Source organism: Coregonus clupeaformis, chromosome 17, assembly GCF_020615455.1.
Source record: "Coregonus clupeaformis isolate EN_2021a chromosome 17, ASM2061545v1, whole genome shotgun sequence".
Lineage (NCBI taxonomy): Eukaryota > Metazoa > Chordata > Actinopteri > Salmoniformes > Salmonidae > Coregonus > Coregonus clupeaformis.
In genome coordinates, this window is record NC_059208.1 from 40,402,720 (window position 1) to 40,474,250 (window position 71,531).

Consider the following 71,531-nt stretch of genomic DNA (forward strand, 5'->3'; position numbering starts at 1 on the left):
TTGTGACAAGTAGGCATGAATAACTTGTTAAAAATACACAAGCCTACAAAGGGTGCCTGACAGTCAGAGCTCAAGTAACTGCATAGCAATTTCTAATGTTATAAGGTGCATTTCAGAGAGCTCAAACTGGAGGCTTACAGAGCCCAGAGACACATAAAAAGACAGAAAACTAATGATGAGTAATGTTAAGATTTTCTGCAAGCAATTTAAAAGCATCTGCAAATTGTGTGTTTATGGCTTTCTAACCTGACTGTTTATCATTTTCTAACCTGCCATTCAGCAGGCTACAGAGTTGGGAGGTTGGGAGGGTTGGACAGAACAAACTGAACGAGCAATCCCACTTGAAAAACAAAGCAAACGGATATCATATTCAATAAAAAGACAAATGCATTATTCAATCTAAGATGTATTATAAAAAAAGAATTTTGCTTTTATGCAGAATGTGTGTCTGTGTCTCTTTTTCTGTCTCTTTCTGTCTGTGTGTTTTTTTTAATGTTTATTTGTTCTTTGATCTTGCTTTAGGCTATTAAACACCCCACTTTAATTCAATACAATTAAGTAGTCTGTATATTCCAGAGATACAGTAGATTGTGGTAAAATCATTTGCAGACCTGGGTCGTCATTAGTTACCACAGCCACAAAGTCATAAACCCCGCCCATTTCTACAATTTATCTTCTTAAAATCAGATTTTAAACCTACCCCTAATCACACTTTGTGGCTGTGGTAACCAGTGGAAACCCCAGACCCCGGTCACATGAGAAGGAGAAAAGCCTCATATTTCATGACGTCAACATTATGCGCCACTCATTCAAGTTTTGCTGTGTAATCTGAGTAAACGAACGAGGTTGCGTTGTTGCTCAGGCAAAACTTTACTTTAAAATTGTTACAGTATGGAATATTTGATCGGAATTCAGGGACAAGACTTTGTCCTAGTTGCTGCTGATAATGTTGCAGCCAACAGCATCGTTAAGATGAAACAGGGTATGACATTGCTCGTTTGCAGTTAGTTAGCCAGCTAGCTAACGTTATTTAGAACTCATTTGTAAAATGTTTAAAATCAGCAAAATGTCGTAAATATTTGTCTCATACATTTTTTGTTTTGAGTCATATGCTAAAAAATGTATTAGGATTGTTGTTACCTAGCTAGCTAAGCATACTAGTTTACATGTTATGAGTTAACAGTAGTTTAGCAAGCTAGTTAGCTAGTAAGCCTCCTCCCTGGCCAATGAGTCGAGATCAGAAAAGCGGACACTAGCTACCTAACTGATGTGGCTTCCAGTTATCACCAAAGTTTGTTTGATAATAATTGTGTTGGACTAGTTAGTAAGCTTGCTAACTTGCATGTCCACAAACACCAAACAGTGATTTGCAGATTCGCGCTAGCTACCTAAAAAGGCTAGCCAGTGTGCCTGCCAGCCATCTAGCTAACTCGCTTCATTCAATTGTGAAAGTGAAAGTCAGCGAGGAGTGCACGCACAACAGCAGGCCCAGATTACTATCAAAATGACTTTCAATATTTTCCGCTAAGTAAAAAAATCTGAAAGAGTAGAACTATTTGTAATCAAACTAACTTCAATAATGTATTATTTTGCTTTAGTATTTCCATACATCATGTTGAACATGTCACTGGAGTGTGTATGTGATTAAATAACGAACACCTTGTCTGTCGACCTCAGACCAAGACAAGATGTTCAAGCTGAGTGACAAGATTCTGTTGCTATGTGTGGGAGAGGCAGGAGACACAGTACAGTTTGCGGAGTATATTCAGAAGAATATTCAGCTGTACAAAATGAGGAATGGTAAGTGCCACCCATTTCTTGTTTCTCTGGTGTCAAAATAAAGATGGCCTAGTACTACTTGTGCCACCACTACTGACATGTGGATTCAATACTCGTTACGAATATTGAATGAACATTTAATTTATTAATGTTTTTCCCCCGGTTATGTGCTACCCAATGGTGACTTCTGATAGGGCATTCCTTTCATTTTGACTCTGTCTTTCAGGTTATGAACTCAGTCCAACAGCTGCAGCCAACTTCACACGCAAGAACCTTGCAGACTACCTTCGAAGCAGGGTAATTATTTAATGTGGACCAATGCTTTTTTTATTTCCAATGTAGCCCAGCCTACCATACTACGATACTCCTAAATTGCTCTGTGCTATTGCCACTTAGCCTATGTCTAGGCAGGGCAAACACGTTTTGGTGATTTCTGGTATGTCATCAAAATAAATAAATCACAGCACATTTTTGAACTCATTCAGCAGTTTTTCCTGAATAAGTACAATACCATTGGAAGTTAATGTTGAAAGTTCAATTTATACTTATCAAAAATATAAACGCAACATGCAATAATTTCAACGATTTAACTGAGTTGAGGTTCATATAATGAAATCAGTCAATTTAAGTAAATAAATGTAATCAAATCAAATTGTATTTGTCACATGCGCCGAATACAACAGGTGTAGATCTTACAGTGAAATGCTTACTTACAAGCCCTTAACCAACAATGCAGTTTTAAGAAAGAATACCAAAAAAAACACACACAAAAATACAATATAAAATAATACGAAATGAAAGTAACAAATAATTAAAGAGCAGCAGTAAAAATAACAATAGCGAGGCTATATACTGGGGGTACCAGTACCGAGTCAATGTGCGGGGGCACCGGTTAGTCGAGGTAATTGAGGTGTAGCCCAGCCTACAGGCCCTAATCTATGGATTTCACATAACTGGGCAGGGGCGCAGCCATGGGTGGGCCTGGGAGGGCATAATCCCACCCCTTTGGAGCCAGGCCCAACCACTGGGGGCAGGTGGACGTACTGCCAAATAATCTAAAATGACGTTGGATGCAGTTTATGGTAGATAAATGAACATCTCTGGCAACAGCTCTGGGGGACATTCGTGCAGTCAGCATGCCAATTGCATGCTCCCTCAACTTGTGACATCTGTGGCATTGTGTTGGGTGACAAAACTGCACATTTGAATGGCCTTTTATTGTCCCCAGCACAAGGTGCACCTGGGTAATGATCATGCTGTTTAATCAGCTTCTTGATATGCCACACCTGTCAGGTGGATGGATTATCTTGGCAAAGGAGAAATGCTCACTAACAGGGATGTAAACAAATTGTGCTCAAAATTTGAGAGAAATAAGCTTTTTGTGCGTATGGAACATTTCTGGGACCTTTTATTTTAGCTCATGAAACATGGGACCAACACTTAACATGTTGCGTTCAGTATATATTCCTAAAATTTAAATTGAAAATGATGATACTTCCTGTTGACACGAGATATTGATAAATAGCCCAATGTCAAAACACAGTTTTAAAGTGTCCAAGTCAATATCCAATATACAGAAACAGTTTGTGATATATTGAAAACATAGTACATTTTATGATTATCTACACATACATGTGCAACAATAGTGATCATATTACTTGTCTTTTTTTAAATGAACACCTTATAAACTGCACACGCACCAAAAACCATGTTATTTTGTCAAGTGGCAATAAATCACTGATCAATTGGGGGGGCGGGGACTGGATATAGTTTTACATAACTGGTTAGAGGAAAACCTGCATAGCACAGTCGGCTACATCTTGGAATGTTGCATTTTAATAAGGGGGTCACCAAAACAGAAAGAAAAACACAACACTGTGTTGTCAATCATGCCTATCGATTATCACGTTGAAATCAATTGCGCAAGAGGGGGAAGAAGAGGTTGCACGTCCTGTTAAAACTAACACCGCTCAAAAACCACACAGAATCTGGGAATAATGTGTATATCGCTGGTTAGAGGGCCATTTGTAGATGACAGCTAGCTACATTTTGAAGTGTTGCATTTTGATTCAAGTAGGTCGCCAATGCGGAAAGTGAAAGGCAACACTTTTTTTGTTAATTACTTCCATCGATATCACGCTGAAATCAGGGGGCAAACGTTTGCGGTGTAGCGCTCTTTAAACTAACACTATTCAAAGGCTATAGAAACAGAACCAAAAAAGTAATAATTTTGTTTCAAATTAAAGTTCTGACCACCCAAAAAAAGTACTGGTTTGTATCGTTCCTTTTTTAACCTGTGAAATCAAGTTTTTTTTACATTTAGCTCATTAAATTACAATCAGTGCGGATAGTTAAGGCAAGCTAGTTGTTTACATGGGTGATAGACATACAAGTGTAGCAAATGGCTCAAGATGCAACTGAACTTTTGTGGGTGGGGAGGGAGCGAGAGTGGGTAGAGGAGGCGGCTTGAAGCGCTGGGCATCTTGTTATGACATGTATTATATGAATTAGGTCCACAGAATTATACCTAGGAGGAGCGGCTTCTATGGAGGAACTTTGAATGTCCTTTGAGCTAGCTAGCTAACAAGCTTGTGTGTGCAGAGAGGCACCAGAATTAAAAACACGTCTTCTTTTTATATGTCGTTAATGAATCCAACGTGAAACGTGATAAGTAGGCCTATAGTATCCTTAATTAGCATTGAAAAAGTTAATCCACTCTTCTCTAGCTATAGTGTCAAAAAAGTAGGCCATTGCCACTTTAAGAATAATGCATTTTTAGGCCTTGCTAATGCATTGATAGTCAAATTATTACTACATTCTAAAATATGTGATCTATATACAAAAAAAACAGTCCGACAGCTAGATCCAGGATTCTTACAGGGTTCAAGTTCAATGTCTAATTTAACTGATTAATACTTAATATATGATATATATGATATAACTACAACTTACACTGCCATAAATGTAAGGACAGAAAAGTAATGTTTTATGTCACACGATTTTGGACAAATCTGTTAAGACACCAACCATGAGAAAGGGTTAAACAGGTGAATTTTATTAAATATACCTATGTTCCCCCCTTATAGCTTAAAATTGGCAGATAATATCAATGACTTATCAACAGCTGTAACAAGTTGTCCAGCGTAGGAAATCCTCACTGGTACCCTAGTTTATAGAAAGACCTATAGACACTTTGTTGTGGCACTATAAAAAAATGCCTGGAACATAAAATAACGTTATTAACTGGCTCCCATGCTTTTAAAAGAACGGTTCTGTTCCGGAACAGTATGGATCACTTTCGTTCCGCTTCTGTTCCTTGAAGAATGTTGTTATTTTCCTGTTTTCGGTTCTGATCCCTGAACCGCTTCCAGCCCCTGGTTTTAAGCGCTTGATCATGTGTCATCGTGTTGACTATAAACGTTTATACTAACATCACCAATCTCAGGTTAAAAAAAAGGATGTGTAATTCCCCCCAATTCGATGTGGTCAAAACGTCAGCTTGTGTAATGTAGTAACACATACTGTCCACATGAAAAGTAGCGTAATATACAATAATTAGATATGACAAAATAATCTTAATTTAGGATAGTGAATGAAGCAAACGCACAGATTTGTTCAATAATCACATAGCTATATTTCTCACTAGTTTAACCATTTTAAAGATTAAAAAAATGCTCGTAAGCACAATTTAACCAGGAACTCTAGACTAGAGCGTCCATAGGGTCTGTGCAGCAGGCTGAATGTTTGACGTCCCTACTATGTCACATATTCAGGTAGGAATTCAGTCTAACGGACCTGCGACACTTAACTTTTGCAGCGCGTGAAACATTCCCATTGTTTTCGATGAAAACTGGGCACAAGCATGCTTGCCTCTTCCAGTGAAGCAGCTATAAAACCTACTGCTGTCATGACGCGCTAGTGAACCACATGTTACACTCATTTTGTCTCTGTTGTGTACCTCTACTATATCAGTTTGAGATGTGGGCAGCGAGTTTATTTTGACTGATCCAGAGACATTTGTCTAGGTTGTGAATTGGCCTAAGTGTCACTCCAGTCTCAAGGGCACACAACACCTGCGGCAGAAATGTAATAATGCAACCCACCGGGTCCCTGTCCTACCACTCCCTGGAGTGAAGCATTGAACGTGTGTGTTTGTGTGTGTGCGAGAAGGAAAGTGTGGGAAGAACACGGGTGTCAAGTCTCCTCGTATCCATCCCTCTAAATCTCATCTGGTTGCGGCGAGGTTAATATGTTAGGAAGAGTGCAGCCGCTGCCTGTCACAATAGCAGAAGGATGAAAATAATTACAAAAAACAATTAGTGGGGCTGAGGAGGGAATGTGGGACACAAGGAGGGGGGAGCCGAGGGAGTGGGAGGCTAGAAAGGGGGCAGTCCCAAGGGCTTTGAACTAGACCCAAAAGTCAACATGGCACAGAAGGGCGTGTGCAAGCGGGAGTCGGTGTTACAGTTTGGCTGATGCTGGTTCAATATGTGCTTTAGATATTGGATAACATTACAACATATTTCGAAATTCATGCCTGCCCAAAGGCAGTAATATCATTATTTTGTACCCTGTGGTACAAATATATCCTTGTTTATGTATATTGAATTTCCATACGCGGTTCTCGCAGGGCTTCCAAATGTATTGAGAATTTTGTATTTAAAGCAGTTTCTTCTCGACATCCCACACCTTCCTTTAGCTGTGCTCTCCAATTCACACCCACCCCAGAGTATATGGACGTGCACATATGTTATATAAACATGTTTTCCAGTCCTTCCGGAGCATTTATGAATGTTGTTTCTCTCTCGTCCACCTGAGTGGAGGGTCGCTAAGCTGTTAAGTGAAGAGGATGTCTCTTGTGGTTTGAAACCTCAGGGGATGAGTGGTGGTGATAGAGCTTGGCATTGGGGGGGGATCATGCACTGTGTACCTACCAGGAATCCAGAATAACAACTGGGCCTCTCGATAACCCCAGGTGTGAGCACCAAGCTTCAGAGATGGTATGAGAGAAGGGAAGCCAGAAGTCAACTGCATTATGTATTTCAAAAACTCTATTCTTAAAATAGACAGCACAGCCACTGTTCTCGTTTAAAATGGTGATGGACTTTACAGGCTTTCTCAGTCATATGTAGCCTGTTGGGTTGTATCCAAAAGAACAACTAAGCCCTCTTCATTATTTAAAGATTTAGCAAAAAGACCACGGCAACAGTTTGTCTGGTGCTAGTGTTGCATATGGGGTTTTCTTTTTTAGTACAGCACGGTCACAAATAATTACTAGTGCCATATTGCACATGACTCCCCTGTTCCAGCACAGATGAACAATTAATACAGCAGATTGAGGGGAAATGCCAATAAAGAGAACATGTCCTGGGGCACGGTGCAAAGAGGAGGAGGGAAGGAAAGAGGGAGCGAGCGCTGGCACGTGGAAGAGGAGATGGAGAATGAGCGGGGCTGATTTACTACGGTTCACTTCTTTCATCACCAGACCCAACCATACATCCTTCCTTTTTAGTTGAATGCCTAATACAGTTGGACACCCCATCTCTGGTGTGTGTGTGTGATGAGGTTCTTTTGAAGACGTATGTGTTTGTGACTTGGCGTGAGTTCAGGTGCTGGATTTAACAAGCCTGCTGGCTGGAGGCTGGTGCCCTCTGAGGTGACATGTGGAGGAAGGGTTATTTTGATGCCAGCTCCAGCACTGTATTGTTACGTTGTAACCTGTGAGACAGGTGTCGCTCGGGTGAGTGGGGGTGACGCCACTGGGGTGTTCCGGGGCACACCAATGGGTTCAGGCATGGCCTGGCAAGACACACACAGGGAGCATGGTAAGTCAGCCTTTCTTTCCACTCTTGCAAGGGTCTCACACACACACATACACAAATTGATACTAGGGGCAGGTGTTCAGATTACAGTAGGTTACTGCAGCTCAGGTGGTGTCACATTAGACATCCACTGTGTCTCTCTCCCTCTCTCTAGGACTGGGTTCATATGCAAAGCTTAGCTGCTGAATTGTAGCATTCGTTTCGTAGCATCAGTGTGTTTAACTCATTTTAACTGGAAACTCTACAATTGTCAAACGTCAATCCAGGGCGCGACGCCATGACTGCTTTCTGAAACTTCAATTTGTCCTGATAGAGGGATTATAACAAGGAGGGAGGCTAGTGAAAGGGGAGTATTGCGAACGCGGAGAAGAGATTGAAACGGAGTGGCTAGAAGGGTAAAAAGTAATTTAAGGGAAAGGGAAGGAGAGAGGGAGACAACTTCAGAAGTTTTTAATGATCCCTGGCGTTACTCCAGGGCATAGGGTGAAGGCGGGAGTAGGGGGGAGAGGAGGGAGGCGATGGAGGGAGCAGCGGGGGTCCGTTTCCCAGCAGATGTCACACTGCCAGTGACACCACCACCCCCCCTCCTCAGTCCTCTCCGACACCCCTCCCACCTAACCCAGGTCGCGGCAGTTTCACACCCCTTCCCGTACTCTTGTACGGCTGCTGCTGTTGTTTTATCTCCCAAAATCAAAGCTATTAATAGCAGCGATGTTTGAACAAGCTGAAGTGCCGCTTCAGTGTCTGTGGCACCCAGCTTGTGCATTGATAGTTTAGTGTGCTGACCATAGAGAGAAATCATTAGAGAAAGTGTATTATGAAATAATTTAGTCTCTATGTTACTGACTATTGGTCGCTGTCGTAGCACCAACCTTGGAGGGTAATAACAGAGGAAGAGAAAACGGCACATTGTTGTTCGGATGTGGACAAATAATTGTATTGTGTGTATTATAATTTTGTGTTTATCGTCCATCACATCCCCATCGTGAGAAAATGGTCATAACACGATAATATCAAGATATCGCGATAATATGGTTATAGTATCGCAATAATAATCACAATTGTTTTCCATATCTTCACTGACCCATGCCTCTTCTCTTCTCTCACCAGACTCCCTACCATGTGAACCTGTTGCTGGCTGGGTTTGATGAGACAGACGGCCCAGGGCTCTACTACATGGACCACCTGTCTGCTCTTGCCAAAGCCCCCTTCGCTGCCCATGGCTACGGAGCCTACCTCACCCTGTCCATCCTCGACCGCTACTACAGACCAGGTGGGATCTATCTCTTTCTCCATCCACATCTTTTACTGTTCCTCTATTTTATTGCCCTCTTTATATCTCCTTTTTGTCCTCTTTCTGCCTCCGTCTCTCACTATCTTCTGTTCTAATCCTCTTGTCTGTTTCCCCTATTTTCTCTCTCTGTATTCTTCACTCTCTCAACACTGTAACTTAATATTAAATGATTGAAGAGTTATTGTATTTAAGTTAAACTTCATCCGAACGTGAAGCTAACCATATTTCTCTCTCTTCCTGTCTCCCTCTATCTCTCTAATCACTTTCATGCTTCAGATCTGACTCGTGATGAAGCTATGGACCTGCTGAAGAAGTGCATTGAGGAGGTGAGCTCGGTTCTTTTATCTGAATAATAATGGCAGTGTGCTTCATCACCACCTTCTCATTAGTTTGTTTCAAGTCATCACATTTGGAAATGTTGCTGTGATGCTCATTGTAGTTGGATAATCACACTCAGCAGTCGGGTGCATGTTACTTTAATTTGTCAAATTGAGATGTCTTTATATTAGAAAAATGACATTTTGTGTAATTTTGAGAGAACTGTTCAATGAACAGAAAATATCAGCCATAACATGCAAATAGCTTTTTCTCCTATATTCCAGTGCCGCCACTTGCATTGGTGTGATATGACTCATGACCTAACTAACTCCCCTCCCTCTCTCTCTTTCTCCTCCAGCTGAACAAGCGCTTCATCCTCAACCTGCCCTCCTTTAGCGTCCGTTTGATTGACAAGGACGGCATCCATGACCTGGAGAAGCTTACCCCTGTGGGCGCCAAGTGACCGCTCACTGCTTACCCCTAATGCCCACATTTTTGTACCGTAGACCTTGCTCTTTATGTTCCAATAAAACGTGACGCGCTGTTGAGATATCTTTGTCCTCGTGGTGCTTTCCTCAGTGTCCCCTATAAAGAGAACAGCCTTCTGGCTGTGTACACTGTAATCTGTGTGCGCGCCTCTGTGTTTTATGTGTCCTGGACGTGCATAGTCGACCATGAGAAAGTGAAAAGCCATATGATCAGAAATGAATAATGATTATAACATGGAATTTAAATAATATATTTATAATAATGATGGACCTTTCATCTAATAAATGTATCTAAATTAAATGTGGGTATTTTCATGAGACTTTAATTCTACTGTAGTTAAGTACCAAATCAATTATACTTAAAGTACAGATGTGTATTCCGTACACAGTATATTTAAGTATGATGTTTATATGACGAATACATAGCCTATTGACTCTTATCTACAGTGGTGTAAAGTACTTAAGTAAAAATACTTTGAAGTACTACTTAAGGAGTTTTTGGGGGTATCTGTACTTTACTATTTATATTTTTGACAACTTTTAATTTTACTTCAATAAATTCCTGAAGAAAATAATGTACTTTGTACTCCATACACAGAATAGTGAACATCAAGCCAGTGTGTCTCCAACTCCTCTCCTCCTATACCACAGACAGGTGATTAATAAACATTAAACAATCCCTCCTCTCCCAAACACACCGGAATCTGACGGGAAGAGCAGCATATGTTTGCCTGGAGGCACAGAGAGATGGAGAACAACCCTGCTGAGTGTCAGATATAGGAAAGGAGGGGGAGAGTGATGGAGGGAGGGGCAGGTCACAGGGAGATAGAGGGATGGGGGAAATGACACTTGGGGTAATGTGGAGGGAGGGGGCAGGTAAGGAGGTGTAGAGAACGGAGAGAACCAGAGAGAACGAGCAGATGATGAGAGGGAGTGTAACAACAGATGAGGGAGGAGGACGGGAGGGGGGTGCAGTGTTTGTTGTGCACTGGGGTCGCGGTGTTCTCCCAGGTACCGGTGGGGCTGGCTGCTGCCTGGCGCGGTGACACAGTTGCCACTGATGGTTAGGGATCGCTTTCACCTCATCGCTTTGGCGTAAATGGGCTCTCTGAATTTTGAGTGGCCCCTGGGGTGCACGTTCGCATCAGTAATTATTATTTTGTGTGTGAAAGAAAGCGAGGTGGGTAGTGTCTATGGTTAATCATAAGTGGTGAATTGCTACTTTAATTTTTATTAGCAACAAATATTTTCTCAAAAACTGTTTTGTAAATATTTTAATTATATATCTTAAGAAATTATTCTTATTGTTTTATGTTCTTTTTTAATCACTAGACATTTTTAACCATTCATATTTTGAAGATGGATCTATTTGATGGCCAGTGGCTTGTAGGTATTAAAATCTTGAATAAATAAACGTAATAGAATAAACCTTGAATTGACATAAAAATGTTGCCGTAGGAAAAGCATCCTTCCACCATTTATCGACAGTGAATGATAAAACATGATACCCAGACAGTCCGCATCAGTTATTCTTTAATAATATATTACATTTATGCCGTAATACAATAATTATAACAGTAATAACATTAATAATAAACATACACAGTAAGTACAAAATGATTAGTTTTTTTTTCATAATTTACCCACTCCTACCCTCCCCTTAAAAAAAAAAAAATAACATAGCTGCCTCTGACACCACGCCCCCATGCCCACCCCCAAAAACTAAATTACCCAGCAGCACCCACATAGAATTGTAGTACACAAACTGCCCATCCTATGGGGTGGAGTATTGGACGGTATCCAATGTCCAGATGAGGAACAAGCAAAACTGAGAAAGTTGGTTGTCCTGGATATGGCTCATCTCTTATGACGAGAGGTTTTCAAACTGGGTCCAAGTAGCATAGAGATAAATAGTTGTACCTCTATGGGAAGTAGACGGGGATCCTATGAATGCAGGTTGGGGTATCATCTTGACAGTCAGACAGGGACATAAAGCCAGAACTCATCCAGAAAATGTCATTGGCAGTTAGAAATTGTCACTGCCTAGAAAACCAGCAGCCCAGAAGAAAAAGTCCATGCGTCTTTGAGTGAGGAGGCCGACACATATACAGTACAAACATCACCATGCCTTTCCCTGTGAGGGATCGGGCCATAGCAGGAATTTCAGAAATAAATCTAAGTCTTTGTCTTCTTAAAGGAGGCTAAGAAAAGATGGAATTGGGAAATCTGTCAGTCCGTCAACCTCCAATCTCCATTCTCCTCCAAAAACGTTGTTTAACTATTTGCGGTGCTTCATCTCCTTCTCATGGTGGCCCTTCCCACCCCCCTGGTCCTTGTCCAGCATTTTGATGGCTTCCACCAGGTAGCTCTGGAAGGCGGAGAGGGCGGCGCAGATAGCAGGGGTACCGAAGCCGTGGGTGAGCAGGCTGAAGTGGGTGAGGTTGCTCTGGACCCCGTGCTCCAGACAAGGGTTGGGACGACTCGCCCCCAAAGGAGAGCGGTCCTGGGACATCAGGTCCACAAACTCCTTGCAGATATCCCTGAGGAGAAAAAGTAGGAGCAGGGTTAGAATTCTTCAATGCTAACGTTAGCTTTAATGACATTTTCTTCATTATACCCGTTAACATTTTCAGGTCATCATTTAACAATGTAATGGGACGATAATCACTCTCATTAAAACTGTACACATTTCCTAAATAGCTTTGTCTGCTTCAGTTGAGCTGAAAATCTTTTTTAGTTGGTGTCTACCTTCACGCAATGCACACTATCTATATCTGTAGGTATATGTGATACTGGAGATTGTTCAGCATTAGTGAGACTGTATCTACTGTAAGAGTGTATTAGGCCCAGACAGGGATCATGAGACACTCACTTGGTGGCCAGCAGCATACTGCGCCGTGTAGGAAGCTGCTCAGGGTCGCTCTGCCTACACAGATACTCTGCTGTCGCTCTGGCAGGGAACTCCGTCTCACACACATACCCAAAGTCACGGGCCAGGTGGACCGCCTCACCTGGGAAGCGAAGGGATAAAATAGATTAGTGAATGACCAGATGTCAATTTGAAAGGTTGGCAGGAAATAAGGCAAAGCTCAGTTCTTTATGAGATGCTCTTGTTTGGATTTACCATTGGTTTAAGGTACTGAAGGGTCTTTTATGTTATCATCCATTTATTACCAATTTACATTCAATTTAATTGTGCAAATACATTTTTGTTGAAAGTGAATTACTCACAGTGGCAGGAGATTTTACTAGAGATTTTACTAAGCGATAACTGGGAAATATGTACTCTACCTAGAGTTGTTCTTTAAATCAATGTGTGTGTGTGTGTGTGTGTGTGTGTGTGTGTGTGTGTGTGTGTGTGTGTGTGTGTGTGTGTGTGTGTGTGTGTGTGTGTGTGTGTGTGTGTGTGTGTGTACAAGTCACTGTGGGCCTCTTACCCTCCACTAGAGCCGTGAGGAGGGTGACGTTGGCGGCCTTGCGTCGCCCGGCGGGGAGATTAAGCCCAATCTTCTCCAGACGCTCTCTCAGACAGCGCCCACCATTCTTTGACTTTGCCCTGAGGGAGGAGAGAGGAGACAGAGAGAACAGCTTAAGACCTGTCTGTGTGGCCACATGACAAACCACTGAGGCTAGTCCCTGGCTGTGGCTGCTCACTGAGTGTCCCCATGGCCATAGTCTAGTACTGCTGCCACTTGAGGGTTTCATTTCATACCCAGCTATCACCATGTCTTAAGACATGTCAATGAAGACGTCCTGAGATGTGTTAAAAAGTGAAGACGTCTGTAAGACGTGTCTATAGACGCGTCTTAAAGACACTTCAAGACATCTTAAATATAGAAGACGTCTTAGAAATAAGACGTTTTATAACACTATAAAGAGTATTTCTGTGATTCCTTTGCTTTTGCTTTTGACCCCTTTTTCTACAGTTAGATATGGTGCTGAAGAATTTCATAGAAGGACAATGATTTGAAATATGCACTACTGTAATCTAACGTATGAACACTGAACAGGAAAAGTGGTTAATTAAAAAAAGCTGCATTAAAAATTAATAGAGGAATTTAAAATGTTTTATATAATATATGCATTATTACATTCTCTGTGGAGGAGCTGGACTTTTCTCACTGGATACATTAAGCAATCAAGGGGTGACAAATAATGTATTCCATGGTTCAGAATACATGAATACATCTGATGTTCAGACTTTTCTTATTTGATTTATTATCATGTGTGAAGCTTCTCCACTGTTTCGCTCTCCCCACCCCTAACCTTAAACCCCACCCCTCTCACCTGCGCAGGACTCCGCCCAACAGGGAAGCGTTGAGGCACTCAGGCGGGGCCAGTCGTCGCTGCACCTCCCCCACGGTGACCTTGTACTTGGAGGTGGAGCTGAGGAGTGAGAGGCGGCCGGGGACGGAGCAGAACACCTCCCCTGGGTTGGACACGGAACCAATCCCTAGACCATCCTTACTGAGGTGGAGGGCCGACAGGGACGAGCCATTCAGCTTGGAGGGGATGGGAACTGTGGAGAGAGAGTTAGGGAGAGAAGGGACGGAGAGAGAGAGAGAGAGAGAGAGAGAGAGAGAAGGGACGGAGAGAGAGAGAGAGAGAGAGAGAGAGAGAGAGAGAGAGAGAGAGAGAGAGAGAGAGAGAGAGAGATGGGGAAATAGCAAGATAGGAAGAGAAGGAGAGATTATAGAGGGAGAAAAAAAGAGTAAAGGTGAATAAAAATCATATTTCCACAATCCATTCTAATATACATGAAAAATTTGTCATCCTTGATGTTCTAATGAAAGTAATGTGTTTATTACATGGATAATAAATTCAGTGGCACGTTTTCCCCTGTGTTGACAGCTCTAATTCTGGCACCACTATTGTTGTTGTTGTGGTCACAGCAGGTGGGTGCCATGTTTCTTTAAGTAACACATTACATTTTAGTCATTTAGCAGACGCTCTTATCCAGAGCGACTTACAGTTAGTGTATACATTTTCATACTGGCCCCTCGTGGGAATCGAACCCACAACCCTGGCGTTGCAAGCGCCATGCTCTACCAACTGAGCTACACGGGGCCATCTCATATAGATCTTATTCACGCCTCACTACTTTCCTCATATAGATCTTATTCACACCTCACTACTTTCACAGTCACTTTTCTCTGACTGCTAAGCTTAAAGACCTTCATTCTCAAGTATTGAGTGTTGCTAGAATTTAAATTGCCACTTTCCAGGTTTAAAAACTGGGAGAAACTGGGGACAAAGCAACACTATCATATGAATGCAAATTATAGAATTGTCGTGGCTAAGAAAGCACTTGAACCGTACAAATCTAAGCATTGTGGTAATATTTCCTGTTACTTGAGAGGAGCATTCGAAAAATTATTACGATTTAAACTGCCATTCAGTTCCTAATAATGATTTGTGTTGACGTAAAAAAAAAAAAAGAGTCCCCTTGGCTTTTTAATTTGTGCTCAAACATCTTTGTTACATCATCTTTTAAACCGTTAATTTGTTTTCATGAGATTAGCTGGTGTAGCCCACTAATCACACATCTCATGCCAGGACTGTGGGCTTGGATCTAAAGGCTGAATTGAGAGGATTGAATGAACCCTTTCCCTTGGTGAGCATGTATCTGTATCTGTGTGTGTTATTATGTATGAGTGTGCATTACTGTGTTTCTATGGTTTAGAAACTATCCTAGTATCCTCTCTTGCCCCTGTGTGTGTGTGTGTGTGTGGGGGGTCTCTCTCTCTCTCTCTCTCTCTCTCACACACACACACACACAATCTATACCCAGCTCCCTACTACCCCCCTCATCCCTTTGGCTCAGCGCATCCTCCCAGTGACTAGCTATACTGTTGCGGAGTTATTATCTCTGTGCCTACTGTCAGCTGTGCTAGTGCTGCCGCTATGATGCCGTTTCTCAACTCTCGCTCCGTGGGCGGCGTGCATCTCTTTGCGACGCCCCACTGTGCAGCACAGATTCCCGGACAGAAGGGAGCTCTCTCTATCCCCCATTCAGAGCCAGCCAGGACCAGCCGCGGAGCAGCGAAGAGGTCTCTAAGCCCTCTCTCTCTCTCTCTCTCTCTCTCTCTCACTCTCTCTTTCTGTTTCTCTCTCGCTCTGTTTATATATCTCTCTCTGTTTCTCTCTCTCCCTCTCTCTCCTCAGATCCCCAGAGCTGCTTATTCATGTGGGCTTTGAGTTTGTTCTACGCTCTTAAATCTGTGGCCAGGAGTATGCGCTGTAATTGATCCATTCTCAACCTCGACAAATCAGTGGAATGATAGTCATTTTTCTTGAATATGAGTGTTGGTTGCAACATTTTAAGCATTGCTCATGCATAGATGCCATGTCTCCCGTGTAGTCACTCAAGCTGATTTGGAATTCAACTTGAATTGGTTAATCATGCCCCTGTGTCTTGTGAAAAATCCTAGTTCTTAGTATTGGTAATATTAGAGTTATCATACGGCTGTGAATTTCCCCAGAACTCTTTTATCACTTCTTTCCCCTCCCTTTTCCTTGCCCCACTTCTCTCCTCCTTGCTCTAATCCCCCTCTCTCTCCCTCTCTCTCTCATATGACCATGAACAGTTCATTAAGAATGACTGCCTTCAGGGTGAAGTCTGCAGCCGAGTATTAGAGGACTTCAAATGAAATAGCAAAACAGAATTATTTATAGTGTGTGTGCGTGTGTGTGTGTGTGTGTGTGTGTGTGTGTGTGTGTGTGTGTGTGTGTGTGCTGGAGGGGTGGTTGGTGTTTATAGGGAAGGCTACCCACAAACACACACAGAGCTCTGCCATCACTTACCTTTCTTAATGACAGAGTGGTCCAGGATGCCCAAGGCTGATCCCTCCTCCATTCCCTGTGTTGGGTAGATACAGTGGGCAGTCAGGATCATTTATTCACTACCCTCACCAGCCAATCCAAAACCAGTCTGGGGCCAAATGCAATCTATAATTTAGCTCTTATCACAGTGTATGAAAATTATAACAGTTGATCGGCAGTTTTGCTACAGTCTCGCAGTTCGTTAGTGCAGTTTATTTGAGAAGCTTTATTTAAGGTTATTGTAGGGCTAATAATACAGCATATGCCACTTTATCCAAGGCCAAGTGAATACATTTACAGTGTATGTGATCTCTATGAACAGTGTGGAGTTGTGGTCCACACCCTATAGGTGTGGAAGAAAAAGCAGTAAACATAATTGCACTATTTGTTGAAACTGGCTGTGCAAATATACAATGTTGTGTGGTCAGAGAACAAAGAAGAAGACAAAAGTTGTCCCTGCTTAACATTGTCTTTACTCTATGAAAACCTAGACATAGAACTGACATATTTTGTGTTTGTGAGTTGAGGGGGGAATCTTAAGAGAGGGCTATTGGCATGAGAATCACTTTGTCAAGTCCATATGTCTTTTACACATTTTATGTTGTGTGTACTTTTGACATGTTAAGTTGTAAATAAAAAAACTATAGCCTAAGTATGTTTTTCACTTGAATTACAATGAGGATAATCGTGAGCTAAACCCTGCAATCGCAATCCTTTTCAATGTGAATTCAATACGCATCGGAAATTGTGAAAAATGTAATCTGAGCCCAATTATCAAGTCACTCTAAATCTTTATATAATGATCTATTTTAAGCCTAGTCCTACATATTTTTATATGGACGGATTAGGCCGCCTACTTGTCTATTCAGCAAAGAAACTAAAAACAAATAGTAGTTTGTTTATACTGATATTATACTTTTACTGATATTCTACATGTGTCATGAGAAGTATGATAAAATTCTTCTGCAGAGCGAGATGCTCTTTGTGTCGGTTTTATAAGGGGCTCAAACGTGCGAATTGAATCCATTAATCAAATGAAGGTTCTGTCAAGAGAGGGCGTTTAACACAAACATGCCCTGGATGACTCCATGCCTGCCGCTTGAGTAAGTGTTTCTTTGTATTAATGACCACGGGAATCAATTGGTTGCGCCGAATTTTCTGTGAGCGATGCAGGATGTTTTGAACAAATGCGTCTGAATCTGCACCTGCTTGTGTGTGGTTGACTACTCAATAAATCCATAGCAACGTTTAAACTATTGTTCTTGCTAAATTGAAAATGCATACCATAATATGTTCAACACTTCTCCCTATGACTTCAATGGATATCGGCTAAAGCCACCAACGAAACGTTGGCTTGCTTCATGTGTTAGTGGATAGCCTACAGGCTTAAATTAGCCTTGAATTCTGACACACAAATAACAATAAAACTATTCAGGAAGGAAAGAATTACAAAATTCCTAATATTATATTTAATTTTATTACTATTATGTATTTCTAGGCTATTTCTGATTTATTTTTTCAGGAGATTAACATAAATTTTGTAAATTTTTTCGCTACAATTAATACATTGTCTATAGGCTATTGAAATTAGAAACAAAGTAGTTATATATAAGATAATTGTATAAATCAGCCTATTATTTTGTTGATATTTCCGATATCCATGTCTATTTCAATTTACCTGAAAGAAATGGCTTATCCAAATCATCTATTTGATTACTGCGTCCACAAAGTAGGCTAATATAGTTAAACATATCACACTATATGTATTCAAGGTCTAATAATGTAATTGTTAGTTGCTATCAGATGTAATTGTTTGATCTCCGCCCGCTATATTTAACATAACAACGCTTTGGGGATTAGGTTGAACTAATATAATTTTTAAGCTAACGAGACAAGCGAGCCCCTGCAATTAGTGGACCAATTCCGTTTAACATGATTAGGTATACATGTATCCATCAACGCAATCATCACCACTTAGACAACTCTCTAGCCTATTTACACTGCTACAAGGAAAAGATGTCCATGGTCTCTAAATAAAGTTTTAAAACTGTGCGTATACTCTCACAATAAGATCAAGGCGAAGAGCAAGGTCATTTGAATTTGACAGGTGGCCATTTCGAGACAATTATTAGTCCAACAGTTGGTAAATATGCAATATTTTACAAAATGCTATATGAATTGCATTTACAATTAGGAATTTTTGTAGGGTGGACCCTTCGGAAGAAAAAAACGATTGCGTAAAATACGCACCAAAAAAAAAGACTATCACAGTAACAAAATAAAAGTGACAGAAAGAATCCTTGCCATACACACAATTATTAAAATAGTTATAGATTCTTCCATAAAAAATAGTAAACTAATGCAGCAATTATCTACATAATGGGTGCATGGGTTAGGCTATGTGCTGGAAGGTGACTTTTACGCACGACCAATATAGTGTTTGTGAATGGGAGAAGGAATAATAAAAAGGTCCACGCACAAATAAACCCACCTGCATGTCCTCCAGTCCGTGATGTCCAATGTGCATTCCAAGAGGACCATCCCCTAGCGCTGCAGCACCCTCACCGAGTCCGTGGAGAAGCCGGGGTACACCGGGGTACTCCCGACGGGGGTCGAGGCTTAAAGCCCGGTGTGACTGTGACAATAGCCCCCCCTCATCCGACCGCGATCTCTGCGAGTGCCATGCCGCTTGCTGATGCTGATGGATGGAGTTGATGGAAGTGTAGGGGTCCGATAAGTGAGAGTATGCAGAGTCCTGGCTCTGGGAGTATGAGAGCGAAGACTGTGGGTATGGAGGGGGGAAGTATGGAGGTTGGAAGTCAGAGGCTGGTGTATGGCAGAGCGGGGGAGCAGAGGAGTAAGCTGCCTGGTTGAGCGAGGAGAGTTGGGACAGTCGCCCACTCGGCGAGGAGCCGGTCAGTCCGTCCGCGCGGTCCTGTGCGTAAATAAAAAAAAGTTGGTTAGGCTTGTAAATCATTTTTTTTTAGATTACATGCAAATGCGTCGATTAAATGCACCAAATGTCAGGCCTATAATTCAAAGATTTTTTTCGACTCAAATAATCTTTGCAAAACTATAAATAGTATCTTAAGCTTTATCATAAGCACATTACAATTCGTTATTATTGTGTCAGGTGATTAACTGAACTACAATGAAATTGGAATATCACACTAAAAGAAAAGGACCTTAGAAATACAATTTAAATCAGTTCGATAGCCTATATAAAACTGCACAAAACTTTGTCTGTCTTGCCTAATATTCAACTATTTAATTCTAAAATGTCAAAATAACTCAAACTGAGGGTTTGATTTGCATGCAGACAGGCAGCAGGTGCCTCTGGCATCGCTGCATGACAGTGTCAAAAAGGTAATGGCCACTGAGAACCCCAACAGAACAAAGGACAGGTATCTAATGCGCAATAGCATTATGTTGCTCCAGGAAATACAACACTCAATATGATAAAATATGTGCACACATTTATGACTACAGGAGCTTATGAAATATTTACAAAATATTGCAAATATTTTCATGGGAAATATAAAGCGATATAACCTAAACATAACTTCTATAGCCATTTTGTCTGAATGAATTTGGGAGTCATCAAGTAATATTGTAATAACATACCATCGTCCATGAAGTCATTTTGCAATATTCTCAAATTGTCCTGTAGCCTACATTCCTCTCCATATGCATGCACTTCCTGGTTAAAAATCGATTTTTCTAAAGCTGGGTCACTCGGATCAATTTTGTTGTTGGAACAATGTCCATTATTAGAAACGAGCAAATGGGGATTTAAAAGAAAAAGGTCATTTAAAATCTGTATAAAATAATAAATGTCAACATAAAACCGATAGCAACTAGATATAATATATATGCTACCATCTGTATGCCTTATACATTTCACACTTTTAGCAGTTTAAACTTTCATTATGCTCACCACAGCAAAACGCAATGGGACTTTTCAAAATGATTATTATCTACCATCTCAAAGTGTCATCATCGTTTAGTTGTCTCTCTTTAAATTAATATTTCTACGGACACTTTGATGCGGTCCGATTCTCCCTCGCTTTGACATTCCGCATACAGTCGATCTATCCAGACAGCTGACAATGACAATAGCGGCGCCGCTAGTGCGAAGTTAACGTCACATATCTGTGCCCACTCAAGTCAAGACAAAGTTGTAGACATAGAAGATGACAAGACCATATAGGACCTAATCTGGGCTGCAGACTAGCGCGGAGTTTTGAATGTACAGGGACTCACCATAGCGGAATATGTGTGGACTAACATCTCTTCTGGTTACTCAAATTCACAGTCTAGGATATGGATGCCGTCAATGTCTTAGCTATGTCACCAAATAGTTATAATCCAAGCTACTTTCATCTGTCTACAAGATCCATGCAGGAAATAGCTCAATCTTATTTTTCTTCTTCTTGCGTTTAGAAATGTCTCAACGTGTCAACCCTCAAGCACGTGCGGTTAAGGATGCTTCTGCGACGCGCTGTCAGAAAGTGTCCTAAATTTTCCCCATGCGCGCGCTACTTATAGGTTTCTGAACGCGCTCAACAGAATGAGGGGAGGGGTGGGGGGGTCCAGTTCTCTTAAAGAGATATTCATGCAGACATTCATTCATTCTCCCACATTTCTGTTTGTTTGATCATTGACCTACCTACCCTTCCTTTCTTTTTAGATTAGACGGTTGTTAAACGTAGTTATTAAACTAACCAAACATCCCCCATATTATTTGCCTCCTGTTTTAAACGCCAAATGAGAGGTCTTGTCCCCAGACAACCTAAAATCATTTTGGCACGGAATATGCATCAAATTGCCTATTTGCTAGGCTATGAATCAATATCCAGCCTTCTTTTTTTTAACTGCCTCGTATTCAAACCATTACACACGCTATCCATCTTGCTCAACTTTTTGTTAGATGATACAGATAACTCAAAACAACTTTTAAGGTGTTTTTGAAATATATTTACAGAATTTTGAATAATTTAAGAGTGCTGTCTATGACAATGAGTGAATGTTATTTATAGCATTTCAAGCATCCAAATTGGAAAACGTACCATTTGCTAAATCGATCCTCAAACCCATTTTAGCATCAAACAAGTTCTGTCACTAGTTCTTGCCACTATACATCCTATTTAAAACATGTATATTCATTACAAGAAGCCCTACCAGTAAAAGCATGAGAGAAAACTATTTTCCAAATTCGTTAACCATTTTGTAAACTTGTATCAATTCAAGCATAGCCAAATAATGTTACCTGAAGACAGTAGGGCTCAGTCTTCGTTCGCGATTTCCAAAGCATGACGACGTTGTTGTAAAGGGCGGCCGGGTCGCTAGATTGGAGTTAGGCTTGAGCAGGGGGTTATAGCGGGTAACAGGAGGATGGATAGAGACGAGCTGAAGGTAGACTGAAGAGTGAGTTAGTTGGAGTAGCGATGCACTAGTTTTGTATGAGTCACAGAGACAACGACGGAAGTTTGGGGAGGGGTGTAAGGGCGGGAGGTGAGGGGAGTCAAGAGGGCTGCTAAATTAGTGCAGAGAGAAGGTGAGAGTTTCATGCCAATAGGAAATGTGTATAGATTATAATAACACACTCAGATTTACCAAATCAAATCCATGAAGTTGTACTGTTATGTGCAATTATGTCATTACGCAAGACCATGACATTTTAAGCAAACTGTATAGAGACCAGATTTGAATTAATTACAGGCAAATAATTATTATATTTAAGCGTTTTCATAGATATATCCATTCAAAAGGAATTATTAGAACTGTACACTCAACTTCAGGCTACTGGTGTCTCTTCTTGCTACTGTATCATTTGAAAACTTTGTCCGGACTTGAGACCCTGCAGATTTTTTTGATCAATTACATTTCTCAGAAATTACACATCATCATGCTGTGACTTTTTATTTTTGTAAGAAAAAAATGAATGAAGTTAAATGCCGCGTTAAAATCTAAAGGGCAAAGGTAACTTGACATTTCGGAGAAAATAAGTCAAAACTAAATTCTTTCAGTTTTATGGATTGTGAATCTCATCTGCCAAAAAAACAATTGTTACACTGATATATCAGTGTCAAAATAACTTCAATAAGTAACCATGCATAATTCTGGGATTTACCATGACCCAAAGTACCACACTGCTGTCAGAATGCCATCTAGTGGTAGAAAAAGCAATATGCATGGCCACATAAAATATATTGGTTTACCTTAACTACAGTATCATATATACCGAACAAAAATATAAACGCAACATGTAAAGTCTTGGTCCTATATTTCATGAGCTGAAATAAAAGATCTCAGAAATGTTCCATAAGCATAAAAAAGCTTTTTCTCTCAAATTGTGTGCACAAATTTGTGTACATCCCTGTTAGTGAGCATTTCTCATTTGCCAAGATAATCCATCCACCTGACATGTGTGGCATATCAAGAAGCTGATTAAACAGCATGATCATTACACAGGTGCACCTTGTGCTGGGGACAGTAAAAGGCCACTCTAAAATGTGCAGTTTTGCCACGCAACACCACAGATGTCTCAAGTTGAGGGAGCGTGCAATTGGCATGTTGACTGCAAGAATGTCCACCAGAGCTGTTGCCAGATAATTGAATGTTAATTTCTCTACCATAATGTGGTTTTAGAGAATTTGGCAGTATGTCCAACTGGCCTCACATCCACAGACCACATGCTGAGGAATATTTCTGTCTGTAATAGACCTTTTATGGGGAAAAACTCATTCAGATTGTCTGGCTCCCAAGTGGGTGGGCCTATGCTCTTCTAGGCCCACCCAAGGCCACGCCCCTGCAAAGTCATGTGAAATCCCTGGCCTAATGAATTTATTTGAATTGCCCGATTTTCTTATATGAACTGTAACTCAGTAAAATCTGACATTGTTGCATGTTGCCTTTATATTTTTGTTCAGTATAGTTACTATACCAATTATATTAGTATAGTAGTCTAAAGTTAGTCCATAAAGCGCATCACTCGTTTCAGAAAACAGGAAGAACATAGGTTATGCATACATTCAGTAAGTGTTTTTAATTTCAGTAGTAAGCGGGACAGCTTTGAATGTGCACATCAAATCAAATCAAATTTTATTGGTCACATGCGCCGAATACAACAGGTGCAGACATTACAGTGAAATTCTTACTTACAGCCCTTAACCAACAGTGCATTTATTTTTAACAAAAAAAGTAAAAAATAAAACAACAACAAAAAAAGTGTTGAGAAAAAAAAGAGCAGAAGTAAAATAAAATAACAGTAGGGAGGCTATATATACAGGGGGGTACCGTTGCAGAGTCAATGTGCGGGGGCACCGGCTAGTTGAGGTAGTTGAGGTAATATGTACATGTGGGTAGAGTTAAAGTGACTATGCATAAATAATTAACAGAGTAGCAGCAGCGTAAAAAGGATGGGGTGGGGGGGGCAGTGCAAATAGTCTGGGTAGCCATGATTAGCTGTTCAGGAGTCTTATGGCTTGGGGGTAGAAGCTGTTGAGAAGTCTTTTGGACCTAGACTTGGCACTCCGGTACCGCTTGCCGTGCGGTAGCAGAGAGAACAGTCTATGACTAGGGTGGCTGGAGTCTTTGACAATTTTGAGGGCCTTCCTCTGACACCGCCTGGTATAGAGGTCCTGGATGGCAGGAAGCTTGGCCCCAGTGATGTACTGGGCCGTACGCACTACCCTCTGTAGTGCCTTGCGGTCGGAGGCCAAGCAGTTGCAATACCAGGCGGTGATGCAACCAGTCAGGATGCTCTCGATGGTGCAGCTGTATAATTTTTGAGGATCTGAGGACCCATGCCAAATCTTTTCAGTCTCCTGAGGGGGAATAGGCTTTGTCGTGCCCTCTTCACGACTGTCTTGGTGTGTTTGGACCATGATAGTTCGTTGGTGATGTGGACACCAAGGAACTTGAAGCTCTCAACCTGTTCCACTACAGCCCCGTCGATGAGAATGGGGGCGTGCTCAGTCCTCTTTTTTTTCCTGTAGTCCACAATCATCTCCTTTGTCTTGGTCATGTTGAGGGAGAGGTTGTTGTCCTGGCACCACACGGCCAGGTCTCTGACCTCCTCCCTATAGGCTGTCTCATCGTTGTCGGTGATCAGGCCTACCACTGTTGTGTCGTCGGCAAACTTAATGATGGTGTTGGAGTCGTGCTATCGCTTCTCTGTTGAAAGAACATTCTTCTTACAAATGAAATCAACATTTAAGATGAAATATTTTTCAAAATAATTCTTTATTTTATGCTTTACTTACTTTCATACATGTAACAGACTGCTTATATACAGTCTACTTTCATACATGTAACAGACTGCTTATATACAGTCTACTTTCATACATGTAACAGACTGCTTATATACAGTCGTACCATCTTACAAACAACTGAAATGTTTATCAGGAAGCACATGACAATGCAAATATAACCCATTACTAAACATAATGATATATTCAGCCATTTTGTCTTTGTCTCTAGAGGCTGAAGAGCCTGGATTTTTTCCTGGTCAGGTTACGTGATCCAGGGCTGGGTCTTCACACAGCCTGCCAGGGCCTGCAGGCCCAGCCTCCACAGCTCCCCAGCCTCCTCCCACCACTCCTCCCAGGCAGGGCTCACCCGAACTGGGCCTGGGCCCGAGCTGGAGTCCAGGGCACCACGGAGGAACCGCAGGGCTGAGGAGGAGAACCGCCTCTGGCCTACTTCAACCAGAGCTGGAAAATGGTAGAAGAAATATGAAGACAGGCTTCAATTAATTTAGGGGGAATGTATTAGGCATACATTTATACAATTGTAAAAATAAACATTTCTATTAAGACATACATTTGCCCATTCATTCATCTAAAAACAAAGCCACGTATCTCACCTTTAGGAGCCGGTTTAAGCCTGCCAATCATGAGCCCCAGAGTACAAAGATTGGCCGCCAGGATCAAGAGGTTTGTGCAGGAGAACAGGAAGTGGTTCACTCAACAGTGACTCAAGGCTTTTGAAATAAGGGTCCTTCCTGAGAGATTGTGCATAAATAACACACATTACAGATTTTCTGTCACACAATTTAAATTGTAATCTTTTGCTACCTAATGTGAACTTGCAGTTAGTGAACTATTTACTACTGACAGAGGGGGAAATTCATCTTCATATCTTTCATAGTCAACAACACAAAATGACCCCAATTTTGGTGTATAAAAATCCATCCCACCTATTCACCAGTATCACTCCATGTCTGTCAATGAAACTATGCTATACGTGTTTGTATAACGTATGTATGCATTTCAGTCACTACAAAATACACACATATACGCTATACAACACATACGTGTGCGTTTTGGTCTCTACAAGGACAGCTGTGTGTTGTACTTATTTTGTACCTGACTCGCTCCGGCTCCGTGACTGCAAAGTTGAGCAGGGCCGAGCAGGCTGTCTCCATACTGGGGTCCAGGGCTAATGCTGCCCCTCCTTTCCCCTGTAGGTTGCCCCATCCCTGGATTAGGAAGTTCACGAGGAGGGCCGGGGTGTCCAGGGTGATTAACACCTTCCTTGGGGCATCCTCTGCAGAGAGGTGGCATAGAGCTGGGAGGAGATACCTAGAGAGTAAAAAAGAGAAAGGGAGAGAGGCTGTGCCATAAGATCCTGTTTCCTAAATGCAGTCAACTCCTGATAAATGCACAGAGCTTGGGACTGTCACCACATCCTACACTAAACTCAGCATGCAGTTATCAGGAGCAATTTAAAAAATAATTCAATTGGGACTGGAATCAGAATCCCCTTCCTTTGTGTTGAGTCAACCTACCTTAGAGCATCTTTGCCTGTCCAAGCCCCTCCCTGTGAGCAGTAACGTACAGACATCCAATTGGAAAGACACTGGTCCTTACTCTCTCCCTGCAGATGGCTTCTGGCGTAGCCCATCAGGAAGGGCAAGAGGGCGGTCTCTTCCTCCTTGAGGCAGGTAGTCTCTTCTGCGAGCCAGGTGCAGAGGGAACGGAATGTGGCGAAAATGAAGGGGTCGCCATAACGACTCGGACCAACCTGGGGAAAGAGATTTAAAAGTTAGTTTCATAATCAGAGTTAGCCTTCTCTTACAAGTTATGAGTACTGAGTACTCCTTTTGACCGCACCCCTTTAGATTTAAACAAAACTTTCAATATATATTTGCCCATTGTAGAAGTGCTCAGAAAGTGACTTTTTGAACCTGAATGCCAAAATGTAAATGTGCTCAAAGTGGACCTATTTTGCATACCCCACCATACCATGAGACATGGCGTCAGAGCTCAGGATCTCCGCTTCACAGCTCTGTATGGGTTTTGACTAACAGCCATTCTGAAATTGAGCACCGCGTACAGCAAGAAGTTGCCCCGATCCCTTCTGCTAATTTGGCAACTTTAGCAAATGTTTTGTTGTCTGAGTGAGGTAAATGCTGGAAATTACGAGGACTCTATGTAATTTGAATGATAAGACGTTGAGGATTATAACAAATACCGCTTTGATGTCATACAAGCAAGCCAAACACCCGAGTCCAAATGTGCACTTCACATTTCCATATCATACAACTCATGTAATATACAGTGTCAACGTTTATGATCACTATGTTTGAGGTATAGTTACAAGATGATATGGTGTTATACCCTGGGTTGTCCTGAACAGAACGAGCCTATGTTTGTTGTATTGTGAAGAAAATTTGCAGAGGACCACGCATCTGAATGCCCTCATCTCTCCATTCTATGCGCACCAAAATTACAATCTGATTCTCTGAATTGCCTTGTGAAAATCTAACACTAAGATTATATTTTATAATTTAGATAGTCGTTTCGTTATCAACAAATGTGGCGAACAGTACATTAAATGTAAAACGCACATAAAATCAACAGTGTAATGTTTGGATTCAGTCTTGTGTCAGGTGAACTGTTGTGCCCTCACCTTCAGTCAAATAATTTCCCCATAATCTCCAAATTGTTCCCTTTAAATTGCTACCATGTTTATGCATATCCTTTCCATATTTCCTCTGTAAGAAACATTCAAATGTAGCCCTGTCCATTTAGGCCAATTCCCATGAGTGTAAGGGGTTAAATTCAAATTGTCCTTTATTTTTTATCTTAAACATCAATTATCTAAAAATGAGTCAAATCACATTTTTTCTCCTCCATATTCGCATAGACCCTATTTTACATTATCTGAGGTTTTTGTCTTGTGCCCGCCATCGGTTGAGACACATGCTCTTGACTACAGGGTGGGTGATAAATGTACTAAAATTGGAATAAAATAGTAATTTCGACTTTCAAAAATGGTACCACAAAGATAGTTGGAGGTCCACATGTCAAAGAATGTTGACTTGAATGGGAAAATCTGTAGTTCTAAATTATACTGTCAATCCTCCATATGAGAACTATTAAAAATCATAGAAATACTGATAATAGAATATACATGACCATTTAAGTTGACATTCGACGGTGGGTGGACCGGTGGCCATCTTTGTGGTAGAAATGAAAAGTTACAATTTCAATGCAATTAACATTTGTGGTGACCAGCAGAATTGCAGTGGTCTGAAGGGATACGTCCATTCTATGAATTCTATTTATATGATTTAAATGACACCCACCCTGTATTCAAGAGCATGTTGTGTGTGTCTCAACAGATGGCGGGCACAACACAAAAACCTCAGATTCTGTAAAGCAGGGTCTAAGCTACAGCATACAGTGGGGGAAAAAAAGTATTTAGTCAGCCACCAATTGTGCAAGTTCTCCCACTTAAAAAGATGAGAGAGGCCTGTAATTTTCATCATAGGTACACGTCAACTATGACAGACAAATTGAGAGAAAAAAATCCAGAAAATCACATTGTAGGATTTGTAATGAATTTATTTGCAGATTATGGTGGAAAATAAGTATTTGGTCACCTACAAACAAGCAAGATTTCTGTCTCTCACAGACCTGTAACTTCTTCTTTAAGAGGCTCCTCTGTCCTCCACTCGTTACCTGTATTAATGGCACCTGTTTGAACTTGTTATCAGTATAAAAAGACACCTGTCCACAACCTCAAACAGTCACACTCCAAACTCCACTATGGCCAAGACCAAAGAGCTGTCAAAGGACACCAGAAACAAAATTGTAGACCTGCACCAGGCTGGGAAGACTGAATCTGCAATAGGTAAGCAGCTTGGTTTGAAGAAATCAACTGTGGGAGCAATTATTAGGAAATGGAAGACATACAAGACCACTGATAATCTCCCTCGATCTGGGGCTAAGATAAGAGCGTCTGCTAAATGACTAAAATGTAAATGTAAATGACAGCTTTGCAAACTCTTGGCATTCTCTCAACCAGCTTCACCTGGAATGCTTTTCCAACTATCTTGAAGGAGTTCCCACATATGCTGAGCACTTGTTGGCTGCTTTTCCTTCACTCTGCCATCCAACTCATCCCAAGCCATCTCAATTGGGTTGAGGTCGAGGGATTGTGGAGGCCAGGTCATCTGATGCAGCACTCATTCACTCTCCTTCTTGGTAAAATAGCCCTTACACAGCCTGGAGGTGTGTTGGGTCAAAAAAGTTTGGACACACCTACTCATTCAAGGATTTTTCTTTATTTTTACTATGATGAAACTGGCTCGCATGAGGACCGCCACAGGAAAGGAAGATCCAGAGTTACCTCTGCTGCAGAGGATAAGTTCATTAGAGTTAACTGCACCTCAGATTGCAGCCCAAATCAATGCTTCACAGTGTTCAAGTAACAGACACATCTCAACATCAACTGTTCAGAGGAGACAGCATGAATCAGGCCTTCATGGTCGAATTACTGCAAAGAAACCATTACTAAAGGACACCAATAAGAAGAAGATTCCATATGTGTTATTTCATAGTTTTGATGTCTTCACTATTATTCTACAATGTAGAAAATAGTAAAAATAAAGAAAAACACTTGAATGAGTAGGTGTGTCCAAACTTTTGACTGGTACTGTATGTGTGTGTGTGTGTGTATATATATATATATATATATATATTTTATCGATACTTTGAGTCAAAGTATCGATATAATATCATCCGAAATAATATTGCGATATGTAACTGTATTGATCCCCCCCCATTACCACCACCTATATAACAATTATCGTTTTAACCATATTTTGAGGCCATACAGTGTTTGTTTACAATTATATTGTTGACAAACAAAGGAGTTAAACAAGTTATTTTGGGTTCTGATAGGGTATGACAGTTGAACAAAGCTCATGAAGCATTTATAAGTTATATTCTTAAAGAATCAATGGGTATGTATCAATACTTTAAAAGTCCAAGAATGGATGTAGCAATCGCAAAACCAGATGAGCATAGTTCGGTAATTGCAAAGACAAAGCTGGTAGAAGTAAAGAAATCCTGGTAGAAAAATGTCTACTTACTTCAATAGTGCCATAGCAGAACCCTCAGGTCGGGCTCTCCTCTTGAAGAACTGGTCGATGCTCTTGGGCTCAGGCATGTGGTAGGGCAGCCCACATGTGGATTCTGCAAAGGAATTAAGAACATGTAACAAGAAAGACTGGGTTGGACAATAAAGCCACACAAGAAAAGTGTGTAACAAGCCATGTAGAGACAAAGCATAGTGGAACACGGGCAATACACTCCATATAGGGACACACTATTGTAATATGAAGGTAAAAACAAACTGACCTCGGACCAGCCTCTGGGTCTCACTGTGCAGCTGCTTCATGGCCTCCTTGCTGGCTCGAGCTGCCTTCCTCTCCTGGGGACGCTGTTTCGGTCCAGCCTCATCATCTTCCTCCTCATCATCATCATCATCAAATAAAGGCTCCTGAGGAAAAGATACAGAGCATAGTTCTGACGTACAATACAGTGCATTGTCTACCTGCACAGCACAATATACAGAGACAAAGCTATGTAAGATTAGCCATAAACTCAAATGAACTCACAAACCACTTCACATTCAAGAAGTTATCCTGGGTGATTTATTTTGGGCATACGTTTACTTTTTAGTGACCTCACACCTACTCCTGAACTACAGATAGGACTTTTAAATATTACTCTTACCTTGTGCTTCTTGGCTTTCTGCTTTACTGCTGCTCTGATGGCGTCCAGAGACTCTTCCTCTTCATCATCATCCAGACCAGCGTCATATAGGTCATTGTCACCAAGGAGACAGCCGCTGTCATTCTGAGCACGGGCAAAGGGGTCTCCTACAAAACAGAGAGTGATGGGAAAACTAGTCTTTACTTCATTAGAAAAATAGTATTTACTTTGAATCAAAACTCTTCATTTTACACGGTCACTTTTTCTATCACTATAACTCAACCCCACCTCCTCAGGTCTCACTTTCTTCTTCAGTCGCTCCACAGCTTTGCTGCACTTCTCTTTCTTCTCTCTGTGTCTCTGGCTCTTCTCCCGCTTCCCTACCACATCCTTTTTTACCAGCCCTTCCTCCTTCTCTGGCGCACTCTCATCACTGTCGATAGGGGCTATCCGGGATACCTTCTTGCTCTTTAATTCTGCCCTTTTGACCTCTTCCTCAGCAGTCTCCATCTCATCTCCGCTGGATGCTGACAGGACCAGAGCCTCTGCCATCTCATGCACCTCCTCCTCGCTGTCACTGTCTCTCAGGGCCTTCCGACAACGGGACCGCCGGTTCACTGTGAGGTCATCATCCGAATCTGGGAAAAATATTACAAGCCATCTTAATGACTAATGCGGGAAAGGTGGTATTCTGTTTACATCACAATTTAAACTATTTCCTATTAAAGTAAGTAGGTTAGTTTGCATTGGTAGTTGAATTGTCAAGTACTGTAGTATGCATTGATGGTTGGATAGTCTAAAGTCAAAGACAATCCATTGTTTCTCATTACGAAGCAAATGGCCCAGTCCAGAGCAGTCTATTTACATTAACAGGGGGCTGCACGACTAAAACAATCTCGGTCGACCAACAGCCTAACGACCAAACAATCGACCAGTGGACTAATTGGGGTCAGCCCTAGTACATACACACAAAGCCTGTAGGACTTGCTTTGTGGACTGTGGTGTCAAAAATACTACATGGAAACTGGAGATATTTTTACATGGTAAGAGAACAACCTGCAGAAAGTCAGCTACATTTTGGAGTGATGCATTTTGATTTGGGCGTCTCCAAAATGGAAAGAGAAACGCAACACTTATTTGTCAATAACTCATATCGATATCACATCGATATCAATTGCGCGAGAAGGGGGAGATGAGGTTGCATGTCCTGCTAAAACGAACACCTCAAAAACCACACGGAATCTGGGAATAATGTGTACATCACTGGTTAGAGGGCAATTTGTAGAAGACCGCTAGCTATGCCTACATTTTGAATGGTTGCATTTTGATTCAAGTGGGTCACCAACGCGGTAAGTGTAAGGCAACACTTTCTTTGTTAATCAGTTCCATCGATATCATGCTGAAATCAATAAGAACAGGGGGAAACGTTTCAGGTGTAGCGCTGTTTAGGACACACAGAATCTTGGAATAACATGGTTAGATGAGAACTTGTAGAAGGCTTATAACATACCACTTTTTCTGTTAGTTAAATTAAACGAATCACGATGTGGCATAGGATATCAACATTGAAAACGGTTGGCTCCTATTTAATGGATAGTTTGACTGCCAAATCCATGTATTGGTGTGTGGCCATCGACTTTTATAGAGAGACCACCCCGAATTTCCGTGCCATTTTATTAACTCTGCGTTCTAAGTCCTGCGCATCCCAGTGCGTGTGACAAAATCAATGGTACAAAACCAAAGATATTCATCTGTTTTAAGCACTCAATCTTATCTCATCATGATGACTATATACTTTTACACTAACATCATCAATCTGAGGTGACAAGGTATGTGCAATTCCATTCAATTTGATGGGGTGAAAATGCAAACATGTGTAAGGTAGTAACACAAACACATTAGGGAAATAAGCTCAATATTCAATAATTGACTATGGCAAAATAATTCAACATGTCAATTTAGGGTGATAGTTCAGCACATTCGGAAAGTATTCCGACACCTTGAGTTTTTCCACATTTTGTTACGTTACAGCCTTATTATAAAAAATATGACATAGTTTTTTCCCCTCATCAATCTGCACACAATACCCATAATGACAAAGCAAAAACTGGTTTTTAGAAATCTTTGCAAATGTATTTAAAATAAAAAACAGCAATACCTTATTTACATAAGTATTCAGCCCTTTGCGATGAGACTCGAAATTGAGCTCAGGTGCATCCTGTTTCCATTGATCATCCTTGAGATGTTGCTACAACTTGATTGGAGTTCACCCGTGGTAAATTCAATTTATTGAACAATTGAAGGTCCCACAGTTGACAGCGCATGTCAGAGCAAAAACCAAGCCATGAGGTCCAAGGAATTGTCCGTAGAGCTCCAACACAGGATTGTGTCGAGGCACAGACCTGGGGAAGGTTACCCAAAAAATTCTGCAGCATCAAAGGTCCCCAAGAACACAGTGGCCTCTATCATTCTTAAATGGAAGAAGTTTGGAACCACCAAGACTCTTCCTAGAGCTGGCCGCCCGGCCAAACTGAGCAATCGGGGGAGAAGGGCCTTGGTCAGGAAGGTGACCAAGAACCCGACGGTCACTCTGACAGAGCTCCAGAGTTCCTCTGTGGAGATGGGACAACCTTCTAGAAGGACAACCATCTCTACAGCACTCCACCAATCAGGCCTTTATGGTAGAGTGGCCAGACGGAAGCCACTCCTCAGTAAAATGCACATGACAACCCACTTGGAGTTTGCCAAAAGGCACCTAAAGGACTCTCAGACCATGAGAAACAAGATTCTCTGGTCTGATGAAACCAAGATTGAAGTCTTTGCCCTGAATGCCAAGCGTCACGTCTGGAGGAAACCTGGCACCATCCCTACGGTGAAGCATGGTGGTGGCAGCATCATGCTGTGGGGGATGTTTTTCAGCGGCATGGACTGGGAGACTAGTCAGGATCAAGGGAAATATAAACGGAGCAAAGTATAGAGAGATCCATGATGAAAACCTGCTCCAGAGTGCTCAGGACCTTAGACTGGGGCGAAGGTTCACCTTCCAACAGGACAAAGACCCTAAGCACACAGCCAAGACAACGCAGGAGTGGCTTCGGGACAAGTCTCTGAATGTCCTTAAGTGGCCCAGACAGAGCCCGGACTTGAAACCGATCGAACATCTCTGGAGAGACATGAAAATAGCTGTGCAGCGATGCTCCCCATCCAACCTGACAGGGCTCGAGAGGATCTGCAGAGAAGAATGGGAGAAACTCCCCAAATACAGGTGAGCCAATCTTGTAGCGCCATACCCAAGCAGGCTCAAGGCCGTAATCGCTGCCAAAGGTTCTTCAACAAAGTATTGAGTAAAGGGTCTGAATACTTATCTAAATGTGATATTTCAGTTTTATATTTTTAATAAATTTGCAAGAATTTCTAAAAACCTGTTTTTGCTTTGTCATTATGGGGTATTGTGTGTAGATTGATAAGGGAAAAAAATCTATTTAATAAATTTTAGATAAGGCTGTAATGTAACAAAATGTGGAAAAAGTCAATGTGTCCCGAATGCACTGTATATGTTTCCCACTCACAAACTATTTCAACAATGACTAGTGCAGAGCGATTATCCGAAATGTCGATTAATTTTCGGTTTTTAAATCACCTAATTGTGCAACATCGGTTCAATTATTTGAATTCCTTTTCGTTCTGCTTTTTTCTGTGAGCTCAATGCGCATATTGCACAGTTTCTCTAGAGATAAATCAGATCCAACCTGAACTGTGCGATGTAGTAGAGAGTTGTAGTTTCCAACAGGCCAATATTCTACATAGTTTAGCGCATAAAACGTCGTAATTAACTACAATGACCATAATCGCATCTACTTGTTCGGTCTGTGTTTCTTTTATGCCTGCTACTGAAGAGACAGAAGACGTGCCATCTTGAGGGGGATATAGAGAGCAGCTGTTGCTTCGCGAGGTATCTCTACCTGAAAATACATGATCTAAATGACTGATATATTTTTAAAAAAAATTTTTAGTCATTTAGCAGACGCTCTTATCCAGAGCGACTTACAGTTAGTGAGTGCATACATTATTAATATTTTTTCTTTTTTCTCATACTGGCCCCCCGTGGGAATCGAACCCACAACCCTGGCGTTGCAAACGCCATGCTCTACCAACTGAGCTACATCCCTGCTGGCCATTCCCTCCCCTACCCTGGACAACGCTGGGCCAATTGTGCGCCGCCCCATGGGTCTCCCGGTCGCGGCCGGCTACGACAGAGCCTGGATACGAACCAGGATCTCTAGCGGCACAGCTAAGACCACTGCGCCACTCGGAATAAAATGTAGTTGGTATTCAGCAGTCATAAAAGTATGCCTTATTACTTTGAAGAACTACAAAATAGTGATTTTGTCAGACAGCATAGGCAGCAGCTCTAGAGATGAGATGATGACTTGGAATGAAATAATAAAGTCATCAAATAAAACAAATGTAATATACACAACTTAAATATTTTATTAAAGTAATGTGAATAAATTATGGTTAATAAGTGATAAGTACTAATGGGCAGTCACTACCTTATTAACTGTTTTATTCTGTGTTGTTACAACATTCAACTCAAATAATCGAAACCGAAAACCAAGATTATTTTGTAATAATCTAACCGAAATCGAACCGACCTCAAAAAGCAATAATCACTAATTTAACCATTTAGAGAGTTTAAAAATGCTCTCAAACAATTTAACCTGGCACTCTAGACTATAGTCTCCAGTGTCTGTGCAGCATCCTGAACGTTTCACGTCCCTACTTTTAAGGAGCCTAACATTACCGTTACCCTACTCCTTAAGGTCCAAGGAACTTTTATTATTTTCAGAGGTAGACTGGCTCTGGCAGCCAAAACAGTAAAATACTCCATCTAAAAGTGAATCGATTCTCAATTGCAATACGGTTCTAGAAACATAAAGCACATTACTTTCATATCACATCTAAATAATTTCACAAATGCAAAATACACACTTACTGTACACCAGTGGCGGTCGGTGCCGCAATTTTTTTTTAATGAGCATGGCTTTATTTCTGTTACAGCATATTGGATGACTGTCATTCATATTCCATTCACCCAGCTTAATGTAACGTTGATAGGTTTAGGCTACTACGATAGGTTTAGGCTACTACGATAGGTTTAGGCTACTCTAATTTTGCTACAACCTAGCCTATGAATGAAAGTTTACAACGTAGGTGCACAGGTCGAGAGAAAATGTTGAATAATCAAGGTGACAGACAGTGACACATTCAATACCGCCTTGCACACACTTGCCTACATCTAGCTGATCAAGGGTGTAATCATTAGTCCAACAGTTGTAAACAAGAGTTTCTATTGGACACATTCAGGTATGTTTATCCCTGTTTCATTCCATTCCAAAAAGAAAATCCCCCTTAGGAGACAGAAAAGATTTGGCATGGGTCCCCAGATCCTCAAAAAGGTATACAGCTGCACCATCGAGAGCATCCTAACCGGTTGCATCACCGCCTGGTATGGCAACTGCTCGGCATCCGACCATAAGGTGCTACAGAGGGTACTGTGTACGGCCCAGTACATCACTGGGGACAAGCTTCCTGCCATCCAGGACCTATATACTAGGTGGTGTCAGAGGAAGGCCCAAAAAATTGTAAAAGACTCCAGTCACCCACATCATAGACTGTTCTCTCTGCTACCACACGGCATGCGGTACCGGAGAACCAAGTCAATTTGCATTGACACCCCTCCCTTTGTTTTTACACTGCTGCTACTTGCTGTTTATTGTCTATGCATAGTCACTTTACCCCTACCTACAGTGGGGGAAAAAAGTATTTAGTCAGCCACCAATTGTGCAAGTTCTCCCACTTAAAAAGATGAGAGAGGCCTGTAATTTTCATCATAGGTACACGTCAACTATGACAGACAAATTGAGGAAAAAAAATCCAGAAAATTACATTGTAGGATTTTTTATGAATTTATTTGCAAATTATGGTGGAAAATAAGTATTTGGTCACCTACAAACAAGCAAGATTTCTGGCTCTCACAGACCTGTAACTTCTTCTTTAAGAGGCTCCTCTGTCCTCCACTCGTTACCTGTATTAATGGCACCTGTTTGAACTTGTTATCAGTATAAAAGACACCTGTCCACAACCTCAAACAGTCACACTCCAAACTCCACTATGGCCAAGACCAAAGAGCTGTCAAAGGACACCAGAAACAAAATTGTAGACCTGCACCAGGCTGGGAAGACTGAATCTGCAATAGGTAAGCAGCTTGGTTTGAAGAAATCAACTGTGGGAGCAATTATTAGGAAATGGAAGACATACAAGACCACTGATAATCTCCCTCGATCTGGGGCTCCACGCAAGATCTCACCCCGTGGGGTCAAAATGATCACATGAACGGTGAGCAAAAATCCCAGAACCACACGGGGGGACCTAGTGAATGACCATCAGAGAGCTGGGACCAAAGTAACAAAGCCTACCATTTATTTTTTATTTTTTTTTATTTCACCTTTATTTAACCAGGTAAACCAGTTGAGAACAAGTTCTCATTTACAACTGCGACCTGGCCAAGATAAAGCATAGCAGTGCGATAAAAACAACAACACAGAGTTACATATGGGGTAAAACAAAACAAAAATCAAAAAAATACAACAGAAATACAATTAATATACAGTGTGCAAATTTAGCAAGTTATGGAGGTAAGGCAATAAAATAGGCTATAGTGCAAAATAATTACAATTTAGTATTAACACTGGAATGATGTGCAAGAGATGATGTGCAAATAGAGATACTGGGGTACAGATGAGCAAAATAAATAACAATATAGGGATGAGGTAGTTGGGCGGGCTAATTTCAGATGGTCTGTGTACAGGTGCAGTGATCGGTAAGGTGCTCTGACAACTGATGCCTAAAGTTAGTGAGGGAGATAAGCGTCTCCAGCTTCAGAGATTTTTGCAGTTTGTTCCAGTCATTGGCAGCAGAGAACTGGAAGGAATTGCGGCCAAAGGAGGTGTTGGCTTTGGGGATGACCAGTGAGATATACCCGCTGGAGCGCAGACTACGGGTGGGTGTTGCTATGGTGACCAATGAGCTAAGATAAGGCGGGGATTTGCCTAGCAGTGATTTATAGATGGCCTGGAGCCAGTGGGTTTGGCGACGAATATGTAGTGAGGACCAGCCAACAAGAGCGTACAGGTCACAGTGGTGGGTATTATATGGGGCTTTGGAGACAAAACGGATGGCACTGTGATAGACAACATCCAATTTGCTGAGTAGAGTGTTGGAGGCTATTTTGTAAATGACATCGCCGAAGTCAAGGATCGGTAGGATAGTCAGTTTTACAAGGGCATGTTTGGCAGCATGAGTGAAGGAGGCTTTGTTGCGAAATAGGAAACCGATTCTAGATTTAACTTTGGATTGGAGATTCTTAATGTGAGTCTGGAAGGAGAGTTTACAGTCTAACCAGACACCTAGATATTTGTAGTTGTCCACGTACTCTAGGTCAGACCCGTCTAGAGTAGTGATTCTAGTCGGGTGGGCGGGTGCAAGCAGCGTTCGGTTGAAGAGCATGCATTTTGTTTTACTAGTGTTTAAGAGCAGTTGGAGGCTACTGAAGGAGTGTTGTATGGAATTGAAGCTCGTTTGGAGGTTTGTTAACACAGTGTCCAATGAAGGGCCAGATGTATACAAAATGGTGTCGTCTGCGTAGAGGTGGATCTGAGAGTCACCAGCAGCAAGAGCGACGTCATTGATATACACAGAGAAAAGAGTTGGCCCAAGAATTGAACCCTGTGGCACCCCCATAGAGACTGCCATAGGTCCAGACAACAGGCCCTCCGATTTGACACATTGAACTCTATCTGAGAAGTAGTTGGTGAACCAGGCGAGGCAGTCATTAGAGAAACCAAGGCTATTTAGTCTGCCAATAAGAATGCGGTGGTTGACAGAGTCGAAAGCCTTGGCCAGGTCAATGAAAACGGCTGCACAGTACTGTCTATTATCGATCGCGGTTATAATATCATTTAGGACCTTGAGCGTGGCTGAAGTGCACCCATGACCAGCTCGGAAACCGGATTGCATAGCAGAGAAGGTACGGTGGGATTCGAAATGGTTGGTGATCTGTTTGTTGACTTGGCTTTCAAAAACTTTTGAAAGGCAGGGCAGGATGGATATGGGTCTGTAACAGTTTGGATCTAGAGTGTCACCCCCCTTTGAAGAGGGGGATGACCGCGGCAGCTTTCCAATCTCTGGGGATCTCAGACGTTACGAAAAGAGGTTGAACAGGCTAGTAATAGGGGTTGCGACAATTTCGGCGGCTAGTTTTAGAAAGAAAGGGTCCAGATTGTCTAGTCCAGATGATTTGTAGGGGTCCAGATTTTGCAGCTCTTTTAGAACATCAGCTGTCTGGATTTGTGTGAAGGAGAAGCGGGGGGCATGGGCAAGTTGCAGCGGAGGGTGCAGAGCTGGTGGCCGGGGTAGTGGTAGCCAGGTGGAAAGCATGGCCAGCCGTAGCAAAATGCTTGTTGAAATTCTCGATTATTGTAGATTTATCGGTGGTGATAGTGTTTCCTAGCCTCAGTGCAGTGGGCAGCTGGGAGGAAGTGCTCTTATTTTCCATGGACTTTACAGTGTCCCAAAACTTTTTGGAGTTAGTGCTACAGGATGCAAATTTCTGTTTGAAAAAGTTAGCCTTTGCTTTCCTAACTGCTTGTGTATATTGGTTCCTAACTTCCCTGAAAAGTTGCATATCACGGGGCTATTTGATGCTAATGCAGTACGCCACAGGATGTTTTTGTGCTGGTCAAGGGCAGTCAAGTCTGAGGAGAACCAGGGGCTATATCTGTTCTTAGTTCTGTATTTTTTGAATGGGGCATGTCTATTTAAGATTGAGAGGAAATTACTTTTAAAGAACAACCAGGCATCCTCTACTGACGGAATGAGATCTATATCCATCCAGGATACCTGGGCCAGGTCAGTTAGGAAGGCCTGCTCGCTGAAGTGTTTTTGGGAGCGTTTGACAGTGATGAGGGGTGGTCGTTTGACCGCGGACCCGTTACGGACGCAGGCAATAAGGCAGTGATCGCTGAGATCCTGGTTGAAGACAGCGGAGGTGTATTTAGAGGGTAAGTTAGTCAGGATGATATCTATGAGGGTACCCATGTTTACGGATTTAGGGTTGTACCTGGTAGGTTCGTTGATAATTTGCGTGAGGTTGAGGGCATCTAGCTTGGATTGTAGGATGGCTGGGGTATTAAGCATATCCCAATTTAGGTCACCAAGCAGTACGAACTCTGAGGATAGATGGGGGCAATCAGTTCACATATGGTGTCCAGGGCACAGCTGGGGGCTGAGGGGGGTCTGTAGCAAGCGGCAACAGTGAGAGATTTATTTCTGGAAAGGTGGATTTTTAGAACTAAAAGCTCAAACTGTTTGGGCACAGACCTGGATAGTATGATGGAGCTCTGCAGGCTATCTCTACAGTAGATTGCAACTCCACCCCCTTTGGCAGTTCTATCTAGACGGAAAATGTTATAGTTGGGGATGGAAATTTCAGAATTTTTGGTGGCCTTCCTAAGCCAGGATTCAGACACTGCTAGAACATCAGGGTTGGCGGAGTGTGCTAACGCAGTGAATAACTCAAACTTAGGAAGGAGGCTTCTGATATTTATGTGCAGAAAACCAAGACTTTTACGGTTACAGAAGTCAATAAATGATAGCTCCTGGGGAGTAGGAGTGATACTGGGGGCTGCAGGGCCTGGGTTAGCCTCTACATCACCAGAGGAACAGAGGAGGAGTAGAATAAGGATACGACTAAAGGCTTTAAGAACTGGTCTTCTAGTGCGTTGGGTACATAGAATAAAGGGGCAGTTCTCCGGGCGTTGTAGAAAAGATTCAGGGCATTATGTACAGAAAAGGATATGGAAGGATATGAGTACAGTTCAGGTAATCCTAAGTGTTGGGTAACAATGAAAGAGATAGCATCATTGGAGGCATCGATTGAGCCGGTCTCGGCGTGTATGGGGGGAACAAAGGAACTATATGAGACAGTTTGAGAGGGACTAGGGGTTCTACATTGAAATTGTATAATAAGAACTAACCCAAACAGCAATAGGCAAGGCATAATTGACATAGGAGAGAGGCATAAAGCAGTCACGTGTTATTAGAGAGAGCTAAGACACAACTGGAAATAGCGATAACGTTTGGGCTAAGACTAAACAGAAAAACAGGACAGAGTACCGTGTAAAGGAACAGTCCAGCAGGCATCAGCTGTGCAGCTGAGTGATCATAAGGTCCAGTGAACAGCAATATGTGAGTCCGAGAGCAGTTCAAATTGGTGCTTCAGCACAGCTAGCAGGGGAGCTAGCAGGCTAGCTCAAGGCTAACTGGTGCTTGCTATATGGCAATGGTATCAGCCAGCAACAGGTTGCAACTAGCTAGCTGGTTGTGATGATCCGGCGCTAGGGTCCAGTGATTCCGGCAGAAAGTCCAATAAGCTATGGGTCGATAGCACGCTGGGTCGATAGCACGCTGTGCAGACTGGCCGACGAATTGTCCAGGCTAGCTAGAGCTGGCTGGTGGATAGTGTAGGCCACGGACAAAGATGAAGACGCTAACAGTGACTAATAACACGTAGCCATTTAGTTGCAGCTAGCTAGCTGGTTGTGATGATCCGGCGCTAGGGTCCAGTGATTCCGGCAGAAAGTCCAATAAGCTATGGGTCGATAGCACGCTGGGTCGATAGCACGCTGTGCAGACTGGCCGACCAATTGTCCAGGCTAGCTAGAGCTGGCTGGTGGATAGTGTAGGCCACGGACAGTGGTGGAGACGCTAACGGTAACTAATAGCAGGTAGCCAATTCAGATTGCGGCTACACACGTTTCAGCTTACGGTTCTTGATGAAAGTTATAAAGAAATAATAGAATCCTTTCCACGTTGGGTGAGGCGGGTTGCAGGAGAGTATATTTAGTTAAAGAGTGAAAGTAAAAAATTTAGAAATATAGACAAAAAAAACAAGAAACGGGATATTTACACAGGACGAAAAATAAAAGCGACCGTACTGCTACGCCATCTTGGGATTGTACCATCAGTAACACACTACGCCGCCAGGGACTCAAATCCTGCAGTGCCAGATGTGTCCCCCTGCTTAAGCCAGTACATGTCCAGGCCCGTCTGAAGTTTGCTAGAGTGCATTTGGATGATCCAGAAGAGAATTGGGAGAATGTCATATGGTCAGATGAAACCAAAATAGAACTTTTTGGTAAAAACTCAACTCGTCAACTCAACAAAGGGTATATAACAAAGTATTGAGAAACTTTTGTTATTGACCAAATACTTATTTTCCACCATAATTTGCAAATAAATTCATAAAAAATCCTACAATGTGATTTTCTGGATTTTTTTTCTCATTTTGTCTGTCATAGTTGACGTGTACCTATGATGAAAATTACAGGCCTCTCATCTTTTTAAGTGGGAGAACTTGCACAATTGGTGGCTGACTAAATACTTTTTTCCCCACTGTACATGTACATATTACCTCGACTAACCTGCACATTGACTCGGTACCCCCTGTATATAGGCCACTGTGTATTTTTTTATATATTTTTTTACTTTAGTTTATTTAGTAAATATTTTCTTAACTCTATATTCTTAAAACTGCATTGTTGATTAAGTAAGCATTTCACAGTAAGGTATTCGGCACATGTGACAAAAACAATTTGATTTGCTTCCGTTTAGGAAATGTTTTTCAACAGAATGGGTGGAATGAACACACCCCTGAACACACGCAAACACAGTTCACTTTCATAGAAGCCATATACAAACAGCATGATCACTTTGCTCATTGTATAATTCCTTCTCACATCTACGCGCTCTTTTTCTATAACCTTTTCCCTTCCGCTTGTGAACTTCAGTGCGAAACACATCAGCTGTCTGTGACCAGACGAAAAAACCTTTCCAAGCCAAACCTTCATATCATAATCACTACACACAGCCTGCATCGTCACCATATTAGCTGAAGTGAAAGTGAAAAAAATACTATGAAATATATCTCTCTTGCGCTTCGCCATCATTTTTGAAGAAATTAATTTGTTCAAAACCGTTCAACTATTGTCTTTCTCTCTCTTTGAGTCAACTACTCATCACATTTTATGCACTGCAGTGCTAGATGAGCCTCCTAAGGTTTGTATTTAAGTCAATGTATCCAGAGGAGGACGGAAACTAGCAGTCCTCCGGCTACACTATGCATTGCAAAACAGTGTGTTTTAATCAATGATTTGGTGACAGGTTAATATATTAAAAAATGATAACTTTTTTTAATGTTTCACTATTTTGCAGTCAACAGTATTTTTCACAACAGGTTTCTGGCGGCATTCTTCCTTTACACAGAGGTGTTAGGAGCATGCTAGATAGCTAATTAGCACAGGTGGTCCTTCTGTCTTCCACAAAAACACGCGCTGTAACGAGGAGATATTGCCGTGTGGGAACACTAACCCTAAAAATGTCTGTATCAATTTAACGTTTTTTTATTTTATTATTATTCTCGCTGATATGAAAGTTAAGGTCCTTATGTTTCCAAAACCGTACCGCAAGCGATGCGTGATAATGTTCAGACCGAGCGTTGGGGCTCTTCCCCGTACAGAAGACGCCTTCATCACTCTAGTGTAATGTAATAGAACTGAGAGTCATGAACAAGGGGCTAGGCTAACTGACGTTAGCAAGCTTGCTAAAGCGGGTGCCTAATTAACGCATTGTTTACGCTCAGCGTACATATCTTTTAGCATTTTATTTGGCATACATTGAAAATACTGTGATAAAATAATCAATGGAATTAGTGCAAGTAGCTACAAATATACTCACATTTAGGCTAGCTGCGTTATTTAGTTATTCATTCAACTTTCCGCGCTGTACTGCACATGAGAATGAGGTCCACGGTAGTCAGCTGTCAAAACAGAGATTGTTACAACAACCAATCAATATGATCAAAATATAAAAATCGGCCAATCATGAGGAGGTTCTTTGACATGTAAGGTCGCCATTTTGGTTGGTGTTCCGTTGTGGGGGAACGTTTAAATTTTTGTATAAGCAAAGCGAAATTGCACATTATTTATTTCCAATTTTAATGTTATTTGATAATGTTGTGTTTTGTCATGGTAAAAATATACTACTCCAATAGTTTGCAATTACATGGCTGCGCGAGACGGAAATGATTGGATTAATCGTGTCCAGGTTTATTTCCGAGTGAAGGCGCAAGCTCTGCTAACAAGACCGCTGAGAAGCCAGCAATAATTCTTCTTATTCTTCTTCTTCAGTGGGGTTTATCGGCGGTTGGCATCCAACGTTATGGTGCATTACCGCCACCTACTGTACTGGAGTGTGGGCCAGAGACAGGGAGAAACGAAATCCTACCAGCCAACCCCGTTTCTCTTAAAAAAGATAACAAAATATTTGAGACTATAGCTAATGACGTTCTACATAATATACTCTTTAAAATCATTTCCTGTGTCCCCTTCTCCCTCATACTAGATCTCATTCTGTCTCTTTCCCTCGGACACTGCCCACACTGTAGCAATACATGGTCCACGGTCTCTGTTTCCTGACAATAATCACACTTTCCTGATGGATGCTTCCCTATCACATGTAATGTCTTATTCAACTGGCTGTGTCCCACCCTTAATCTTGTAAAAATAGCCTCCTCTCTTCTGTCCCTTCCTGCCGTCCTCACCTCCCTGACTCTCCTCTGTCCTTGAAATAAATGCCTTCCCTTATTATCTCTATTCCACTGCTCCTGCCATCTCTGCACCATCACTGTATATATCAGTCTTTTTGCCTCTGCCTTGCTCATTGAAACTTCATCATCAACATCCCCACTACTAAGTGCTTGTTTAGCTTGTTCATCTACTGCCTCGTTCCCCTCCACCCCCACATGGGCTGGGACCCAAGTAAATCTTATCTGTATACCCATCTGTTTAATCCTGCCATGGGTTTGTAGCACCTCATAAAGCAGGTCTTGTCTGCTACGTGAGCTAAAGGACTGGAGACTCATTAACACTGCACATGAATCAGAGCAAATAACTACTCTGTCTTGTTTGACTTCCTCCACCCACTGCAAGGCCAACAGTATGGCCATCAGCTCCGCCGTATATACAGCCAGATGATCTGTAATACGTTTCCTGACTTCCACCCCACTTTCCTGCACTACAAATGCTGACCCAGTATGTCCTGTCCTTGGATCTTTTGAACCATCTGTGTAAATTGCCACAAAATCCTGATACACAGTTTCCAGACATCTCTTAAAGAAATCAGCTGGATCAACACCCTCCCTATCTTTCGGTAGTCTCTCCAACACTTCTAGATCAACTACTGGAGGTGGGAGTAGCCATGCTGGATTTACAGGAATAACTACCGTTGGACTAAACTCCCTTCCATACAGTCCCATCTCATTCGCCTGGGAATTACCCACCCACCCAAAGCTTGTGTTCCGTCTTCGCTCATGTTCCCAGCACCCCATGTCCTTATAGGTTGACCCAATAATTAATTGCCAGCTGCTGTCTCCTAATCTGCAATGGCATATCCCCCATCTCAACCTGTAATGCAGCCACTGGGGACGTCCAAAACGCCCCACTACATATTCTGAGTCCTTGCCCCTGTATGACATCTAGTCTTTCCAGTGAGGTCCGGGCTGCCAAACCATATGCTATGCTACCAAAGTCTATTACAGATCGGATCAATGCAACATTCATGGTCTTCAATGGCCCCCCGCTAAGGTCATTAAACATTTAATAATTATAATAATAGTAGGCTAATAAATTAATAATTATATTAATATTATAATAATAAACTTTAGAAAACACATTTAAATCCCTTTTTTTTTTAGCCCATTCGTATTGCACGATGTTGAGTTTTTTTTTTTTTTTAACAGCAGTTCTAGGTACCAAATCCACAGAGTTTATACCCCAAGGACTGTCGCTGCTCATTTTGCGTTCCTTAAAGTGTGGCCAATCTGTCATGGGGTGCTGAAGGTGGGTGTGGTGCAGGAATCAAGCGCAGGACGCAGAAGCTAAATCCAAAAGACTTTAGTGAATTATTCACGTAGTAAGCGAGCACAATAAGCCCGGAGGCGAAATAAAGGCGCACACAGGCGTCAAACAAAAGGCGCACTAACATGTGCGAAAACCTCTCCAAACAACGGAGGGAAGTACGTAGCTCAGAACACCAAAACAGAAGAGCAATCACACACAACACCATACACACACAACGAGAACTAAATAGGACACTAATGAGGACTAACTAGACACAGGTGTACAACATCAAGACAAAACCAAACGAACATGAAACATAGATCGGTGGCAGCTAGTACTCCGGGGACGACGACCGCCAAAACCTGCCCGAACAAGGAGGAGGAGCAGCCTAGGCCGAAACCGTGACACAATCAGCTTAAATGCAGTGCGTTTTTCATATAGGATAGACACAGATGAGTTTGAAAAAAAATCTAGGTAATAGAAAGTGTTTGAGAAAAATGGTATCATATAATGAAATCTTCCCCTACTTCTCTGTATTCAATCTGTATCGCTGAAGCCCCCGTCCCGGCAGGAGGCCTTTTCCCTCTTGGCAGGCCATCATTGTAAATAAGAATTTGTTCTTAACTGACTTGCCTAGTTAAATAAAGGTGAAATAATAATAAAAATTGCGTGACAGAAATGTAACCGTAATTTTCGATTGAGCTGACACCGACATATGCAGCGTTTATCATGAATGCAGTCTCCACAAACGCGGAAAAATTGCTGTTAATAAAGTTAAATCATGCTGTAACACTGAATTTCCGCGATACTGATCGAATAGCCCTTACTGTGGTCAAACAGATTCAAGTGTGGTGCCTGGACATTATACGGTACAAATATACAGCACCGGTGTCACAGGAAGGCCAAGAAGATCATCAAGGACCTCAGCCACCCGAGCCAGGGCCTGTACAAACCGCTACCATCTAGAAGGCTGTCACGATCGTTGATGAACGGGTCAGACCAAGGCGCAGCGTGATATGCATACATGTTTATTTGGAACAAATAAACAAGCGACAAAACAACAAACTAAACTAAACGTGAAGTCCACGGTACACAAACAACATACCTCACACGGAACAAGATCCCACAACCCACTAGTGCCAATAGGCTGCCTAAGAATGGTCCCCAATCAGAGACAATGAGCGACAGCTGCCTCTGATTGGGAACCACACAGGCCAACATCGATCTATACATACTAGAATGTACAACATGGACAAACACAGCAAGGAAAATACACACCCTGACTCAACATACAAGCGTCCTCTGAGTCAGGGCGTGACAAAGGCAGAGATAATACACTGCTCAAAAAAATGTTTTGGTCACTTTTGAATGCTGGCTGTGCTTTCACTCTAGTGGTAGCATGAGACGGAGTCTACAACCCACACAAGTGGCTCAGGTAGTGCAGCTCATCCAGGATGGCACATCAATGCGAGCTGTGGCAAGAAGGTTTGCTGTGTCTGTCAGCGTAGTGTCCAGAGCATGGAGGTGCTACCAGGAGACAGGCCAGTACATCAGGAGACGTGGAGGAGGCCGTAGGAGGGCAACAACCCAGCAGCAGGACTGCTACCTCCGCCTTTGTGCAAGGAGGAGCAGGAGGAGCACTGCCAGAGCCCTGCAAAATGACCTCCAGCAGGCCACAAATGTGCATGTGTCTGCTCAAACGGTCAGAAACAGACTCCATGAGGGTGGTATGAGGGCCCGACGTCCACAGGTGGGGGTTGTGCTTACAGCCCAACACCGTGCAGGACGTTTGGCATTTGCCAGAGAACACCAAGATTGGCAAATTCGCCACTGGCGCCCTGTGCTCTTCACAGATGAAAGCAGGTTCACACTGAGCACATGTGACAGACGTGACAGAGTCTGGAGACGCCGTGGAGAACGTTCTGCTGCCTGCAACATCCTCCAGCATGACCGGTTTGGCGGTGGGTCAGTCATGGTGTGGGGTGGCATTTCTTTGGGGGGCCGCACAGCCCTCCATGTGCTCGCCAGAGGTAGCCTGACTGTCATTAGGTACCGAGATGAGATCCTCAGACCCCTTGTGAGACCATATGCTGGTGCGGTTGGCCCTGGGTTCCTCCTAATGCAAGACAATGCTAGACCTCATGTGGCTGGAGTGTGTCAGCAGTTCCTGCAAGAGGAAGGCATTGATGCTATGGACCGCCCGTTCCCCAGACCTGAATCCAATTGAGCACATCTGGGACATCATGTCTCGCTCCATCCACCAACGCCACGTTGCACCACAGACTGTCCAGGAGTTGGCGGATGCTTTAGTCCAGGTCTGGGAGGAGATCCCTCAGGAGACCATCCGCCACCTCATCAGGAGCATGCCCAGGCGTTGTAGGGAGGTCATACAGGCACGTGGAGGCCACACACACTACTGAGCCTCATTTTGACTTGTTTTAAGGACATTACATCAAAGTTGGATCAGCCTGTAGTGTGGTTTTCCACTTTAATTTTGAGGGTGACTCCAAATCCAGACCTCCATGGGTTGATACATTTGATTTCCATTGATAATTTTTGTGTGATTTTGTTGTCAGCACATTCAACTATGTAAAGAAAAAAGTATTTAATAAGATTATTTCATTCATTCAGATCTAGGATGTGTTATTTTAGTGTTCCCTTTATTTTTTTGAGCAGTGTACATCAAAGCTGGGACAGAGAGATTGAAAAAGCTTCTATCTCCAGGCCATCAGACTGTTGAATAGTCACCACTAGCCGGCCTCCGCCCAGTACCCTGCCCTGAACTAAAGTCAGTGTTACCACCCGGCCCTATGTAGATAGTCATCGAACACTGGTCACTCTGATAACGTTTACACGCTGTTTTACCCACTTCATATGTATACTGAACAAAAGTATAAACGCAACATGCAACAATTTCAACTATTTTACTGAGTTACAGTTCATATAAGGAAATCAGTCAATTGAAACACATTAATTAGGCCCTAATCTATGGATTTCACATGACTGGGCAGGGGCGCAGCCACTGGGGAGCCAGGCCCAGCCAATCAGAATGAGTTTTTCCCCACAAAAGGATTTTATTACTGACAGAAATACTCCTCAGTTTCATCAGCTTTCCAGGTGGCTCGTCTCAGACCATACCGCAGGTGAAGAAGCCGGATCTAGATGTCCTGGGCTGGCGTGGTTACACGTGGTCTGCGGTTGTGAGGGCGGTTGGACGTTGGAGGCGGCTTATGGTCGAGAATTGAACATTACATTCTCTGGCAACAGCTCTGGTGGACATTCCTGCAGTCAGCATGCCAATTGCATGCTCCATCAAAACTTGAGACATCTGTGTCATTGTGTTGTGTAACAAAACTGCACATTTTAGAGTGGCCTTTTATTGTCCCCAGCACAAGGTGTACCTGTGTAATGATCATGTATTTAATCAGCTTCTTGATATGCCACACCTGTCAGGTGGATGGATTATCTTGGCAAATGAGAAATGTGTAAATAACAGTGATGTAAACAAATGGACGCACCAAATTTTAGAGAAATATGCTTTCTGTGTATATGGAAAAATTTCTTGATCTTTTATTTCAGCTCATGAAACATGGGACCAACGCTTTACATGTTGCATTTATATTGTTGTTCAGTATACAGTATATACCTTATTCTAGTCAAGGGTCATCCTAATTTATATAGCCTAACTTTCTGGTGGACACTTTGGAAAATATACAACAAAACATTTATTCAAAAAGTCAAGAGAGATGCAAGTACATTTCTTCAAAAAAGCATAATTTATACATAACAAATTATATAAAAATGAAGTGAATCAATCAAAGAAATTGATAATCAACAGTAACACAGAAGTTTCAAATTATATGCCAGATCCTCTTAATCTCATAGGTAGAGTCAGCCCACTGGGCACAAACTGGTGGAATCAACATTCTTTCCACGTCATTTTAAGAAGAAAATAATGTATGTGAATGGGTGATACTTACCTTTAGCAACATGATCTTACTAAGATACTGACTCAAACATTTTATTTTATTTGTCTAGCCAAAACGCTTGACCTGATGCATGTTTTGGCACATAAGGCTGGCCTTGGAAAGATTTAAAAGTACAGGTCATTTACAGGTATGCCCCTCAGTTAACACTCCATCTACTGATCACATTGTTTCCATTGTTTCGCTAAAGCAGTTAACTTCTCACCCACCTAATCACCTGCTAATAGTCGGTATTTGGCACCTCCATTATAGGGCAAGCCAAGAGTACAAGTCTGGTACGGAATGGCGTTTTATTTCACACTGGAAGCAAACATTGAGTAAGCTAAAATAGTTAATTTATTCCTTTGTAATTAAGATATAGTCCTGAATTAGTCAGTCAGCAGAGAGTTAAAGTGACAGTACAAAAGTGCAGACTGCACCCTGGTTTTGAGGTTGGGTTTTATGGACACAATTTATAGTTTTTCCTGTACAGTGCTATATTTGTACCATATTTGTTGGGTGTCCAGGGGCCCCACGCAAACATTTTGTTAAAACTCAATCTGTTTTGTATGCTAGGGACTCTAGTGAGTAGGCTGGAACCTGGTTTTATGGACAAACAATCGATTATCTATGGTGCAATATTTATGTTCAATATGAAAAAATGATTGGATTGAAAATGATTGGCCACACTTTAAGGGCCACAAAATGAGCAGCAATGCTCCTCGGGGTGTAAACTCTGGATTTGGAAACCAGAAGTGCTCCTTGGATTTAAGATGATTGGCCACAATAACTAATGTTCTATCATTTTCGCCCTAATTATTCAGTGACAAATTATACAGGACGGGACTCTTATTCTAAAGGATTTAATATATATATATATATATATATATATATATATATATATATATATGTATATATATATATATGTGACCCGGAAGTACTCAGTTATTCTTGCCTGCTTCACATTGGTGTAAGTAAGCGCTGACCCAAATAGTGAACAGCGAGCAACTACGACCTATCCTAGCTCAAGCATAGGAACCGAAACATTTCATACGACGACTGGTGAATTTTTGCATTTATTCTCCCATTTCGACTGCCATACGATAAAACAGTGGCGTGACACGTCTTGCGCACGATAAACTGCATGCTTTCGATCAGTGAGTAGGCTAATGATGCCAGGTTCTAAAGCCATACCATGATATACTGCTGGTGCCTGGACGGGGTGATCCAGGATTATACCGAGATAATGGCATTGTTACACCTGTCATGCTGAATATCAATAGCATATGTATCAGTATGATTATAATGGTAGAATGTCGTCTGTATTCAGCCATAGATCATTGTCAGAGTGGCCACTGCGCAACCTTGGCTACTACTAATGTCGACTGTGAGGCAGGTTTTTAGAGATGAGTAACGTTAGCTTGCGTAGCCTATGGCGATGTTCAGCGTGTAAAACAAAATTGGCCAACTTTCTTATGGGCCATAATTCTAGGCTTATTCGTGATTATTATACATTGTGTTTCATTTGCAGGGTTTGACATGGAAATGTATATTAAACATCTCAATGTGTTGTCATTTCAAACGAGGTAGTGCCAAAGACTGGGGGGCATTCTGTCATCCGAGAAAGTGCTCCTCTGAACTGTCTGTCTACAGCAGCCAACATAGGATTTACGAGTGTGTTTTTGATTAGCCTTGTTGAGAGAAGGGAAGGAGGAAGACTAAAAAGCCAGTGAAACTTTGCCAGCCCGGATCTAAAGTTTACCAACGCAGACATCCTTGTTAGCTTTTTTTCTCATGGGAACTTGCGTCGAAAAAGTCGGTGACATAGGTGGAATCCCAGTGACCGCGTCACATGGCAGAGCAAGCGCACCTCTGCAGGCACCACGTCACGACTGGTCTCGAGTCACTGCGCTGGCAAAATGCAAATGACAATTGTTTAGAATAACTGACAGCCAAGTATTTTTTAACTGCGGCTTTTTGTATTATATGAAAGGGATCTGGAACGAAGTCATTTGGACTTCTAAAGTCAGAAACAACTTCTAAAAGCCAGGCTTTTTTGACAGCTGTCATCGCAGTCGGTTTCATTATCAGGATACAGCCGTTGGTAAGACTGAGGCAGATGGAAGTGTGGCATGATCTGCTTGCTGGAATGCGGATCCGAGAAATGACCTATATCATGCAGGTTTGTTTGTCATGTAAGTGGGTTGATATTAAATGATTTTGTAGCTCAGCAGTTGCCACATACTCTCACTTAGATAATCAGTCAGTAAATGCTGTGAGAGAGCCTATGCCCCATGCCATGCGAATGCTCTCTACTCCAACCTGACCTAAATGTTCACTTGCTGATATATTTTTTTTTTCCTGGACTTCCTGTATGAACTTGCTGAGGAATTGTGAAGAGAAAAATAGTAGCCTTCTGCTATTCTCCTTGGGTTAGATTTTCAGCATGTGGCAAGCATTCCGCCTTTTATAATTCTATAGGAGTATAATAGATATACACTGAGTATACAAAACATTAAGAACTCTTTCCATGACTGACCAGGTGAATCCAGGTGAAAGCTATGATCCCTTATTGATGTCACTTGTTAAATCCACTTCAATCAGTGTAGATGAAGGGGAGGAGACAGGTTAAAGAAGGATTGCTAAGCCGTGAGACAATTGAGACATGGATTGTGTATGTGTGCCATTCAGAGGGTGAATGTGCAAGACAAAATATTTAAGTGCCTTTGAACGGGGTATGGTAGTGGGTGCCAGGTGCACCATTTTGTGTCAACAACTGCAACGCTGCTGGGTTTTTCACGCTCAACAGTTTACCGTGTGTATCAAGAATGGTCCACCACCCAAAGGACATCCAGTGAGAGGGGGCTCATGGGTAGGTGTCACTAAGACCCGGAAGAGGTGACATTAATTGGAGAGTGAGAAGGAGGGGTTGTCCAGACGTTTCAACCTCTTGCTTTGACCACCAGATTACATAAAGTGAAGAAAAAAAACAGTTATCAGCTGAACATAACAGTATGTCAGTGGAAGGGGGAACAGTAGCAGGTGACCCAACTGTGGTTTGTGACTGCTATGTAGCCAATTCAAATTCCGGTACCGATTTTTTTTTCCCGGAAATTCTGTTACCATTTTAAGTTTTAATCACTTAATTCATAAACAAAATTGATATCAGTAAAAACACAACTAATTGATAGGTATACCTTTACTTGTTACTTCTGTGAACTTTCATTTTCCTCTCTCATGAGGTCGAGAAATATGAAAATATCTTGAAGATATGTGCAGTTTTGGTAACGGAACTTCAAGGCACGAGTTTCGCCATCAGCTGGAAGACGGTGTCCCTTTTTGGTCAGTGTCAGTGGAGGAAAGGGAGAGCTGAGGGCTGTTGAGAGGCGGACCCTCAGTATGCTGCTCTCTCCCTCCGCTGAGACTGACCATCAGATGCAGGCACCATCAGCCCAGTAAAATAAAAATATAAAGCAAACTATTTAAATGTATGCTCACTCAGCTGTGCTTCACAAGTAATACAACAACGGATCTATTACTGGTGTGATCATATAGCCTATCTCAGAAAGGGATCTTGACTCCGAAAAGGTTGGTGACCACTGTTCTAGAGTTTTCCCTGTTAACACTATCTTCCCTTAACTGTGGCAATTGTGATCGAATCAATGCAATATAAGGCACTTTCAATGCAACATACCGAAACAAAACAAACTATGCAAGAGATTTTGTTATAGGCAGAACGCATCGCAGTAAGATTCTATTGCATTGACATGCACTACTCAGTCCGTACTCTACACATACCTGTGCGGCATAAACAATCAGAGTTGCAGTAGGTCTATATGCAAATAGACCATTGCCATATATGGATCTGTGCCATATACATTGAACTGGACTTTGTTTACAGCATGAGCGGTTGAGAGTAGATGCGCTTGTTTTAAGATCAAAGCGAGAGCTCCATGTAGCCATGTGTGTACATTTTGTTCTTGTCCTTTGCTAGTTAGTTAGTTATTAGCCAGTTATAGATCATTTGTAGTCAGCAATAGGGAAGTGATTGCTTCCTACAAGAGCACAAAACGTGTACATTTTTAGACATCTTTGAAAAGCTAGTCAGGTAAAGAGAGTATTTTTGTCTTAAAGGGGCAGTGTTGTATTTTGAGACAGGCTTGAATAAGCTAAGTAGACAATAGAGGGTTGCATAATTTGTCTGATTTTCGGTAATAATGGTATGGGAATAATAATACATTTTATTTTGTACAGTGGTTTCATGCATCAAACACAACATTTTCAGTCACCTCCTTGTCTGAAGGACAAGTGGATAAATAGGTTAATGTCAAGCCCTGCATGTTTGTTTTCAAAAGTCTTATGGATTGTAGGCCTACTTTGAACGCCACACATTGGCTGCTACTGTAGATTGAATGATATAACTATTTTCATGTTAAAATGTTATGGGATGCATTTTCCCCATTGTTTTTTATGGTAGGCCACTGGTAGGCCTACATTATGATCAAATAGCCACAGTAGCCTACATGGCCGATGTTAAAACTGTAACTTAAAGCGGGTACAGCCTCAGTGTTCACAGTAAACGCGCGCTGGAAGTTGCACAGACTTTTCACACCGATCAACAGACCTGAAAATTGCTCAGTGCCCAAAAAAATGTGAGGGAACATTGGTTGGCAGGGGTCTGTACTTCAACCTTATTGTGTTTTGATAAATGTCTAATACCTTTTTAAAAGTGGCAATCAGCAGTTGAAAAAATAACAACACATTTTCACCGCCCCTGTTTCTGTATTAAGTTGAGGGATTGGGCTGGAGCAATGTAACCCCTCTCAAATTCATAGACAGACATAGGGCTGCAAGGACTCACTGTCAATTATATCCAAATTATAGTTTTATCCATGTTTTGAGGCTATACAGTGTTTGTTTTACATTTACTTTGTTTACTAACATTGGACATACTGTATCTACCTCAAATACCTCGTACCCCTTGACTTTTTCCACATTTTGTTACGTTACAGCCTTATTCTAAAATGGATTAAAGAAAAACATTTCCTCAGCAATCTAAACACAATACCTCATAATGACAAAGCCAATACAGGTTTTTATAAATTTTTGCAAATGTATTAAAAATAAAAACAGAAATACCATATTTACATAAGTATTCAGACCCTTTGCTATGAGACTCGAAATTGAGCTCAGGTGCATCCTGTTTCCATTGCTCATCCTTGAGATGTTTCTACAACTTGATTGGACTCCACCTGTGGTAAATTCAATTGATTGGACATGATTTGGAAAGGCTCACACCTGTCTATATAAGGTCCCACAGTTGACAGTGCATGTCAGAGCAAAAACCAAGCCGTGAGGTTGAAGGATTGTGTTGAGGCACAGATCTGGGGAAGGGTACTAAAAAATGTCTGCAGCATTGAAGGTCCCCAAGAACCAACACTCTTCCTAGAGCTGGCCGCCCAGCCAAACTGAGCAATCAGGGGAGAAGGGCCTTGGTCAGGGAGGTGACCAAGAACCTGATGGTCACTCAGACAGAGCTCCAGAGTTCCTCTATGGAGATGGGAGAACCTTCCAGAAGGACAACCATCTCTGCAGCACTCCACCAATCAGCCCTATATGGTAGAGTGGCCGGATGAAGCCACTCCTCAGTAAAAGGCACATGACAGCCCGCTTGGAGTTTGCCAAAAGGCACCTAAAGGACTGAGAACATGAGAAACAAGATTCTCTGGTCTGATGAAACCAAGATTGAACTCTTTGGCCTGAATGCCAAGCGTCACGTCTGGAGGAAACCTGGCACCATCCCTGCGGTGAAGCATGGTGGTGGCAGCATCATGCTGTGTGGATGTTTTTCAGCAGCAGGGACTGGGAGACTAGTCAGGATCGAGGGAAAGATGAACGGAGCTAAGTACAGAGAAATCCTTGATGGAAACCTGCTCCAGAGCGCTCAGGACCTCAGACTGGGGCGAAGGTTCACCTTCCAACAGGACAACGACCCTAAGCACACAGCCAAGACAATGCAGGAGTGGCTTCGGGACAAGTCTTTGAATGTCCTTGAGTGGCCGAGCCAGAGCTCGGACTTGTGGCTTAACTACATTCCATCAGCACCTCACCCTTTACAATAAACAATGTTCAGAAGAAGAGTGCATGGAAGTGAAAGCTTAGGTCAGTGGGTGGAGAGACAACACCGACGACACCTGTCACGCAAATATTTAACAATGCTCATTAGTCTCTCAAACAGAATTTCTGTAAAAACCAATGCCTGTTACAAGTGCTTATAGAACAGCCACTTGTTACTACATTATAAAACATCTCCAGGGAAACCTATTTCTTCCCCCTCTCTTCCTCCCTCAGGTTGCTCTCTAGTCTGCCAGGGCAGTAGAGGGTCAGGGGGAGTGTCATGTTGAAGCTGCTCTTCCACATAGTGCTGGTGTTGACCTGTCTTCACCCTTCACCTCACCTCCCTCCCCACATAACCTAACTCCAGCTGCTCTCAGTCTCCACCCTCTTTCACCACTTGGCCAGGAGAAAGGTAAATATCGATCCCCAGGACCACCCATACACAAAAATATATATATACAGTCATGGCCAAAATTGTTGGCACCCCTGAAATTTTTCCAGAAAATGAAGTATTTCTCACAGAAAAGTATTGAAATTACACATGTTTTGCTATGCACATGTTTATTTCCTTTGTGTGTATTGGAATAACACAAAAAAAAACAGGAAAAAAGCAAATTTGACATAATTTCACACAAAACTAAAAAAATGGGCCGGACAAAGTTATTGGCACCCTTTCAAAATTGTGGATAAATAAGTTTGTTCCAAGCATGTGATGCTCCTTTAAACTCACCTGGGGCAAGTAACAGGTGTGGGCAATCTAAAAATCACACCTGAAAGCAGATAAAAAGGAGAGAAGTTGACTCAGTCTTTGCATTGTGTTTCTGTGTGCCACACTAAGCATGGAGAACAGAAAGAGGAAAAGAGAACTGTCTGAGGACTTGAGAACCAAAATTGTGGAAAAATATCAACAATCTCAAGGTTACAAGTCCATCTCCAGAGATCTAGATGTTCCTTTGTCCACAGTGCGCAACATGATCAAGAAGTTTGCAACCCATGGCACTGTAGCTAATCTCCCTGGACGTGGACGGAAGAGAAAAAATTGATGAAAGGTTGCAACGCAGGATAGTCCGGATGGTGGATAAGCAGCCCCAAACAAGTTCCAAAGAAATTCAAGCTGTCCTGCAGGCTCAGGGTGCATCAGTGTCAGCGCGAACTATACGTCGAAATTTGAATGAAATGAAACGCTATGGCAGGAGACCCAGGAGGACCCCACTGCTGACACAGAGACATAAAAAAGCAAGACTACAGTTTGCCAAAATGTACATGAGTAAGCCAAATTCCTTCTGGGAGAACGTCTTATGGACAGATGAGACCAAGATAGAGCTTTTTGGTAAAGCACATCGTTCTACTGTTTACCGAAAATGTAATGAAGCCTTCAAAGAAAAGAACACAGTACCTACAGTCAAATATGGTGGAGGTTCAAAGATGTTTTGGGGTTGTTTTGCTGCCTCTGGCACTGGGTGCCTTGACTGTGTGCAAGGCATCATGAAATCTGAGGATTACCAAAGGATTTTGGGTCGCAATGTAGGGCCCAGTGTCAGAAAGCTGGGTTTGCGTCCCGAGATCATGGGTCTTCCAGCAGGACAATGACCCCAAACATACTTCAAAAAGCACCCAGAAATGGATGGCAACAAAGCGCTGGAGAGTTCTGAAGTGGCCAGCAATGAGTCCAGATCTTAATCCCATTGAACACCTGTGGAGAGATCTTAAAATTGCTGTTGGGAAAAGGCACCCATCCAATATGAGAGACCTGGAGCAGTTTGCAAAAGAAGAGTGGTCCAAAATTCCGGGTGAGAGGTGTAAGAAGCTTATTGATGGTTATAGAAGCGACTGATTTCAGTTATTTTTTCCAAAGGGTGTGCAACTAAATATTAAGTTAAGGGTGCCAATCATTTTGTCCGGCCCATTTTTTGAGTTTTGTGTGAAATTATGTCAAATTTGCTTTTTTCCTGTTTTTTTTGTGTTATTCCAATACACACAAAGGAAATAAACATGTGCATAGCAAAACATGTGTAATTTCAATACTTTTCTGTGAGAAATACTTCATTTTCTGGAAAAATTTCAGGGGTGCCAACAATTTTGGCCATGACTGTATATGTACGCATGACTGTAAGTCGCTTTGGATAAAAGCGTCTGCTAAATGGCATATTAATAATATATGTACTGTAAAAGATTGTGACCTTAACGCAAGCAATTGCATTTGATCACCTGTCTGACTCTTTTTCCTGAAATGATACAATGTGTACAATCGCCTTAGCTGGGATTTACATTAGAGGTTGCCCTATTGCCTGGGGTAAGTGAACTGAACATTCACGCAAGTTGAACCTGCTCTGAGGTTGCCTCATTGGGCAGGTGATTGTTTTTTTAAAGAAGTGAAAACCACCAAACCTCAAAGAATTCCAGTAGCCTAAAACTGATCTTTCTTCTTCCTCCACATTGTTTAAGTGAAAGACAGACAATTTATAGCAGTCAGAGCCTGCTCTGAGATTTTGTTTACTGAAAACAACCAAAATACAAAGACTTTCTGTACTGATCTTTCTGATTCCTCCCCTATGTTTAGGTGAAAGGCAGGCAGTATATGGCACTTCTGCGTGGAAATAGCTCATTTACATTTTCGGGCAACCAAAAATACTCCTGACTTGCCCGATGGGCAACTGCCTTTCAGACTTTAAACGTCAATACCTGCTGAGTGCCTGGTTCGTGCCAGTGTTGAATTACATCAAGGTGGTGTAATGTTGTAGCCTGGAAATCCAGACTGAAGCATGCTACGCTTCACTATTGTTTCACTATTGAGCGGAATTTGGTCTGGATTTCCAGGCTAGTAATGTTGTACAATCCTGACAACTGTTTCTGTTCTGTCCAGGTTGTTGGTCCTCGTGGAAAATGTCCTATGCATATCAGAACCTGTTTAGCTGGAGTCGACCTCGATTGACACAGCCATATCTCCTCTTCCTATCACTGGGCTTCTTTTGCTGCTTAGTTGCTCCCACAGGTAAAATGCACCAATACATTTCTCTGGAATTATTCATGGTGTCATGATTGTCCAGGATGTAAGAATGAATGAGATCTATTCATTGATTTGATTATTATATTATTGTACTTACCATACACTTGATCGAATCTAAGACATTGCAACATGAATACCATTGTCAAACAATAGATGAATGCCTTTACTAAATCGGTTGTGTCTTAAGGCGTCTGCATGCTTCCCAGCCGAAACAGTTAGGTAGAGTTTGTGCATACATTATACAACAGTTTGTAACGTTTTTGTTCATTTTGGACTTCGGTGAGGGTTTTTTTTCGGCGGTTTGGGCACACAACATATTTTGGGGAGGCTAGCCGAAGTTCAGAGCTGAAGTCTACGCCCCTTCGTTGTTGATTGGTCAACAGTAGGGATTCTTCAATAAAGTCTTTGTTGTCATTGAACAAGAGACGATTCTCTGTCATGCAAATTTGTTCATTTAAAAATACTTAGTTAAATGTAAAATTGCGGGACTAACATGCTGACTAGACCGGGCACGTACGTGCGCCCGCCATCTCGCACATGTTGATTTTGTCCATCTACACCAGACGCGATCAGGACAGGAAGGTTGAAATATAAAAATACAAAAACTCTGAACCAACTATATTAATTTGAGGACAGGTCGAAAAGCATGGAACATTCATGGCTATTGCAAAAGTATTCACCCCCCTTGGCATTTTTCCTATTTTGTTGCCTTACAACCTGGAATTAAAATTGATTTTTTGGGGGGTTTGTATCATTTGATTTACACAACATGCCTACCACTTTGAAGATGCAAAATATTTTTTCTTGTGAAACAAACAAGAAATAAGACCAAAAAAAAGAACTTGAGCGTGCATAACTATTCACCCCCCACAAAGTCAATACTTTGTAGAGCCACCTTTTGCAGCAATTACAGCTGCAAGTCTCTTGGGGTATGTCTCTATAAGCTTGGCACATCTAGCCACTGGGATTTTTGCCCATTCTTCAAGTTAAAACTGCTCCAGCTCCTTCAAGTTGGATGGGTTCCGCTGGTGTACAGCAATCTTTAAGTCATACCACAGATTCTCAATTGGATTGACGTCTGGGCTTTGACTAGGCCAATCGAAGACATTGAAATGTTTCCCCTTAAACCACTTGAGTGTTGCTTTAGCAGTATGCTTAGGATCATTGTCCTGCTGGAAGGTGAACCTCCGTCCCAGTCTGAAATCTCTGGAAGACTGAAACAGGTTTCCCTCAGGAATTTCCCTGTATTTAGTGCCATCCATCATTCCTTCAATTCTGACCAGTTTCCCAGTCCCTGCTGATGAAAAACATCCCCACAGCATGATGCTGCCACCACCATGCTTCAATGTGGGGAAGGTGTTCTCGGGGTGATGAGAGGTGTTGGGTTTGCGCCAGACATAGCATTTTCCTTGATGGCCCAAAATCTCAATTTTAGTCTCATCTGACCAGAGTACCTTCTTCCATATGTTTAGGGAGTCTCCCACATGCCTTTTGGCGAACACCAAACATGTTTGCTTATTTTTTTCTTTAAGCAATGGCTTTTTTCTGGCCACTCTTCCGTAAAGCCCAGCTCTGTGGAGTGTACGGTTTAAAGTGGTCCTATGGACAGATACTCCAGTCTCTGCTGTGGAGCTTTGCAGCTCCTTCAGGGTTATCTTTGGTCTCTTTGTTGCCTCTCTGATTAATGCCCTCCTTGCCTGGTCCGTGAGTTTTGGTGGGCGGCCCTCTCTTTGCAGGTTTGTTGTGGTGCCATATTCTTTCCATTTTTTAATTAATGGATTTAATGGTGCTCCGTGGGATGTTCAAAGTTTTGGATATTTTTTTATAACCCAACCCTGATCTGTACTTCTCCACAACTTTGTCCCTGACCTGTTTGGAGAGCTCCTTGGTCTTCATTGTGCTGCTTGCTTGGTGGTGCCCCTTGCTTAGTGGTGTTGCAGACTCTGGGGCCTTTACATTTACATTTACGTCATTTAGCAGACGCTCTTATCCAGAGCGACTTACAAATTGGCACATCTAGCCACTGGGATTCAGAACAGGTGTATATATATACAGTGGGGAGAACAAGTATTTGATACACTGCCGATTTTGCAGGTTTTCCTACTTACAAAGCATGTAGAGGTCTGTAATTTTTTATCATAGGTACACTTCAACTGTGAGAGACGGAATCTAAAACAAAAATCCAGAAAATCACATTGTATGATTTTTAAGTAATTCATTTGCATTTTATTGCATGACATAAGTATTTGATACATCAGAAAAGCAGAACTTAATATTTGGTACAGAAACCTTTGTTTGCAATTACAGAGATCATACGTTTCCTGTAGGTCTTGACCAGGTTTGCACACACTGCAGCAGGGATTTTGGCCCACTCCTCCATACAGACCTTCTCCAGATCCTTCAGGTTTCGGGGCTGTCGCTGGGCAATACGGAATTTCAGCTCCCTCCAAAGAATTTCTATTGGGTTCAGGTCTGGAGACTGGCTAGGCCACTCCAGGACCTTGAGATGCTTCTTACGGAGCCACTCCTTAGTTGCCCTGGCTGTGTGTTTCGAGTCGTTGTCATGCTTGAAGACCCAGCCACGACCCATCTTCAATGCTCTTACTGAGGGAAGGAGGTTAATGGCCAAGATCTCGCGATACATGGCCCCATCCATCCTCCCCTCAATACGGCGCAGTCGTCCTGTCCTCTTTGCAGAAAAGCATCCCCAAAGAATGATGTTTCCACCTCCATGATTCACGGTTGGGATGGTGTTCTTGGGGTTGTACTCATCCTTCTTCTTCCTCCAAACACGGCGAGTGTTTAGACCAAAAAGCTATATTTTTGTCTCATCAGACCACATGACCTTCTCCCATTCCTCCTCTGGATCATCCAGATGGTCATTGGCAAACTTCAGACGGGCCTGGACATGCGCTGGCTTGAGCAGGGGGACTTTGTGTGCGCTGCAGGATTTTAATCCATGACGGCGTAGTGTGTTACTAATGGTTTTCTTTGAGACTGTGGTCCCAGCTCTCTTCAGGTCATTGACCAGGTCCTGCCGTGTAGTTCTGGGCTGATCCCTCACCTTCCTCATGATCATTGATGCCCCACAAGGTGAGATCTGGCACGGAGCCCCAGACCGAGGGTGATTGACCGTCATCTTGAACTTCTTCCATTTTCTAATAATTGCGCCAACAGTTGTTGCCTTCTCACCAAGCTGCTTGCCTATTGTCCTGTAGCCCATCCCAGCCTTGTGCAGGTCTACAATTTTATCCCTGATGTCCTTACACAGCTCTCTGGTCTTGGCCATTGTGGAGAGGTTGGAGTCTGTTTGATTGAGTGTGTGGACAGGTGTCTTTTATACAGGTAACGAGTTCAAACAGGTGCAGTTAATAGAGGTAATGAGTGGAGAACAGGAGGGCTTCTTAAAGAAGAACTAACAGGTCTGTGAGAGCCGGAATTCTTACTGGTTGGTAGGTGATCAAATACTTATGTCATGCAATAAAATGCAAATTAATTACTTAAAAATCATACAATGTGATTTTCTGGATTTTTGTTTTAGATTCCATCTCTCACAGTTGAAGTGTACCTATGATAAAAATTACAGACCTCTACATGCTTTGTAAGTAGGAAAACCTGCAAAATCGGCAGTGTATCAAATACTTGTTCTCCCCACTGTATATACTGAGATCATGTGACAGATCATGTGACACTTAGATTGCACACAGGTGGACTTTATTTAACTAATTATGTGACTTCTGAAGGTAATTGGTTGCACCAGATCTTATTTAGGGGCTTCATAGCAAAGGGGGTGAATACATATGCACGTACCACTTTTCCGTTATTTATTTGTTATAATTTTTTGAAACAAGTAATTTTTTTGTCATTTCACTTCAGCAATTTGGACTATTTTGTGTATGTCCATTACATGAAATCCAAATAAAAATCCATTTAAATTACAGGTTGTAATGCAACAAAATAGGAAAAACGCGAATGGGGATGAATACTTTTGCAAGGCACTGTAGCTAGCTTGCTGTTGCTAGCTAATTTGTCCTGGGATATAAATATTGTTTTTTAAAATCTGAAATGCACAAGGTCCTCTACTCTGACAATTAATCCACAGATAAAAGGGTACATTTAGTTAGTTTCTAGTAATCTCTCCATGTATGTACATTTATTTTTGCAACACTCGCGCACGTGACGTGAGCGGTGTGGTCAGCATGTAAGATCTCCTCAGCAAAAATTAATGACAGATTTATTGAGTTATCTTAAATTACTTCTGACTATTTTGAGAAATGTATACTTGGACAAACAGTACTATTGTGCTTTTTTCTAGTTTCTCAAGCGAAGTTCTTTTAAGGGAGTATGCGAGCACACTGGTTCGGTTCGCCTAGCCGATTTCGGCTAGACACCAGCCGAACTGAAGCATGCTGTGTGTTTATCGGGTTGTTAGTAATTGTTATACTGCCTGTTGTTCTGAGGTGTGTATGCATATTTTGGTGGTGGCTCCACTCCGAATGGCTGTTTCTACAGTGTGGGTGAGTGATGCCACAAGGCCTGGTGAGTTACAATGTAGGCCGGACAATGGGGCCTCTGTGAGTCAGTGTCGATTGGGTAGGGGGGGGAATGACTAAACAGAGGCAAAAGGGTCCAAGCAGTGTTACAGGAAGTTGAAGTTACACCCACATCCCATAATATTCAGCTCAGGAGCGTCTATAGCTAAGGCAACAATAGCCATGGGAATAGGTGCGCTGTCACAGAGTGTCTGAGTTGGTGATGGTTGGCGCCATGTCTTGTCTAGAGACACATCACATTTATTTATAAAGGCCTTTTTACATCAGCAGATGTCACAAAGTGCTTATACAGAAACCCAGCAATGCAGATGTACATTAGAAGCACGGTGGCTAGGAAAAACTCCCTAGAAAGGCAGGAACCTAGGAAGAAACCTAGAGAGGAAGCTCTCTCTCTCTCTCTCTCTCTCTCTCTCTCTCTCTCTCTCTCTCTCTCTCTGCTGACCTGTTGCACCCTCTACAACCACTGACTATTATTTAACCCTGCTGGTCATCTATGAACGATCTGGCCTTAATGGCCATGTACTCTTATAATCGCCACCCCTCAGAGAGAGAGAGAGAGGGGATTCTCACATGGATAGGCAGACCATTCCATAAATATTTAGCTCTATAGGACAAAGCCCTGCCTCCAGCTGTCTTTTGACTGTAGTGTAGGTATGTATGGTATTTGTAGGTTATCTGTAAAACCTTGAAATCAGCCCTAGCCTTAACAGGAAGCCTGTGTAGAGAGGCTAGCACTGGAGTAATGTGATCAAATGTTTTGTTCTAGTCAAGATTCTAACAGCCGTATTTAGCACTAATTGAAGTTTCTTTATTTAGAGCATTACAGTAGTCTAATCTAGAAGTGACAAAAGCATGGATGAGGTTTTCTGCCTCATTTTTGGACTAAACGTTTCTGATTTTTGCAATGTTACGAAGATGGAAAAAAGCTGCCCTTGAAATATTGTTGATATGTTCGTCAAAACAGAGATCAGGGTCCAGAGTAACTTTGAGGTCCGTCACAGTTTTATTTGAGACGACTGTACAACCATCAAGATTAGTTGTCAGATCAAACAGCAGATCTCTTCGTTTCTTGGGACCTAGAACTAGCATATCTGTTTTGACTGAGTTTAAAAGTAAAACGTTTGCCACCATCCACTTCCTTATGTCTGAAACACAGGCTTCCAGGGTAGGCAATTTTGGGACTTCACCATGTTTCTTCTAAATGTACAGCTGTGTGTCATCGTAGCAGTGAAAGTTGACATTGTGACCTTGGTGATAATGTTACTTTTGACCTTGGTGATAATGTAGCCTAATCACTGTCTTTTGTCAAGGAAAGGCCTCGTTTCCCTTTACCGCTGTGACTTGGTTGAACAATTGAGCTTCATGCATGTCTGGAGTGTTACTGTATGTTAAGAGATTGCATTTGCGAGGTACATATGGCTATAGAAAGATGACATAGTAGGCTAAAGCTTGTTACAAGTTGAAAATGGTATTATCAATAAAGCAACATCCATGACCTAAGTCAGTGGGGCGTAAAACCAGTGTCAGCTGCTTTTCTCATCTACCTAGCACATTAGTGATTGCTCTCAGACTGCACGCACCTGGCTTCCCGGAGCTAAGAAATAAGGAACTAAAACCAACACACTCAGGGGCCCATTTATCCACCGAAATTACCCATCCTTGGCCCAGATGGCAAAGTCTGATCACATCCTCTTTATACACACTCTATAACAACTCTCTTTCCCTCTCCAGGTGTATCTGCCGAGATCTGCAGGGTGACGGGGGGAGTGTTGGGGATCCACTGGAGCAGCGTGGTCGGTTTAGGCTGGCGCCCCCTGGCCGTGGGGAGGGGTGGCGGCAGCTGCTGGGAGTCCTGCTGCCAAGAGCCAGCCTGCAGCGCCGTCTGGAGCCTGGGGGGGCGCTGTGTGCTGCTGAACTGCTCAAACAGAGGAGTCTGTCAAGTCACGTCTCTCCCCCAGCCCCACATCGAGTCCCTGGGGCTCCTGCAGCTGCTTTCAAAGGGCACCACCACAGCTCGGACGAGAAGGCTCAGGCAGGCACCAACAGGAAAGGGAAGTGAGGCCGTAATCCAGAAATATGGGTCGGACCACCAACATTCTAGCACTGTGAGTCAACGGCATGTTACTGTTCTGTAGTTGAGTCATTAATGCCTGTTTACCTCCATTCTTCCTTCCAGGATCACTGGGACGGAGTAGATGAAAGCAAATACTAAATACCCTCATATAAAGTTATACATGCATGACAACCTAACTTATGTGTTATTGTATATTATGCAATCTCTTAACTGCAGTGGTTACTTTGTGAAGGATATTGAAGACTGTACAATGTAGCCAATGTCTTTAGTAATCTTCCCATTCTCATCTGAAGTTCATCCATATCTTGGCAGGGGGTTTCCAAGGATGCAGAGCATCCAGCTCCAACAGTTGGCATCACCAGCGGAGTAGCTCTCCCTCAAACATCTGATAAGAATCACAGCCAGTTAACCAATGGAGGAGGAGAAGCTCCATCACCCTCACAACAGAACTCTACATCAGAGGACACCATAGACACAGCATCTTCCAACAGCAGCTCTGTGCTTCCCACTACTGATCCTACAATCGCTACATCACCAACCCAGGCTGGTAAGGCAGTGGACACAAAACTCTGACTTAGTATCCCTCAAAACCCACCCTCAACAACTTTTTGGTTAATAACATACTAATAACAAAATTGATGTGTTGAGGTATGTATTCATGGCAGGAAAAGCATGTAGCTCTAAACATCTACTCCCGTTCATAAACTGGCACCCACTGCAGATTTATATCTACTGTTGGCACTTTGAATTAACTGCTGTTTCAGTGCTCCGCCCTCCATTTTAGTCCATGTAACTCCTGTGGTTTTCATGACAGTCCGGGAGTTGGTGGTGTCGGCAGGCGAGAGCGTGGAGGTCACACTGCCGCGCAACGAGGTGGAACTCAATGCCTTTGTGGTGCCAGCGCCCCAGCCAGGTATCGCTACTCAACCTACCTGTATTATTACTTTGTTTTACTGTATCATACACCTGTATCATACACACCCACTGTAGTCCACATCTCACCCTAATACTATATAAGCTTATCTGTTTAAGTTGGCATGACAACGACAAAGGAGTGAGCTAATGCAGAAAACAGCCTGGTACTAAGGATAGCTTTGTATCCATACATGTCATTACTCATGGCTTACATCCTCGGCTTTGAGTCACCTCTCTCTTTTCCACTTCTCGAAAGGGACCAACTATGCATTTGACTGGCTCTTGAGAACTCATCCCAAAGACTACAGTGGAGAGATGGAGGGGAAGCACAGCAAGACGCTCAAACTCAGCAAGGTACAGCTACTTGAATTAGTTCAACCATTACCTCTCTCTCATAACTCTTTCTCTATTTCTCTCTCTGTTCAAACCCAGGCCTCTTAATTGAGATTGAATTTATGACTAGAGACATTTATACAGTACTGTAATACTATGAGAAACAATTCCTATAGTATTCACTATAATTCAACCTCTCTCTGGCTCTTGTTCCTATGTTCAGCTGACAGTGGGGCTGTATGAGTTTGAGGTGACGGTGACGGTGGACGGTGACGGAGCACACGGAGAGGGCTATGTCAACGTAACAGTCAAACCAGGTGGGGGTTAAACTAACATGACTCGTATTGACTGTGTTTGATATACTCTTTGGTAGGAACATGTGTAAACTGTAACATATTAAAGGGCACCTCCCCTGACTCTCCCATTAATGGGCTTATACAGAAATGTTGACGATGACTCATACCTGGGTCGTGTTCATTAGAACCAAATGGAAGATAACAGACTGAAACAGGGATGGATTACCTGGAGTTGTCCAATAAGAAATGCTCATTTTTGTTTCCCATTGCAAAACGTTTTGCTACGTGTTCTCTAATGAACACGACCCAGCTGTACCGTTCAGCCAATTAGCTAACCTCTTCCACTTCACAGAGCCGCGGGTAAACAAGCTGCCTGTCGCTGTGGTTTCCCCAATGTTCCAGGAGATATCCTTGCCAACCAGCTCCACGGTGATCGATGGCAGCCGTGAGTAGTTGTTTCCTGACAACTAGACAGAATAGCTCTACTACCGTACATTTAAATTATAGCTTGATAATTTTAGGTCAAGAACCGGTATTTTCCCTAGAATGCTAGATGTTTATCTTCAGTTTGGTGCAAAGGCCCTCCAAACAACACCCTGGGCAGTTTTTACTTAATCAGCTTACATAAAACAATGGAAGACAACCTTTGTAGTCAGGGTTGAGACGGGGGCGAAAGTATAGGCACAGTGTCCTATACATCTAACCAGTTATTTTCCTCTTCTTCCTATCCTGTCTTCCTCCTCTCCCTGTGTGCGGCCCCTCAGAGAGCACAGATGATGACAAGGTGGTTGCGTGGCACTGGGAGGAGGTGAAGGGCCCACTAAGGGAGGAGAAGGTCTCGGCAGACACTCAAATCCTCACCCTCACTGGCCTGGTCCCAGGGAACTACACCTTCAGGTACTTTTACCGTGTCTTCTCAATGGGCATGTGGCACTTTATAGTTTCTCTACATATTGCATACACTTTCATTACCTAGTACCTACGGTTTTGTACACCTACAGGCACTGTTTGTTACCTTGTCTTCTCCATGGGCCTGCACCATCTTGTATTTTCTCTACATATTGCTTTATATACCTTGAGGTACCTCTTTCTTGTTTTTTCTATGGGAATGCTCTATCTTGTATTCCCCTTGTATTCTCCTTTCATCTCTTACTTCTTACTGGCCCTACCTGCAAGATACTCAGATTTGCATCTCAGATTTGCCTAGCAGAATACCAAGCAGTTAGGGGTTGGTTTAGAATTAAGCATAAGTGTTAATTTAAAACTTTCCTCCCCCATCCTTCAATATTACACCTCAGACAAATGAGTTGGTATGTTTGAGTTTGTCGTTTCTTCATTTGTCCCCCATTTTGTCCCCTTTAGTCTGACGGTTACTGACTCGGACGGGGCCCAAAGCGCCACCCAGGCCATGCTGTCGGTCAACAAGGCCATGGACTACCGGCCGGTGGCCAACGCCGGGCCCAACCAGGTCATCACGCTACCGCGCAATGCAGTCACGCTGCATGGCAACCAGAGCGCGGACGACCACGAGCCGCTGGCCTACGAGTGGTCGCTCAGCCCAGAGAGCAAAGGCAAGGTGGTGGAGATGCAGGTGAGAGAGGAGCACCAGGGCCGGCTTCAGTTTGTTAGGGACCATGCACAGGTCTTACCTAGCAATCAAGGGGATTCTTTTTTTTTTTTTTTTTTATTTTAAATACACTGCTCAAAAAAATAAAGGGAACACTAAAATAACATCCTAGATCTGAATGAATGAAATAATCTTATTAAATACTTTTTTCTTTACATAGTTGAATGTGCTGACAACAAAATCACACAAAAATTATCAATGGAAATCAAATTTATCAACCCATGGAGGTCTGGATTTGGAGTCACCCTCAAAATTAAAGTGGAAAACCACACTACAGGCTGATCCAACTTTGATGTAATGTCCTTAAAACAAGTCAAAATGAGGCTCAGTAGTGTGTGTGGCCTCCACGTGCCTGTATGACCTCCCTACAACGCCTGGGCATGCTCCTGGACAGTCTGTGGTGCAACGTGGCGTTGGTGGATGGAGCGAGACATGATGTCCCAGATGTGCTCAATTGGATTCCGGTCTGGGGAACGGGCGGGCCAGTCCATAGCATCAATGCCTTCCTCTTGCAGGAACTGCTGACACACTCCAGCCACATGAGGTCTAGCATTGTCTTGCATTAGGGAGGAACCCAGGGCCAACCGCACCAGCATATGGTCTCACAAGGGGTCTGAGGATCTCATCTCGGTACCTAATGGCAGTCAGGCTACCTCTGGTGAGCACATGGAGGGCTGTGCGGCCCCCCAAAGAAATGCCACCCCACACCATGACTGACCCACCGCCAAACCGGTCATGCTGGAGGATGTTGCAGGCAGCAGAACGTTCTCCACGGCGTCTCCAGACTCTGTCACGTCTGTCACATGTGCTCAGTGTGAACCTGCTTTCATCTGTGAAGAGCACAGGGCGCCAGTGGCGAATTTGCCAATCTTGGTGTTCTCTGGCAAATGCCAAACGTCCTGCACGGTGTTGGGCTGTAAGCACAACCCCCACCTGTGGACGTCGGGCTCTCATACCACCCTCATGGAGTCTGTTTCTGACCGTTTGAGCAGACACATGCACATTTGTGGCTTGCTGGAGGTCATTTTGCAGGGCTCTGGCAGTGCTCCTCCTGCTCCTCCTTGCACAAAGGCGGAGGTAGCAGTCCTACGGCCTCCTCCACGACTCCTGATGTACTGGCCTGTCTCCTGTTAGCGCCTCCATGCTCTGGACACTACGCTGACAGACACAGCAATCCTTCTTGCCACAGCTCGCATTGATGTGCCATCCTGGATGAGCTGCACTACCTGAGCCACTTGTGTGGGTTGTAGACTCCGTCTCATGCTACCACTAGAGTGAAAGCACCGCCAGCATTCAAAAGTGACCAAAACATCAGCCAGGAAGCATAGGAACTGAGAAGTGGTCTGTGGTCAACACCTGTAAAACCAGTCCTTTATTGGGAGTGTCTTGCTAATTGCCTATAATTTCCACCTGTTGTCTATTCCATTTGCACAACAGCATGTGACATTTATTGTCAATCAGTGTTGCTTCCTAAGTGGACAGTTTGATTTCACAGAAGTGTGATTGACTTGGAGTTACATTGTGTTGTTTAAGTGTTCCCTTTATTTTTTTGAGAATTGTACATTTTCCCCATGATAGCCTTATTGTGGCAATTTTTGTTTGAAGGTGGAAATACTTTGTTTCGGCACCAACAAAAAAAGGGAAATTCTTCTCTTCCATCTTGACAGTATTCTCTTCGTCCTATAGGGCGTTCGGACTCCCGCTCTGCAGCTATCTGCCATGCAGGAAGGAGACTACACCTTCCAGCTCACTGTCACAGACACAGCCGGACAGCAGGACACAGCACAGGTCACTGTTATCGTCCAGCCAGGTAAACCAGCAGCACATAGATAATGTGTATCTATGGCTAATGTCAACACCACTGCTATTGTGTCACTTCGATGAATGTATGTTGGCTTAACCTTGTTGAGACTTACATTGGGAATAGCATAAAGAGAAATGTATGGACAATTCTGTTACCTCCCTTGTGTGATCTTGTAATTGCGTGAATATCATGCCTGATTTACATGAAATAAGCCACACATATTTTCTCTAATTCTTGCTATCATGCTATTATATAACATATCTGAATGGATGTTGGTTTAACCTTGATGAAACATACATTGAGAATAAAGACAGACAAAACTAGCATAGTTCTGTACATGAAAATACAGTTATATACGGATATTGTCCTCGTAGCATGTCACCAAAGTCTATGTTCTCCTAAGCCTGCATGTGTTCCATCCTCCTCAGAGAACAATAAGCCCCCAGTAGCAGACACCGGCCCAGAGAAGGAGCTGACCCTGCCTGTGGACCGCACCACTCTAGACGGCAGCAAGAGCACGGACGACCAGAATATCTCCACCTACCACTGGAAACAGAGCAAGTCAGTATTCACACACGTATGCACAGACAGACAGACACAACATGCACATAGACGACACGCACACACACACACACATACGCACCGACTCCCAAATTCACACACAGTACCCTTTGGCAAATTACACACTCCTTATTCTCTGTGCATGAGAGTGACACTTAGTTCAACTACCAGAAGCAATATGGTGAGTGGAGATGACACTTTGGAGCACTCTTCTCTTCCATCTCTCATGTTATATGGCACAGTTCAGTGCTATGTGCTGACTGCTGATAGTGGAACTGCTGTTTCTCCACCTTTCTGATTCTGTGATGGTCTGTCTGTCTCCTCTCAGGGGTCCGGACGGAGTGAAGATCGAGAACGCCGATGGCGCCATTGCCACGGTGACGGGGCTGCAAGTAGGCGAGTACGAGTTCAGTCTGACTGTGACGGACGAGAGGAAACTGGCGAGCACTGACACGGTCACGGTCATCGTCCGACAGGGTAACTGTCCTGTGTGTGTGTTTTTTGTTTAAATTCTCTTTCCTGATTTCGTAAGAGTAGGTTTTTCCTTAGCCTCTCATTTATTTCTGGGTGCTGAGATGAGTTTTTACCTGACAAACACAGTTATTGTTTGAGTTTGCAAGAAAGGCATTTCACTGTACTTGTGCATGTGGCATTAAAAACGTGAAACTTGATTAATATAGAATTGCTTATAAAGAAATGTATCAGAGACAGAACTCTTTTAAGCTTT

General features: G+C 42.5%; 3 protein-coding genes and 1 long non-coding RNA gene across 10 annotated transcripts in view; 2 read left to right on the forward strand and 2 right to left on the reverse strand.

Moving 5' to 3' along the window:
* Positions 1-788: 788 nt before the first annotated feature.
* LOC121586385 (proteasome subunit beta type-2) lies at positions 789-9,763 on the forward strand. Its single transcript, XM_041903019.1, has 6 exons — positions 789-982; positions 1,678-1,800; positions 2,006-2,076; positions 8,712-8,874; positions 9,172-9,221; positions 9,572-9,763. Exons 1-6 carry the CDS (start codon positions 892-894, stop codon positions 9,674-9,676), a joined length of 603 nt encoding a protein of 200 aa, XP_041758953.1. The 5' UTR covers positions 789-891; the 3' UTR covers positions 9,677-9,763.
* Positions 9,764-11,257: 1,494 nt separating this feature from the next.
* On the reverse strand, positions 11,258-21,962 carry LOC121586386 (transcription factor AP-2-epsilon). Of its 4 annotated transcripts, none has more exons than XM_041903021.2 (7): positions 21,793-21,962; positions 19,015-19,458; positions 16,506-16,560; positions 13,989-14,220; positions 13,139-13,257; positions 12,574-12,712; positions 11,258-12,241 (listed from the first exon to the last, which is right to left on the reverse strand). In XM_041903021.2, exons 1-7 carry the CDS (start codon positions 21,835-21,837, stop codon positions 11,980-11,982), a joined length of 1,296 nt encoding a protein of 431 aa, XP_041758955.1. In that variant the 5' UTR covers positions 21,838-21,962; the 3' UTR covers positions 11,258-11,979. The 4 variants fall into 4 exon arrangements, with proteins under 4 accessions (XP_041758955.1, XP_041758954.1, XP_041758957.1 ...); XM_041903020.2 differs by having other exon boundaries at positions 19,003-19,458; XM_041903023.2 differs by lacking the exon at positions 21,793-21,962 and adding an exon at positions 20,787-21,033.
* A 2,789-nt stretch (positions 21,963-24,751) lies between these two features.
* On the reverse strand, positions 24,752-43,523 carry LOC121586387. Its single transcript, XR_006003935.2, has 9 exons — positions 43,391-43,523; positions 30,824-31,173; positions 30,557-30,702; positions 30,179-30,320; positions 29,911-30,013; positions 26,317-26,552; positions 25,895-26,110; positions 25,393-25,530; positions 24,752-25,240 (listed from the first exon to the last, which is right to left on the reverse strand). It is a non-coding gene; the product is annotated as an uncharacterized LOC121586387 (long non-coding RNA).
* Positions 43,524-50,486: 6,963 nt separating this feature from the next.
* LOC121586388 (dyslexia-associated protein KIAA0319-like protein) overlaps positions 50,487-71,531 on the forward strand; it is a 26,572-nt gene continuing 5,527 nt past the window's right edge. Inside the window, exons 1-14 of one of the 4 annotated variants that reach the window (XM_041903024.2) lie at positions 50,487-51,712; positions 55,869-56,046; positions 58,498-58,626; positions 64,926-65,299; positions 65,581-65,815; positions 66,083-66,181; positions 66,440-66,537; positions 66,740-66,833; positions 67,165-67,257; positions 67,577-67,709; positions 68,175-68,403; positions 70,126-70,249; positions 70,672-70,804; positions 71,133-71,281. In XM_041903024.2, coding sequence (XP_041758958.2) covers positions 58,518-58,626; positions 64,926-65,299; positions 65,581-65,815; positions 66,083-66,181; positions 66,440-66,537; positions 66,740-66,833; positions 67,165-67,257; positions 67,577-67,709; positions 68,175-68,403; positions 70,126-70,249; positions 70,672-70,804; positions 71,133-71,281 — 1,870 coding nt within the window. In that variant the 5' untranslated portion in view covers positions 50,487-51,712; positions 55,869-56,046; positions 58,498-58,517. Of the gene's footprint in view, positions 51,713-55,522; positions 55,680-55,868; positions 56,047-58,497; positions 58,627-64,925; positions 65,300-65,580; positions 65,816-66,082; positions 66,182-66,439; positions 66,538-66,739; positions 66,834-67,164; positions 67,258-67,576; positions 67,710-68,174; positions 68,404-70,125; positions 70,250-70,671; positions 70,805-71,132; positions 71,282-71,531 lie in introns of those variants that run through there. The other 3 variants (XM_041903028.2, XM_041903027.2, XM_041903029.2) reach the window with 3 other exon arrangements.

Excerpts from the sequence above, each read along its gene's own strand:
- LOC121586385 (XM_041903019.1), top strand. The coding sequence starts at position 892 with ATGGAATATTTGATCGGAATTCAGGGACAAGACTTTGTCCTAGTTGCT. Across the intron at positions 2,077-8,711 it reads CAGACTACCTTCGAAGCAGG|ACTCCCTACCATGTGAACCT; the intron begins GTAATTATTTAA and ends TTCTCTCACCAG. Across the intron at positions 8,875-9,171 it reads CGACCGCTACTACAGACCAG|ATCTGACTCGTGATGAAGCT; the intron begins GTGGGATCTATC and ends TTCATGCTTCAG.
- LOC121586386 (XM_041903020.2), bottom strand. The coding sequence starts at position 21,837 with ATGCTTTGGAAATCGCGAACGAAGACTGAGCCCTACTGTCTTCAG. Across the intron at positions 12,713-13,138 it reads CCTCACGGCTCTAGTGGAGG|GTGAGGCGGTCCACCTGGCC; the intron begins GTAAGAGGCCCA and ends TTCGCTTCCCAG. Across the intron at positions 12,242-12,573 it reads AGTATGCTGCTGGCCACCAA|GGATATCTGCAAGGAGTTTG; the intron begins GTGAGTGTCTCA and ends TTTTCTCCTCAG.